Raw genomic sequence first — 63091 nt, 5'->3', positions numbered from 1 at the left:
TGCCTTTGTTTACCCACTGGCGCCTTGGGGCGTCTGTGTCAGCAGTGGCATCTGGAGCAAACATCCAAAGCTCGGGTCTGCAGAAGTTCTGTCTCACCACTATCACCACTATCTCGTGCTGTCACCTCGGCAAATCATTCATTTGTTTTTCATTCCTTCAATCATCAGACAGATATTTACCAAGCACCTACTGGTGCAAACAGGATGCCTGGTGTAAATAGAGCTGATTCTAGTAAGCAGGGTTGGCTCACAAGCAAACAAACAAACAAAAAGGTAATAAAGGACATAGTTTCTTGGGGAAGTCACTGAAGGGTGGGTGGACTGAGGGAATCCAGGCACAACTCAAGTTCCTGCTTAAAGGCAGAACTAGGCTTGGCTTGGCAGCAGGCACAGCTGGGAAGGTGGTGTGGCCAGAGCCAAGAGAATTGGGATTCGGCTGGGACTGGAGAGCAGAAGGAAGACCAAGAGGTGATTTCACACAGGGTCTTATGGGCCTTTACATGGGTTTACTGAAAGCCACGGAAAGGCTGTCATCAGAAACACACACACACAACAACAACAAGAATATGATCTGATTCTTATTTTTAGAAAAGATCATCTGGCTGTCATGTGGAAAAGGGGTGGTGGCTGAGAGTGGAGGCCACTTAGGAGACTCATCGAGTCCAAATGCAAACGGAGGGGCCCTGAAGATGGAGAGAAGGATGGACCTAGGATACTGTGTGGAGGTGGAGACAGGCACACGGCTGGCCACACTGCCCAGCTTCCCATGAAGTTCGGAGTGTTCACGTGGCCAAGCTCTAGCCAATAGAACATGGGCAGAGGTGACTCGTGCCACTTCCTGTCCTGGCCCATGAAACCCTGCCCCACCACCGGTGGTCTGTGTCTTTCTCTCACCTGCAGGCTGGATGCAGAGACCTAATGTCTTTAGAAGAGGGTGAATCACAATGTGGAAGGAGCCTGGGCACCCAAATGACACATTGCAAGACTACCCACCCATCAGGAGCACTGACCTTGAACATGTGTTCTGTGGTGTGAGGCCCCAGAAGTGTGTCATTTGGTCCCTGAGGCCCCTGAGGCCCAACCTGCAGCCCAGGTACTCCAACTGGCAGGACCACACTTCCATATGAGCCTCCAGTCCTGTCAACACCTTGATTCTATCCCCATGAGACCTATATAGACCTCCACCCTATGTAACTAGAAGACAGTACATTTGTGTTAAGCTGCTGAGTTTGTAATAATGTATTACAGCAGAACAGGGAGCAGACACAGTGGTTGTTGAGGATTAAATGAGCCAAAAGATGTAGCCTGAGGAATCGTCTGGAAGTGTTAGCCACTATTACAGATGTCACAAATGAGCAGATGCCTGGCCTGTAGGGACGTCAGACCCTGCGCCTGCCTGCCGGCCTGGACTCAGTTCTCGGGCAGAATTGGGGCCCAGGAGGTGGTAGAGGGAGACTTGGGCCGCTTCTTTCCCAAAGAATAAGGATGGAACTCAGCAACCCAGAAGCAAGGTGCTGGCCTGCTGCCTCAGCCTTATTTTTAGCAACAGCATCAGCAAGTTTGAGATCCTGATTTCTGCTCAGGCTCCAGAGTAGCAGAAACCTGGGCTGAAGTCTCCAAGTGGAGGTGGGTGAGGTGCCAAGGACCTACAAGAAAGGCCTGGGACGAGCTTGTGAAGACAGTGGGGTGAGGGGAGCAGCCTATTCTTAGGGGAAGAGCCCGGCCCACTCAGGAGAGATTGGATGAGGTCCTAGTCATGGACACAGCTGGAGTCATGAGACCTGGGTTCGAATTCCAGCTTCTTCACTTTCTAGTTAGGGGTCATGGAAAGAACATATCTCCTTCTCTGTGCCTCAGTTTTCCCATCTGCGAAGTGGCAGTGATAATAATGCTCACCTCCTAGGACCATGCTGAAAATTATTAAAGCTCTTTTGTGCCATTATCCAGGCACCCCTCAGCAAGTAGTTTCCTCCCTTTTCACAACTGTCTGCCTGCAGATGTCAGGAATTCTTTTTCTAAAAGCAGGGGCAAAGCTACAGTCTCTGCCTGTGTTGAGCATATTCGCTGACATCACTCATGGTATCCTCATTTACGGCCCAGGAAACAGAGGCACAGAGAAGATACTTGACTCGCCACATCCTCCTAGCTGGGTCATGGCCAAGAGGGGAACGGAGGGGGAGGGCTGAATTCAGAGCCATCTGGTTCCAAAGGTCAATCTTGTTGGGCAAGATGCTGCTGGCTCTATCCCCTCTCATTCTCCCCCACCCTCCCGTCGCCTCTCTGGTTTTCACTTTTATCCTCTGTAAATGGCCTAGGGATCCTAGGCTGGCTACACTCCCCAACCCCTGTGAGGATCTCATGATGTGCAGCCAAGAGATGCTTTGTCAAGTGTGCCCACTGGGGTGAATATTACTGGGGCCCAGGGGAGCTGTCTGGCCCCACCAGGCAGGTGACTCTACCCTGTGCTTGGCATTTTGGGTTCAGTGGCTCTATTTTAAGCCAGAGGAGGCTAGAGTTTGTGTATGTGTGTTTCTCAGGTTGGAAAACTGTCAGCTGAGCAGTCACCAAAAACAGCAACACCCCAAGGCACTCCCTTCAAGACATCCTCCCTCAGCATCCTCCCTTCCTCCCTTAGGAGCCTGAGGGGACCCAGTGATTTTCCTCTGTTCTATTATGCCAGAGTCACACCTGTGACCCCTCAACCAGGCCTCAGATTTTCTTTTTCCAGAGCTCCAAAGTTGTCAGCTTTGAGAACAACAAAAAAGATCATTCCAGCCCCTCTCTGGGTTCTAAGCACCCTTCGAGTCATTTCACATCACTAATAGGTCTAGATCCTCCTGAAAGCTTTGCGAGTCAGAAAGGCCTTGCCAGTTCCATGTCAGGGAGAGGAAACTGAGGCTCAGAATGAGAGGAAGCATCTAAGGCCTCATATGGTAGGGCAGTGGTCAGGAAAGAACGCGGGGTTTCAGAGTTAGGCCTTGATTCTGTCTTGGGCAAGTGACTTTACCTCTCTGAACCTCAGCCTCCTCATCTGTGACCCGGGGGCAAGAACATCTACCTGACAGTGTTCGAGGATTAAATGGATGTGTGTGAAGACGTTATCAGCTCAGAGTAGTGGTCCAGCAAATGCTAGGAGCCCCTCCGCCACTTAATTTCTTCTTCCCCCTTTCCCACATGGCCTGTTCCCCAGGCCTACTGGGATGTTAAGGGATTGCTTTTTAGAGTTAGAATATAGCTCAGCAATTTTCCAAAAGACCAAAGGGCCTAGGCATTTTCCCTGATAAAGATCTCTGTCATGTCTCCCTCCTAAAAGAATGGATTATTCTAACCTCAGGGGACATAAGTATCAGCTCCTTAGAGATGACAGCTGCGGCCTTTCGGCACCCTGGTTATCATTTAGGGATCTGGGTTGCAAGAAATTTAAAGCTACCTCTTGCTAATTTAGAGGATATTGTTGGTAGGATTTGGGGGTATCCCAGGATGTTGTGGGCATTGAAAGATAAGCTATGTGGTTTGGGAGTCCCAGAGAAACCTTAAGTATTGCCAGGGAAACACCATAGCCACACCCAGTGTTCCCAGGCGGATGAGGCTATTATTTGGGGAAACAAATGACAACTGTCTGAATGTGACCCTGTCTCTGACTATTGGGTCCCAGCCAGGGCAGCTCAGAGGAGTCCTAACATGTGTTTGTGACCATTCAGTTGGCGCCTTGAGAGTTTGTTCTTCAGGCTCCTAAGGATCAATATCTTTGGGTTAATGGAGATATTAGAACCTCGGGTTAATAATTTACAAATCTCAGGGGCAGGTATATTGAGGTTTATTAACCCATTCTCACCACTTCATGTTTGTTTGAGACTTTTCTAAAAGAATCTCTTCTCTTGCTCCATCCCAAGCCTGTTTTTCCCCTGCTGACCCTTTGGTCTGACCGGGAGGGCTACTCTGAGGGCTGCAGAAGGTGAAGACAAATGCACTGAGTAACCACTGTGACCTGAGCATGAACACACATCACTTCATTTACTCCTCACAGCAACACTGTGGAGTTGGCACTTTTCACCCCACTCTCCAGATGAGGAACCCAGGGCTCAGAAGGATGCAACTTGCCCGAAGTCACGCTGCCAAGGAGGGGCCGCCGTCTGCTGAGCTCTTGCTCTCACCGGTGGCACTTCCCTGCCGGCGAGGAGCTCAGCGGCGCTGGCACAGATGGCACTTGCTGCCATATGGCCGTTTGAGCCCAGCTGCTCCTGACAGAGGCCTGCCCCGTTCCCTCCTGCCGAGGTGCAGCCCCCCGTTCCCCAGTCTGCACAATGTATCGGAGTCAAGAGACATCTGAACCAAAGGGGGCAGGGCTTGTGTTTCAGACCACATCATGGACCGGAAAGGATCAAGGCAAAGAAGCATGGCCTGAGACATGGAGAAAGGCATGAGGCGCCTGCTGATGTGGGCATCACACAGTGCTGCCCAGTCTGGTACCTGAGCTGCTGGTGGCTTGTGGCTATTTGTAGTTAAATGAAATAAAATCACATGAGATTGAAATTTTAAGTTGGGCAAGGTGGTGCATGCCTGTGATCCTAGCTACTCAGGAAGCCGAGGTGGGAGGATTGCTTGAGCCCAGGAGTTCAACCTGGGCAACATAGCAAGACCTTGTCTCTAAAAAAAAGAAAGAAGCCGGGCTCGGTGGCTCAGCCTGTAATCCTGTGCTTTGGGAGGCTGAGGTGAGTGGATTCCCTGAGCCCGCAGGTTCGAGACCTGCCTGGGCAACTTGGTGAGACCTCATCTCTACAATAAATTAAAAAATTAGCCGGGCGTGGTAGCGCATGCCTGTAGTTCCAGCTACTTGGAAGGCTGAGGCGGAAGGATCGCCGGAGCCCAGCAAGTCGAGGCTGCGGTGGCCGGGAGCGGCCACTGCACTCCAGTTTGGGCGACAGTGAGACTCCAACTCAAATAAATAAATAAATATTTAAAAAAGAAAGAAAAGAAGAGAAATAAATGTCTATTCTTGAGTTTCTCTTGACATGTTTCAAGTGCTCATTAGCAACGTATGCTCTACATTGGTCACTACACTGGACAGAGCGGATCTGGAACATCTTTGTCCTTATAGAAGTTCGGTTGTATGGTTCAGGCATGGAGTGTAAGAGCACAGACATTGAGACCTGACTGGCTGTTTTGCATCTTCAGTCCTGCCCTGATGTTATCCTGGGCCTCAATGTATTCTCCTATAAAATGGGGTTAATCATCCCGTAGAAGCCCACGCATCCAGCTCAGTTGGGACCAGTGGTTAGTCAGTTAAAGAAGCAGAGAACTGACAGGGCGGGTGCCGGGGGGAAAAAAAAAGAAGCAGAGAATTCTTTAAATGACATACACCTTGAGAATTGTATTCAACCAAAAAACATCCACATATGCTCATTTGCCAAGCTATTCTTCGAGTGTGGGTCTATTAATTGTCTTTGCAGATTGTCCTCGATACATAAATGACACCCAGAATCTGTCTTCTGCTTCCAGTTTTAATTTATTTAAAGTGGAGCAGGGACCTGCAGACACTTGTGTAGCAGCCTGAGTGTAGAATTCCTCTAGATTCTCATGGTTATTTTTTTTCTAGATTTTTTGTGGTTGTTTCTTCCATATCTGATTTAACAGTATTCTTTTTAGCAAATAGTCTTTATTGAATTTTCATAAAAACAAAGCTCTTTCTTTTGCCCTCATATTTCATCAGCTTATGGAGTATCTAATTCCCTTTCTTCACTGCAATGACAAGTGTGGCTGGAGCAGACTGGTTTGGGAACAAACCCAGCAGACTCTTGGCAAGCATGCTGTTCTATAGCAGAGAGCAGAAGGGGGCGAGGCAGCCAGAGAATGGCTTACAGCCAGGAGCATTCGGACTGCCTGGACCAGTAGTTTGCATTCAGCAGAATGGAGAGCATGGGTTAGCCTGGCGAGCTGGTTAAAAAGACTGATAAAGAGAACTGCTTTGTTATACTAACTCAGGAAAAGACTCCCTGGTGTGGAGCTGTCTCGGGAAGACACCTGCCCAGTCAGAGACTACATTTCCCAGCTTCCCTTGCATCCATACATGACCATGTGACTAGTCTCCACCAACAGAATGTGAACAGGAGTGGGGAGTTGTCACTTCCTTTAAAAAGCTGGTGAGCATCTCCATCTCCATCTGCAGCCTAAATGCAGAAGACCCCAAAGCCCTAGGGGATGGTGGAGCTGTAACATGTGAGTCGTCCAGGTCACCACGTGAAGGAAAGCCATTCTCCAACAGAAACACCTGCCTTGGAATATTATGTAATTAAGAGAGAAACTGCTTTGTGTCAAGCCAATGAATCGCGGGGGCTGTTTGTCATAGTAGCTAGCATTACCCTATTTAATACATTATCATATAGGCCTGTCATGAAGATTCAATTAGATGACACATCATCTAAGAGATGTCTCTTAGATGCAACTTTTCCTATTATCTCAGATTTCCAGCTAAAGCCCCAAAGCTGAAGATGAACCCAAGGTGCCAAATATCCTTCATATTCTAGAAAACCATAAGACACATGCCTGCAGAACTTTCTTGGGGACATTATACCAGCCTTCCTCCCTGCATCCCAGCCCCCTCAACTTACATGAGCAGAAGATTAAACATAGCGGCTAAGAGCAAGTTTTGGGAACCAAACAGCCTGTGTTTGAACCTTTGTCCAAGACTTACAAGCTGTACGACCTTGGGAAAATTACTTTGCCTCTCTGGGCCTTGGTAGCTATAAGATGCCATTGACAATAGCAGCTACCTCATAGCTTTGTGCACATAGGCTATTTAACTGTCTGTTAAATTAAATAACAATTCACTTTTTGTGGTAAAAGGTGAAGCTTGGATTAGTGAAAGTGTTAAATGTGATATGATTGAATGTTCAAACTAGATGGAAAGACTTAGGCAAGAAGGAGAGATTCGACTGAATGTGCTGGAGGGCACATTCAGTTAAAGAGAAACTAAATTCATTGAGAAAACATTTAGTTAAAGAGAAACTAAATTCATTGATGTGTGTTCCTCACCAAGTTCAGATTATTCAGTAAACCAGTTACACACATGAAATATTTAGATCAGTGTAGGGCACGTTGAAGCCCCCAGCACATGTTAACTCTTATTATTATTCAAACTTGTGCCAGGTGAGGAATCAAATCCTTTTGATTAGTTTTTAGTGATAAGAAGAATAGACAGGCCGGGCTCAGTGGCTCAACCTGTAATCCCAGCACCTGAACCCACAAGTTTAAAACCAGCCCGGGTAACTTGGCAAGACCTCATTTCTACAGTAAATCAAAAAAGAAGAAGAAGAAGAATAGACAATTTTGTGGTGGTAGAAAGCAATGAATCTCATCCTTTTGGGATTTCATAAAACAACCAAATTTCATAAAATATTTATAAATCTAAATAACAATATCAAGTAACATTATCAATTCCTTACAAAGGAAGACCAATAGAAAAAATTCACAAGTGTGGTTTACAATCACCCTCATTTTATTCAAGAATGAATTTTACAACCCCTCAAATTAGGAAGGTCATAGTCTCAGAGAAAAGGATAGTCCTTCAAATGGACTCCACTTAACTGATTGATGTTGTCTTTAATTTTAGTGCAGTTTATTGGCCAGTGTTTGGAGATACAGGTATAAATTATCATAATGTTTTCAGGCATTCAGAGTTATTATTCCCTTTAATCCTCAAGACAGTCCCACAAGATGGGGCTTGTCCTAGTTCATTCAGGCTGCCGTAACAAAAATACTTTCGATTGGGTAATTTATAAGCAACAGAAATTTATTGCTCACAGTTCTGAAGGCTGGGAGGTCCAAGATCAAGGATCCAGCCGATTTGGCATCTGAGGGGGCCCATTTCTTCTGGATGGCAATTTCTGTATGTCTTCACATGGGGGACAAAAGGGTTAACAAGTTCCCTCAGGCTTCTCTTATAAAGATATTAATCCCATTTATGAAAGTGAAACTCTCATGACCTAATCACCCCCCGAAGGCCCCATTTCTTCATACCATCACCTTGCAGGTTATATTTCAACATATGAATTTTGGACAGACCACGGCAGGGAACATAGTCTACATTTTCTTGTGAGGATATTGAGATTCAGAGAGGTTATGTGACTTGCTTAGGGTCACCCAGCTGGGACTCAGGCCTGGCCCCCGAGTCTCAATGCTCCTGGAATAAAAAGGTATTTTTATCCAGATTGAATATGTGTTGGGGGAACCTCTATTCCGTATGGTCATTCAGGGATCCAGGCTCCTTCTTTCTTGGGGCTCTGCCCTAGAGCTGAGATTCTTAGCCTGGAGACAACAGACCCTCAAGAGATCTGTGGATGGAATTCAGGAGTCATGAACTTGAAAGGGAAAGTAATTGCATTTTTATTTACACTAACCTCTGACAGCACTTCCTTCCATTTTGAATGTAGACAACAAAGTGGTATTAGCAGTACCTATTAGTTGGAAATTATGGGTCTTTTCATGTCACATTGAAGTCATTGTAAAGATCTCAAAATACTGTTAATGCTATCACCACATTGAAATTTTAGTAATTAGACTAGATTTTGTTGTTTCATGTGTTAATAAAGAAGTACTATATCATATACTTTAAAATCTTTAGTTGATATATTTCAATCATTTGTTTCCTTTGTGATCCCATGTATTTTATTTTATGCATTTAAAATGGTAAGTCTGAGAAGGATACCATAGATTTTACCAGTTGCCCAAGAGATCCTAGGTTCATCAAGAAAAGTCAAAGACCATGGTCTAGTGCCTTGGCATCCTCCACAGCATCCTCTGCATGTGAGCAGAAGATGAGGGCAGAGAGAGAGTCACATCCCATGGCCAGACCTCAGTCATCTGGCCGGGAGATGTGGTGTCTCTCTGTGTGCCCAGGAGAAAAGAGACAGTCGGAGAACGACCAGCCAAACTCTGCCCCATTATCATGCCGCCTGCAATGATTTGCAGCCCGGGAGACATGGGAACCCTGGTCTAGCAGCCTCTGATTTCTGGGAGTAAGGGGAGAGAGGTGGGTGCTGAGCATCCAGGGCCCATCTATATTATTTCTTCTGCAAGTGCAAGACGTCTGTGTTGCACAGAGGCAGCTCTGGGGTTGGTTGGGAATGAACTTCTCAGATCTTCCTCTTGCTCTTCCAGTGCACTGGATACTTTGTAGTCCAAAAACTCAGTCTACCCCGGGGATGGCTAAATTAAGACAAAATGTGCACCCTTGAAAATAGAATCACAGCTTGCATATGCACAGAGCTTTAAAGTTTGCCAAGCACTTTCACAAGCCTGGGCTCATCTGGTCCTTACCACAGCCTTCAACAAGGCAGGGCAAGAACCATCTTCATTATGCAGAGTCAGAAACTAAGCTCAAAAAGGAGAGACAGATGCTTAAGGTCACAAATTAGGCACAGAATCAGGGCTAGAACCCAGTTCTCAATCACCATTTGACAGGCATGTATTAAATACCTACTATGTTCCAGGTCCTGTGCTGGGGTAGAGAGATACAGAGATGAATCCAAAATCCACTCAGCTTCTAGGGAGCAAAGTCCAATAGAAAAGCCAAGAGCAGTCAGATAATTATACTACTACATATAATTATATATATCAAGACTTTTAATTCAAAGGATAGGAACCCAACTCAGACTAGTTTAAGTAATAAAAAGATCTCATTGGTTCATGTACATTTAAAAGTTTAGGGATGTATGGCTTCAAGTATGGCTGGATCCAGCAACTCAAATTATGTTACCTGGAATTTGTTTCTCTTATTCTCTTGACTATATGTGACTTCATTTTTCAGACAGGCTCTCTTCTCATGCTGGCAAGGTTAGCCTCCAGCAATTCCAGGCTTAGCCTCTACTGTTTGGCAACTTGAGTCAAAAGGTAGTACCTCTTCCTCAGTTGTTCCAGAAACAATCTTGAGCTCGACTCTCACTGGCCTGAAAAGGATTACATGACATGACTATCCTTTAGTCAATCACTATAATTCTAATGGACCAGACCTGGTCACATATTGACTTCTGCATCTGGGGTGTTTTGATCAGCCTCCTTTGAACCATATGGACTGAGGTGGAAGGTCTCTAAAAATCAAACTGGGAAACTGTCTTCCAAAGAAGAGAAAGTATACTGGGAAGGCACAAGCAAGAGATGCTCTTTATGGCAATGACGGCAATAGTACTGGATGCTATGGGAGCAGAAGGAGCTACTAATGTGGGCTGGAGTTTGGGGAAAGCAAGGCAGGAGAGAGTGCCAGGCAAGGGAACAGCATGTTCAAAGGCTCAGTGATGAAGAGACATAGCACACTTGCAAAACTGCATGTGGATGGCAAACGAATGGGGGGTACTATGCTGGCAAGACCAGCTCGAAAGCTGGCTGATGAGGGACCGGGGCGATCTGGAATAGGGTTGGTGTCAAATTGTTTGCAAAAATGGTTGCGATTATTTGTCTCCCAGTATTCATATCTCATCACAAAGGGAAATCTATTCCTCTACTCCTTGAATCTGGGAAGGGCTTATGACTTTCTTTGGTCAGTTCCAGACCTAGACCTCAAGAGACCTTACAGACTTCCTCTCTCTCTCCTGGAACTCGGCCCAGCCACTCTGTGAGTGAGCTGTGCCATTGTGATAAGAAACACATGGAACAGATTTGAACCATCCCACCCAAGATCAAAAAAGGTGAAGCTTTCAGTGAAGAAAGGTGAAGCTACTACCCAGCCCACGGTTGACTGCATATGTATGCATTAGCCCAGCTGAAACCAGAAGAACCACCCCACTGAGCCCATACCAGATCACCAACTTCAGAATTGTGAGCTAAAATAGGCCATTGTGTTAATCCACTACGTTCTGGGGGTGATTTGTTTGCCATGCAGCAATAAGGAACTGATACAGGGATATTTATAGGAATTAAGTATGCATCGGGAAGAGGCAATATTCAAGAACTTTTCAAGGAAAAATGACCAGATCTTGATGGCCTTCTGAATTTGGAGGATAATGAAGAGGGAACAAGCACTGAAGGGGGAACACAGAAGGTGGGGAAACATGTTCAAGGGGAAGATGACTTATTCATTCATCCATTCCACAGATATTTGTTGAGTACCTATTCTGTGTCAAGCAGTATGCTGGAGACTGGTGACACAGTGGTGAATGGGACAGATGCAGCTCCTGCTGCCGTGGAATTCAGGTTTCAGCCAAGTGAGTTGGAGATCCTGGTGGACATTTAGGTGGGGCTGTCCAGTAGGAAGTCTGCTGACTTCCCATCCATGACTTTCTCTACTGCCTCCTCCATCCCTGCCACTACCATCTTTCTGTTCCTCGTCATGAGTCCTTAATTAAGTCTACTCTCTCTTCTGGTCTCACTGGCCATTGATGACAGTAGCAGGGCGGAGGATGAGAACTCCATGAAGTACTCTACTTCTGTGAGGGTAGGAGTGTGTCTGTGCCTTGCCCTGCAGACTCAGATGGGAAGGACTGGGTCTGTATTTGTGATTGGTAAGCACAAGGCCAGCTACCTGTATCTGGTCACAGGACAAATCCAGGGAAGGGGCCAGGATCCTCTCAGAAGTGGTCACTTGTCAAATGAGGCCAGGCATGGCTTATAGTGCAGTGAATTAGGGTTCTGAAACCTGAAAAACAATGGCATAAGTTCCCTCAAAATCACCAAGACAATCTGGACCTAGAAGCAGAGATAAGTAGGGCTGGTAAGAATAGATGCTCTCCTTATTGAAAGCAGGAGACTGTAGTAGAATCAGGGTTGTCTCTCCAAAATTCCTTTCACCCTTCCATCTTGCTTAGTAGTCCTGGGTTTGGCATTTCATTGAGGGTGGGGAGACTAAGAATGGAAATGTTCTGAGACATACAGTATAATTTGGCACAATAAAGAATTGTCCCATTCAAAATGCCAGTCACACCAGTGTTGAAAAACAGTTCTTACTCAGAGCACCCTCTCCTCACTGGCCATAGTGAGCAGGTAAGGAAGGCCAGGCCTAAACTAGTTAGTACCTGTAAGCCCCTGGCCCCAGGGAATGGTTTAAGCAGGAGGCTTAGGGCAAGAGGTAGGAATTTGGAAATCCTTTGTTTCCCCTTCCTTCTGGATTTTATGGTATGAAGAGGTGAGGCTGCAACTTTGCACCACACAGAAGCCAGCCTGAAATTTTTGCTGACATACACAGGAGGGAAGAACTGAAAGAATTGCAGAGAAACAGCCCTGATCAAACCACACCTACACTACTGTTTACTTCATTAGCATTGTAGACCAATCTACCCTTTACTGTTTGAGCTAGTTTAGGTTTCCTGTTATTTTTTATGATATACCCTATCAGATTCAGAGACTGGGGCTGGAAGAATATAAGGCTTGGCCAAGACCACATGGGCCAAGGTGGGGCTACATAGTGTGTTCCAGGAGGACAGGGAAGGTTTGAGTCTGGTCCAGAATGGTAGAGGCCTTGGCTGGGCTGAATCTTTACTCTCTCACTGGGCCTCCAAAGGCTAGAGCCCAGATTCCAGTTGGGGAGATGGCTGCTTTCTAAACTAGAGTGGAGTAATAAAACAATAAATCCCTGGGCTGAGAGACAGGAGGCCTGGTTCTCAGATGGGCTATGCCCCAGACTTGCTAAACATCCATAGGAAAAATGCTGTTCTGCATGGGCCCCACTGTGGCCCACCTCCAAGTGGTAGAGGATCAGGCAAGAGAAACATGGAAACACCCTCTAACACTTTGCTGAGGACTTATTAACATCAGGAAACAGTGACCAAGAGATGCTGTGAGTCCTCTTTATTTTGGGAACTGTGAAACCTGCCCTCCCTCCTCCCCCCGCCCACTGCCAAGCTTGATCCCCAGGGCTCTGAGCCACACGTTCTAAGGTAGAGCTTGGGCCACCTGTGTGCCATCTCCTGGGCTTGCACCCTCCTGTGTCTACACAGTGAGAGTGTACCCCTAAAGACAGGAGAACAGAGAACATGAGAGGCACCCACCAATGAGGGAGTGAGTACATGGGCTGTCTCCAGACCCTGAGGCTAGCTACATTTCAGAACTGGGCCTGGTGTTCAAAAGGCCCAGGCAATTAGTTGAGATAATAACAGTGTTAATGTTTGCTAATATTGTACAGAGTGGGGTTTTTCTCCATTTCTAGCCCCTTCCTGGGCTTGGTGCATATGCGTGTCCCCTTCTGGAGTCCTGGTCAACACAAAGGTGGGATGAAAAAGTGGGAGTTCGGGATAAGCAGGAGAAAAGAGGCAAACTCTCTGAGCATCTAGACATATTGAAATTGAGTTATGAGTTTGTATTGGTCAGGACTCTTAACCAAATGACAGAAACACAACTAAGTTCATTGGGGTGAAAAGTTAAGCTGCTGTAACAAAGCTGCCCCAGACTTTCAGTGACTTGAAGAATAAAAAAGTAGACTTAGCCGGGCTTGGTGGTTCAGCCTGTAATCCCGTGCCTTTGGGAGGCTGAGGTGAGTGGATTGCCTGAGCCCGCGGGTTCGAGTCCTGCCTGGGCAACGAGACCTCATCTCTACAATAAATCAAAAAACTAGCCGGGCGTGGTAACGCATGCCTGTAATTCTGGCTACTTGGAAGGCTGAGGCAGAAGAATCACTGGAGCCCAACAGGTCGAGGCTGCGGTGGCCAGGAGCAGTCACTGCACTCCAGTCTGGGTAACAGAGTGAGACTCCAACTCAAAAAAAAAAAAAAAAAAGTAGACTTCTCTCTCAGCTGAGTTGCCCAGGGTGACAAAGCAGCCTATGACTGACAGGGTCACTCAGAGACCCAGGTTCCTTCATCATGTGCCCCATCCATCCCTAGGACAGTGGTTTCCAGTGCGATCCATGAACCAACCCCTGGGAACTTGTCGGAAATGTAAATTCGCAAGCTCTACTCCAGACCTAGTGTATCAGAAACTGCAGGTGTGGGGCAGTGCAGTCGACTGAGTCTTCACAGGCCTTCCTTGTGATTCTGCGGGTTTGAGGACCACTGCCCTCAGATACTATTCCAGTCTGCACTGTGGAAGCTGGGCCCTGAGGGTTACAGCCAATAAGAAGAAACAAGAGCTCATGAAGGAGGCGCACAGAGTTTTAAGGCTCAAGGCAGGAAGTGGCACATGTCACTTCCATGCATATTTTATTGACAAGGATCTGGTGATGTGACCACGCCTAACTGCAAGGAATACTGGGAAATGCAATCTGGTCACGTGCCCAGATAGAAAGGAAATAATCTAAGTAGAAGGAGGCAGTGGAAAACTGCAAATTTAGCATTCAAGTCACTGAGATAGTATAATGAGAGAGCCAAGGCTATACACCCCATGGCAAAATTCCTACACTAGAGAAAGAAGGCTCACAGAAGCTAGTCTATCTATACGCTTGTCTGACACAGACATTTAAAATTGTTTCATTATGAGGCTGGACACGTGGCTTGTGCCTGTGATCCTAGCACTTTGGTAGGCCAAGGCAGGCAGATTGATTGAGGCCAGGCGTTCAAGACCATTTTGGGCAACACGGCAAGACCCCGTCTCTACAAAAAAATAAAAATAAATTTAAAACAATTATATTATGAAATATTTAAGACTTTGTGACAAAGATTGCCAAAAGTTTTTGATAACACACAAAATGTAGATAAACTATATTTCCCAGATGCCCTTGTAGTTTGGTATGAGCATGTGACCGAATTCTTACAATAAGATAAGAGCAGAAATTATGTTTGCTACTTCCTGGCTCAGGCTTTCCATGAAATGTCTAGGCCTCCTCCCCAACATGTTCAGGGCATATTGGATGTAGATGATGGGGGTAAAGAAAGGGGGAGAAAATGTCCTAGATCAAAGGAGCTTGAGTCCCTGGATCACCACGTGGGGGAGCCCGCCAAACAGAAGCACCTGTTGGGAATGCTACACAACTGAGAAATAGACTTGTGCTCCGACTAGGAAGCATTTTGGCAGTGTGGACCATTGTGGCTGGTGAGAATGGAAGTGGTCTGTCCTGGATGCAGGTGATAAAGGGGTGCATTGTCTATACAGAATTTTAAGACAATAATAAAACTGTCTAAATATTGATCAGCTTTATATTATCACCGCATGCCAGCAATTCTAAACATTATCAGTGTTCAAATATATCTTCCCACCAGGGAGACAACTCCAACCACCTTCCCTGGCCCCTTGGTATGCTGCTAGACTCGGGGTTTATTTATTACTGGGATCTGGTTTACCATAGCTAATAAAGACATACATGGAGATATAAATAGCAGTATGACGAACGTCCGTATGTACACCATAACGCTTAAGGGAAAAAACATTACAAATAGACTGTTAACATGAAACTTTAAAATAAATGTGGATTTCTTTGAGCAATCTGCCTGAGTTGACTGAATGACTTTGCATCCCACAGATGTCATGCTGGCCATCTGGAGTAAGGGGTGAGTCAATACGGATGCCACCAGGTTCCCAAACCTTGGGTTTTAGCCAGGGTGGGCACGGAGCAGGCATCAGGAGAGGATGACAGGGGAACGGGATCCAGCAGGCTGCCTTGGAGACCGAGAGATGCAGGAGGGTTGGGGGGCTTGAAGGGCAGGTTCTTGGGGTAAGCAGGAGGGAAAGCCAATGTCAGCTGCCCATGTCAGGCCCCTCCTGGCTTCAGCGCAGGGGAAAAGCTGAAGCAGCAGCTCATGTTGGTTTATTGACCTTCCAACAGAGAGCGGATGAAAAGACCCATCTTGTCAATGAGGTTCAAGTCATTTTTATGAAGACCAGTGGTGAGGGGACAGGGGACATTGAAGGAGCCATGGATAAGGGCCAGGCCAATATGATGAGGCCAACCTGGAGGTGACCAAGAGGTCTAGGCCCCAGTCTGTGGGTTCTCCCTGATGTCATTATTAATTGCAGGGGAAGAGGAAGAAAGGAATTCTTGAGCGTCAGCTACAACATGGCTCCATGGCCAAGAGTGCACCTCGGGCCCTAGATCACATTTTGGCTGTGGAAAGGCAGGCGGACTTTTTGTTAGCACACGAAACAGGATGGCCACAGGTAGCCTCACCTTTCCCAGATAGAAGATGGGGGCACCTCCCAGGGAGGTTACCAGAATTGCCCCTCCAAGACAGTTCCCCACCTTTTGTTACTGGAGTGGCCGGGGTTGGTGTGGGATGGTGGGCTGTGCCCTCTTCAGCTCTGGAAAAAGGCCAACCGTGGGCATATTCTGATGGGTGTGATCTAGAAGAGAGAGAGGGTGGAAGATGAAGGAGTGAGATGGGAGGAGCGCCCCCCATGGGAGGGGAAGGAGGTTGGGATCCAGGGCACAAGGAAGGGTTACCCCAGGTGAAAATGGGGACTGGACTCAGGAAGAAAAATTGGGGATCCTATAGATGAAGGTGGGGGTGTGCCTGAAGCAGAGGAGACAGCCTGAGGAAAGGCCTGGAGGCGAGAACTGGCCAGAGCGGGAAGCCCAACCCATCCAGTGGGGCTGAAACTCAGAGGAGGCTGGAAAAAACAGCAGGGCCTGAGCCAGGGCAAGAGTCTGGGTCCAACCCAGAAGGCAACAGGAGGAGGGAGCAGACTGGACAGAGAGACCCTGGAGTCATCCAGGAAACGAATGGAGGCGCCGCCTCAGGGCCGGGCTGCGGCTCTTACGGGCATCTGTTTAAATAATATGTTCAGAAGAGAAAGCTGCTGTAACAGGCACAAATAGGAGAGAGTTCTAGGCCTAGCTCTATCACCGCCTCAGTCTGAGGCCTTCGGCAAGTCTCTTCCCTACGCTGAGGCTCTGGGAAACAGGAGGAGGGTGTCGGCCCTGCAGACCTCTCCGTCACGGCCTCTCGGCTGGTCATGCATGGAAGTGCCACTAGGGGGCAGCAGCACAGCACCGCTCTTCTCCCCCGAGACTCTCCTGAGGCCGTGCTGTCAATCTTACGCAAAATGAGTTGACAGTTTTGTTGAAATGGAGATTTCTGGGTTCTACCTCCAGCTCTTCTGCGGGTCTGGGATGGGGCACTTCTAACAAATGATAGCTAATGCTTCTGGTGTGGGAAGCACCCTTTGAGAACCATTGAAGTTGGGGATGGAGGTGGGAGGTGAGTCCAGTCATGGTCACTGGGAAATTCGTGAACAGGCAACCACTCCAGTTTTTCAACTACATATTTATTTTTCTGAGTCCCGTTAAGTCCTTATTTTAGAAGGAAGGTAGATTTTTAAAAACTTTTATTATAACTTGTTAAATTGTCATGGTGTATAGCTATTTGGGGGATACAACATGATGTTATGTGCCTATAAGGTGAAATGATTAAATCAAGCGGATTAACATATCCATCACCTCAAATACTTATCATCTTTTTTGTGGTGAAAACATTTGAAATGTACTCTCTCAGCAATTTTGATGTATGTAATGTATTATTATGAACTATAGTCGCCATACTGTGCAATAGATTCCCAAGAAGTTAGTCCTCCTGTCTGACTAAAACTTTGCGCCCCTTGGTCAACACTTCCCCATTTCTCCCACTCCCAACCTCTGGTGGCTCCATTGCACTCTCTTCTCTATTTTCTATACGTGGAATATTGTATTACATTCCACATATACTTATAGTCTACATATACAAATCGTTGCATTGACCAGGCGCAGTGGCTCTTTCCTGTAATTCCAGCACTTTGGGAGACAGAGGTGAAAGGATTGCCTGAGTTCATGGGTTAGAGACTAGCCTGGGAAACATGGTGAGACCTTGCCTCTACAATAAATTTAGAAATTAGCTGGGCGTGGTGGCGCACACTTGTAGTCCCTGCTCCTTGGAAGGCTGAGGTGGAAGGATTACCTGAGCCCAGCTGGTCAAGGCTGCAGTGGCCGTGAGTGTACCACTGCACTCCATCCTGGGCAACAAAATGAGACTTCAACTCAAAAAAAAAAAAAAAAATCATTGCATTCTTGTGGTATTTGTTTTTCTGAGCCTGACTTAATTCACTTAGCATAATATCCTCCAAATTCACCCATGTTGTTGCAAATGGCATAATTTTTTTCTTTTTTAAGACTAAATAGTATTTGTGTGTGTGTGTATGCATTTTCTTTATTCACTTATTTGTCTATTGGACACCTAGGTGGATTCCATAACTTGACTATTGTGAATAATGCTGTAATAAACATGGGAGTGCAGATATCTCTTCGACATACTGATTTCAAATCTTGGCTGTATACCCACAAGTGGAATTTCTAGATCACATAGTCATTCTTCTTTTAGTTTTGTGAGGAACCTCCATACCGTTTTCATAATGTATAGTTTACTTTGTGTGCAAGGTTCCCTTTTCTCCACATCCTTGCCAACACTTATCTTTCACCTTATATATAATATCTATGTGACAGGTGTGAGATGATATTTCATTGTGGTTTTAATTTGCGTTTCCCTAGTGCTTAGTGACGCTAAGCAATTCTTACATACCTGAAGGCCACTTGTATGTCTTCTTTTGAGAAATGTCTACTCAGGTCCTTGACCTATTTTTAATTAGCTTTTGTTTAAGAATAATTTTTAACTGGGTTATTTGTGTCCTTGCTATTGAGTTGTGTGAATGTCTTATATATTTTGGGTCACAACCCCTTTATCAGATGTATAACTTGCAAACATTTTCTCCCAAGCAAGATAGATTTTTTTTATTCATTCAGTGACAATCAAACCTTGCTCTACACTGGGCACTGTTCTTGGTCCTGGGATCCATCACTAAACAAAGCAGACAGAAGTCTCAGCAATGTGAAGCCAGGGAGCAAGTAATCAATGGAATAAATACATAAATTACATAGTGTGTTAAATGTGCTATGGGGAAAAGAATGAGCAGAGCAGTCTGAGAGAGCCTGGAAGAGGGCGGCCAGTATGGTGACCTCTGAGTAAAACTTGAATGAGATCAAGTGGACTAGCCAGGGGCAGATGAAGTCAGGCAGAAGGAACAGCCAGTGCAAAGGTCCTGAGGTGAGTGCTTGTTCAACATGATGAGGAACAGCAAGGAGGCCAACAAAGTGTGAGCGGTGTGAGCAAGGGGAAGTCATAGAGGGTCAGGGAGAGGTGACTGAGGCAGATATCGGGGGCTGCTCACACAGTCCTTCACAGGGTACCCTGAACCAGCTGCATTCCAAGGTAGATTTCGGGGGAACCGGAAGAACCCGGGCCTGCCTTTAATCTAGTGCTGATTATGTGGGCATGTTGTCTGTGAAAATTGGACAAATTGAACACTTAAGATTTGTATACTTTAATACCTCATTAAAAAATCCAAGGCAGCCTGTAGTCCCGCGCCTTTGGGAGGCTGAGGTGAGTGGATTGCCTGAGCCCGCGGGTTCGAGACCCACCTGGGCAACGAGACCTCATTTCTACAATAAATCAAAAAATCAGCCGGGCATGGTAGCGCATGCCTGTAGTTCCGGCTACGTGGAAGGCTGAGGCGGACGGATCGCCGGAGCCCAGCAGGTCGAGGCTGCGATGGCCAGGAGCGGCCACTGCACTCCAGTCTGGGCGACAGAGTGAGACTCCAACTCAAAAAGAAAAAAGAAAAAAAAAAAAATTCAGGGAAGAAGGAAGAGAAAGGAAAGGGAAGGGAAAGAGGAAGAAAAGATGGAAAGGAGGGAGGGAAGAAGGGAGGATCAGAGAGAGAAGCGAGGGAGACAGGGAGAGAGGCAGGCAGAGAGCAGGCCCCTGGTTAGGCCGGTTCTGACTCTTCCCAGCCCTAGATGGTGAGTGGTAACTTGGATCACAAAACTGCTCACATTTAATAAGATACTGAATAGAAAGCCTCAGGAACACAGTAGGTGCTCAGTAAACAGTGAGACAGTAAGCTGCTCCCTTCTGGTGTGTGAGCACCTCGGGGTGCTGTTCTTGTCCCAGGTCCCAGGACAGAGCCTAGCTGTCTGTGTTTGCTGGATTCATTTGAAGTGTCATCGTTAGGACAGGAGGGCTTGTTAGGAAATTCCATCTTCCTCGCGGCTCTCAGCATAGAGGACGGCATGGCCCCAGGAACAGGCTCTGTGCCAGGCTCTTTGGCCACAGCTGGTAGAAAAAGACTCTCCAGAGAGCGCTCAGCCAAGGCACACTCTGCCTCCCTGGCAGTCCCAGCCCAGCACTGAGGAAGGGCGTGCAGAGGCTTTCTCTGGGGGAACAGCTGGACCCAGGTACCTCTAGCTCTGAGAGGGTCAGCCTGGTTTGTACCTATGACCTTTGCCCTGACATTTGTTTCCTCTTTTCCACAAACAAGAGAACTCCCAGCCCTTGCCTTCACAGCACTCTCTGCTTGTAAAGAATTGCAGAGGCAGGATGGTGATAACAGCTTCTGTTTAAGAACATGGAGGAGCTACTCACTCCATACAATGGTCCTATAGGGTGGGCACTGCTATTTATCCCCATTTTACAGATAAAAATATACTAAAGCACCAGTTGGTCAAGTCAGAATAATGATTGCTGAAATTTTTATTTAAATCACGTAGTCTACTCAATAATCCTCTGTGTTGAGGATTGCCATCGTCGCCAGTTTAAAGAAAAGGAAACTGAAACACAAAGAAGGGAAGTACTTTGCCCAGGATGACACCACTAGGAAACAGCAGAGCCAGGACCCATGCCTGGGCAGGTTGGTGAAGTCCAATCACCCCACCACTGCTCCACAGCTTTTGAGCCTTGGGCCTTGGGCCTTGGGCTTTGGAGCTATCCTGGCCCAGAATCCCAGCTCCACAAACCCAGCTCCACAAGCTCAGTTACCACGCTGGGTCTCAGTTTACTCGTCTCTAAAATGGGAGTATTTATGGTGCTTTCCTTGAGGGATGCAGCGAGGATGACGCGTGAGGGCGCAGACAGAGCACTTGGCAGCGAGCCTGAGCAGGAATGGCTGCGGGCACGTTCGTTGTCCTTGTCCTCACTCTCCCTGCCTCTTAGGATGCATCAGCATTCTCCCTGGCAGTATGCTCAGAGTGTACCCTTGCAGGACCAGCCCCATGGAAATTCACCACTTGTGGGGACCACAGAGCCAGTCTAGAGACTCAGTTAAGCTCGGTTTGGACTAAAAGCCCACCCCGGTGAAGACCAGCTTAGACAGGTCTCTTTTCTGGGCATTTCCTCATCTATGAACTGTAGTTTGTTCTATTTACTGTGGAGGGGTTTTGTGAAGATTAAATCGCTCCGATTCAGCCGGGCTAGGTGGCTCAGCCTGTAATCCCGCGCCTTGGGAGGCTGAGGTGAGTGGATTGCCTGAACCCGTGGGTTTGAGACCCGCTCAGGCAACTTGGTGAGACCTCACCTCTACAATAAATCAAAAAAATTAGCCGGGCATGGTAGCGCGCGCCTGTAGTTCCGGCTACTTGGAAGGCTGAGGCGGAAGGGTTGCCGGAGCCCAGCAGGTCGAGGCTGCGGTGGCCGGGAGCGGCCACTGTACTCTAGTCTGGGTGACAGAGTGAGACGCCAACTCAAAAAGAAAAAAAAGAAAAAATAACTCCAACTCCACCTTTGATTCTCAGCTGGGGGTCCTGGAAAGGGTGGTGCCTGAGACAGGCGTCAGGGCTGAAGCACATGCCTTTGTGACCAGCCACTGTGCTTGGACTGTCTGGGACTCACCATCGTTCTCAGGGCTCCCTGCCCTTCCCTGCCCCGCATCTTCCTTGTCTTCCCCCTCTCAGTAGGTTTGACTAATAAGAGGTACAAGCCGGGCACGTCTCTGCATCTCCATCTGCTTGTGGTTAGGTCTACCAGGCTGCCTCTCCAGGTGGCTCCAGCTCCCAGCAACAGCCTTGCTGATGCCAGCTCTGGGCTCTGCCCTCCCCCATCTCCGCCCCCAAGGGCTGGTGTCGACTGTCTCTTCTTGCATCTCCTGGTCTCCTGTGTGGCCTCTCGGTCAGCTAATTATGTACCCCCATTAAATTCCTTCTTTTTTCTTATGTTGAGTGAAAGACTTCATTCATTCAAGGGTTCCTACTCTATGGTTCTATTAAGTTCAAGACAGGAAAGCTCTCTATGGTGATAGAAATCAGAACAGTGGCTGCCTCAGGTAGGAGGGGTCACCGAGAAAGGGCCAGAGGGAATTTCCTTAGATGATGGTAATGTTTTATACCCTGATTGAGGAGTTGGTTACACAAGGGTGTACATTTGTGAAGACTCATTAAACCATCCACTTAAAAACCTGTGTATTTAATTGTGTGTAAATTGCCCCTCAATGAAATCAGTTTAATAAGAAGAAATCGCTGTTTAAATACCAAGAGTGTTTTCTAATTTCCTGGTTAGATCCTGATGGGAACACAATTTAAATTTTTTTTTTTTTTGAGTCGGAGTCTCACTCCATCGCCCAGGCTGAAGTGCAGTGGCACACTCACGGCCACCGCAGCCTCAACCTACTCCGCTCAAGTGATCCTTCCACCTCAGCCTTCCAAATAGCTGGAACTACAGGCACTCACCACCATGCCCGACTAACTTTTTGATTAATTGTAGAGATGAGGTCTCGCCAAGTTACCCAGGCTTGTCTCGAACCCATGGGCTCAGGCAATCCTCTCAACCTGGCTTCCCAAAGTGCTAGGATTATAGGCATGAGCCACTGCATCTGGCTATAATTTTAATTTTTAAACAAACACAGGTAGACCATGGAGGAGAATGTAAAATTTGTGGGTTTTTTTTCTTTAAACGATAACACTTGAAACTTCAAAAGAATTTCACACTTGGGTTGGTTTATTTGGGGCTGTACCCTCTATCCATCCCCAAGGGGTCGCCTTCATTCTCACTGCTTTTCTCTCGTGAAAACGCTGGGAAGCCTGGCCTGTGTGAAGTGCTCAGTGTCCAGCATATGGTGGGTGCTCAGGAAAGGTTAGTTCTTAGTAAGGCGAGTGAGGCTTCATGGGTTGCTTGAAGGCTTGCTCTCTGACTTTAAGATCGTGTGATTTCACCTTGTGAGGTTCAGAAGGAAGTTAGCCCCTGGATTCACCCCGGGTGGGAGGGACTTCTCAGACAGCAACGTTTGGCATGCAGGATCACACATAGGCTTGTATTCAGGGATCATCTTACAAAACTCCGGGAAAGGAAGCAATAGATTCAGAACATCTGTGTGCCTCCTCTTCACCACACTCCAGAAAGAAGGCCAGTCCAGCCTAGCAGCTGCTGCAGCCTCGTTATTAATTAATTACTAATTATTATTATTCTCTTTTGCCCAGGGGAATTTAGAGAGAAAGCTTGCCTGTGTGCATGCTTGATAAAGGCTGTGTGTAGGCAGAGAATGGACCAGAAGATGCTAAAAACCCTGGCCAGCCTCCCAGGCTGTGAGTTAGAGGAAGGGGGACTAGGTCATGCACCCCCTGCTGTGTCTCAAGGTCCAGACAGACTGGGCAGCTTGTGAATATCCTTGTCCTCCTGGCCTGGATGGTGGACCCAAGCTGGATGTTGCCTGCAGCCAATGGCGTGAGCAGGGGCCATCCTGCCATCAGCCCAGAGCCCTGGCTCAGGGCCACCTGCTGGGAACGGTGGGCAGGGAGTTTCCACTCCTAGCCTGGCTCTAGAAGGCGCTGTTCTGGGGGCTGCGGCCCCTGGCGGGTGGGCAGGGCCTGGGCAGGCACAGGCGGCGCTGGGTCTCCAGGCGGCAAAATCGGTTCTGGTTGGACACCCGGGTGGCCACACCCAGCCCGCAGGTGGTTGAGCAAGGGCCCCAGGCTGTGCTCCATTCAGGGCAGGGGACACCAGGGGGTGGAGGAGCGACAAGACCAGAAAACTGGGACCCTAGGGGAAAAGAACAAGGAGTCAGCACTGCAAGGTCAAGACTTGGCAGCTAAATCAACCTACCCGCTAGGGGGTCACAGCAATCCTGGTCAAGTGTAAGCTCTCTGGACCTCAGTTTCTTCTTATAAATTTCTTAACAGTTGATGTGATTGAATAAAGTAACGGGCTTAGCACAGTGCCTGGTCCTTGTAGTCTCCCCCAAAACGTTGTTTATTGAGCAACTAGTATGTTGCTGGACACAACGATCTCCAGTGGCTTCTTCGTTCAACATACTCCACAGCTCCTCTGATAAACAGCATCTGACAGGTGGGAGGTGCCCAGCCTGTGTGCAGTGGTGCCTTGACCTGCTGGCAAAGATGCTAGATTCCGAGATTCTTGAGCCTGGAGCAAGATGGCAGGTTCCTTACAGTCTAGCTTTTCCTCCTCCCCAAGTCTCCTTCTCTGTTAATATTTTGCTGTCCTTCCCCCAGGACGCACTGTCTGGAGCCTTTTTTGTTTTATTTTTGAGTCGAAGTCTCACTCTGTCGCCCCAGTTGGAGCGCAGTGGCGCACTCACGGCCACCACAGCCTCAACCTGCTGGACTCAGGCAATCCTTCCACCTCAGCCTCCCAAGCAGCTGAGACTATAGGTGCGTGCTGTCACACCTGGCTAATTTTTCGGATTTATTGTAGAGATGAGGTCTCACCAAATTGCTCAGGCTGGTCTTGAACCTCTGTGCTCAGGCGGCCCTCTCACCTCAGCCTCCCAAAGTGTTGGGATTATAGGTGTGAGCCACCACGCCTGGCTTTGGAGACATTTTTGATTGTCACAATTGGGGAGGTTGGCTGCTGACATCTCACGTATAGAGGCCAGCAATGTGAAACATTCCCTGGGGCATGGGAGCCACCCCTCTCTCAGCAAATAATTACTCACCCAAACGTCACCAGTACTGAGGTTGAGGAACTGGCTTCTACCCACATGTGTGTACTGTGTATGCATGTAAATGTGGAGATATACCTATATGCACACACATATGTACACTCCTTGTAGAGGTCAGATTGGAGATACGGTTTCTTATACAGCTTTTTATACCTAAGGTGAACTCGATGGCATTCTCCTACGTATCTAAGCGGATCTCTCCCATTCCATCACAGAGATAATGACAGCTACCCCTAATGTAGTACTGTGTGCTAGGCACGATTACAGCTGCTTTATTTGTAGGGACATACATAGTTCCCAAAACTCCACGAGGTGGATGCTCTTATGATTCCCATTTTACAGTTGGAGAAATTGAGACACAGAGAGGTTAAGCGACTTTCCTAGAGTCACACAGTGAGGAAGTGGTGGAGCTGGTGCAGATTCCATGCACCTAATCCCCCCTGCCCCACAGCCTCTCACAAGGGGCAGCAGCATTTATGAAACCCACCTCCTCTGTCTGGTTATCCTTTTTTAAAGGTCACATTTATGTAATAACAGTAATTTTTAAAAGCAACATAGCAACAATAAAATCTCTGACACTGAAGAGGTTCCGGTGAAGGTAACTATCTTTTCTCCATCTCTGGCCCCCGCCCTCAGGCCCATGTCCCGGGACCACCACACACTTGCCTGGTTCATCTTGAGTCCCTCTTTGTATACACCCAAAGAATAATAAGTTAATAATATTGCCCATTATTACTATGCATCAACATATACATAGTATATGTATTATACTACATAGTATACCTCTATGATATTATATACTACATAGTATACCTTTATGATATTATATACTACATAGTATACCTCTGTGATATTTTATCATAGCTCTGCTGTGAAATGTGAGACTTTGGTTCAAGCATCCCCGCCCTCCCTTCACCTCCCAACTCTGCCACCCAGTTTCTATTTTTCATCATTTATGATTTTTTTTTTTTTTTTTGAGTTGGAGTCTCACTCTGTCACCCAGACTGGAGTGCAGTGGCCGCTCCCGGCCACCGCAGCCTCGACCTGCTGGGCTCCGGCGATCCTTCCGCCTCAGCCTTCCAAGTAGCTGCAACTACAGGTGCGTGTTACCACGCCTGGCTAATTTTTTGATTTATTGTAGAGATGAGGTCTCACCAAGTTGCCCAGGCGGGTCTCAAACCAGCAGGCTCAGGCCATTTATGATTTTAAATGATGCATTTTAGGATTGCCTGAGCCCGGGGGGTCGAGACCAGCCTGAGCAGCTTGGTGAGACCTCATCTCTACAATAAATCACAAAGTTAGCATGCCTGTAGTTTCAGCTACTTGGAAGGCTGAAGCGGAAGGATCGCCTGAGCCCAGCAGATGGAGACTGCAGTGGCCCTGAACATGCCACTGCACTCCAGCCTGGGCGACAGAGTGAGACTCCAACTCAAAAATAAAATAAAATAAAATAAAATAAATGATGTATTTTAACAGCTGCTTCTCATTCTGTCCATTCTAAAGAGACCTGGTGACCCTCCGCTCCTCTTTCCTCCCATCCCTTCTGCTGCGTCCCTGTTTCCAGGCACCCAAGAGGCCCAGTCCCATCCCCATGCCCCTTCCAGGCAGACGTGGTACCCCCAGGGGGCCCCTGCACTCACCTCTGGCTGAGAGGGGCTGGACCCCCAGCCCCGATCCCTGGTCGCACACCCACTTGGGGCAGCACCTGCCTGGAACCTCGACCCTCCGGGGGTGGGGGCAGTCCCAGCTGGGCAGCCGGACGTCCTCATTGCACAGTGGGATGCAGGTGACGCCGCCATCCTCGCAGCGGCAGCGGATCCTGCAGTGGGGCTGGAAAGTCTCCCCTTCCTGGTACAGACGGCCATTCAGCTCACAGCCCTCCTCGTCCTCTCCCACTGCAGAGAAGAAGCCGGACCATCAGTGACTCACCGCTGCAGGGCCTGCTTTGCAGAGCTGCCCAGTCACCCCCGGAGAGGTGGTGAGCTTGTAAGATCAGAGCACTGCCCAGTGACATGGCGGCATGCATCCCCCACACCAGCCGGCCTAGGGCCTGCAGCAAGACAGAGGCATCCTGGACCCTGGATCAAGGTTCATGGAAAGGCTGGCCTGGCTTGATCTCAGCTCTGCCCTTTCTTAGCTGTGGATCTTATCCTAGCAATTTCACTTCTCGCCTCAGTTTCCTCATCTGCAAAAAGGGATATAACGGTCCTTACTTCACAGAGTGGTATAGACTAAATGAAATGATATATACAACCACCTCAAAATAAAGGAGGCCTTCAATAGGTCCTAGCTACTCTGTTACCATTAGTATAATTACTGTATGTTAATAATATTTAACCTCACTGAGATTTCTTGCCCACCTGCTATGTTCCAGTCATTACTGTCAGGTCAGGGATCAACTAGATGGCTGTGTGACTTTAGGCAAATTACTTATCTTCTCTGAGTGGCCTGAGCTACAGCAACAATAAGAACAGTAATCTGTGCCTTCAGGTTATATGGGATCCCATGCACATGGCATCTAGCACCGTGCAAGGCACATAGTAGGTGCTCGGGAAACACTCTTTGAGTGAAACCCTCTAGATATGGTTGCCGTGACCACTTCCTCCACTGGACGTGAACTCCATGAGGGCTGGGGCTGAGAGTGTTCATCCTCACATCTCCAGGGTCCGCTTAGAAACTAAATGGGGATGCACAGGACCTTGGGAAATGCCCTTGGGCGAATACCTGGCCCAAGGCTCAACACTAATAAAACAGTTCCAGAGATATTAATTGTCCCCTCTTGTATGCCAGCCACCGTGCTCCTAGATCAGGATAGTTCATGCCTCACCGGACTCCTGGGCTAGTTGGGGGACAAGTGTGAATGTCACCCCCTCCAAGACAGAGCAGTGTAAGTGCCCTGGAGAGACGTGTTGAGCTGCTCGGGAAGACAAAGGGACAGTGTGCAAGAGCTAGTGGCATTAGCTGAGTCGGAGGAAGGACTTGCTGGCGAGAGATCCTCCCAGGTCTTCTGAGAAAAAAACCCAGTAGGTCCATCTGCATGCAGGGCTTCCAGAATCACACACACCTGGGTCCAAACCCTCGCTCTGCTTGCTAGCTGTAGGACCTGGGGCAAGTTCCTTTTCCTCTCTGAGTCTCAGTACTGGTCAGCCGGAGGGTTAGATGAGCCAGTGTGCTGCCCATCCCTGGCTCACTGCAGGAGCTCCATAAACAGGAGGGGTCAGGCTTCTCTCTCCAGGGGGCTTATCTCTCCAGGAGGCCAGGCCAGGCTCCCTTTCCTTGCTTTCTCCAGGCCATAGCTTTTGGGCCCCAAATCCCTTTCCCTTTCATCCTGGACCATGTGGCTGCTGGTTTTCTAGAAACTGCAGGGGTGGCTGCATCGTCTTCCCCAGCCCCAACCTGGCTAAGCCCGAGTCTCCCAGACTGATTCATCCAGGGCCTCTGCATTGCTGGGAGGACCCAGTAAGCAGAGGGATTCCTAGGGAAATCAACTGAAGGGGGGATCATTTTAGCAAGTTTCCTGCACCTCCCCTGGGGTCTCCAGCAGAGAGTGGGTTGGGGTTAGGAGGTGGGTTGGAGAGAGGGTCCCTGGGCAGCCACTGGTGCCAAACCCCACAAGATCCCTTCAAACCTACAGCTCTTGTTAGTTCCTCACCTTCCCATGCACACTATGGCTACCAAACCGTACTCCTCTTCTTTCAGACCCTCTCTAATGTCTCTCCTCCTGCAGCCTCCCCCAAATAAGGCCTTCCTCTGAGTTCCCAAGCCCCCCCACCCCCCGGGCACAGAACACAGTCTCGTCATCTGGTGATTCCTGCATCCTTCTTTCCACTGGGAGCTCCTTGCAGGGGCAGGAACAACAAGTTTGGGTTTTGAAATTTTTTTAAACCTCCAGCCACTTGCAAGCTGTGTGACTTTAGGCAGGTGATATAACTTTCTAAGCCCCAGTTCCCTTATCTGCAAAATAGAGACAACAATAGGACCTATCTCAATATTAAAATGAAATTATGTACATTAATGTATTATTCATTCATGCAACAAATATTTATTGAGTGCATATGATGGGCCAGGAATTGCTCCAGGCACTTGTGATACAGCAATGAAAAAACAGGCAAAAATCCTGCCCTCACTGGAGTTTTTACTCTAGTGAAAATAAACATAATCAACAAGTCGAGTTTTTCATGTCAGATGGTGATGAGTGTTAGAAAAATAAAGGAGGGTTAAGGACTGAGAGGAGGGTTGCAGAAGCCCGCTGTGCAGATATCTGAGGGTAAGGTGGTAAAGGAAACAGCCAGTGCAAAGGCCCTGAGGCAGGGGTGTGCCTGGGGTATTTGAGGAACAGTGAGGAGCAGGGAGAGAGGGGGGAAATGAAGTCAGAGAGAAGGAGTAGGATCCTGTGGGGCCTTGTAAGCCACTATGAGGACTCGGACTTCTCTGAGGAGACAGGAAGCCACTGGAGGGTTTGGGGTGGGGGAGGAGTATGATCTGGTTTATGAGATCTGACTTAATGAGATCCCTCTGGCTGCTGTGTTGAAAATGGACCAGGGGCAAGGATTGAAGGAAGTAGGCGGTCGAGGGACTGCGGCAAGATCCAGGCAAATGATGGGCTCAGACCAGGGTGATAGCCATGGAGGGGCTGAGACATGTCGGGTCTGGAAATATCACAAAGAATATACTGGGCGATAGTATGTGGGAGGTGAGAAAAAGATGTCAAGAATGACTCTAAGTTGGATGTGGTGGCTCACACCTATAATCCAAGCACTTTGGGAGACTAAGGCAGGAGGATCCCTTGAGTCCAGTAGTTTGAGATCAACCTGGGCAACATAGCAAGACTCTGTCTTGATTAAAAAAAAAAGAATAGCCAAGCATAGTGGCAGGTGCCTGTCTGTAGTACTAGCTGCTTGGGAGGCTGAGGCAGGAGGATCTCTTGAGCCCAGGAATTTGAGGTTACAGTGAGTTATGATTGTACCACTGCACTCCAGTCTGGGTGACAGAGTGAAACCCTGTCTCAAAAAAACAAAGAATGATTCCCAGGTCTTGAGTCTGAGCTGTGGAAAGAATGGAGATGCTCTCAGGGGACTGGGGAAGCTGCCAGGCTGGGGGTGGGAGAACAGGAGCCCCGTGTTGGACATGACATTGCTATGATCATAAATCTGCAGGACAGTACATGACCTGGGGGTCGGCCCTCAGTGAAGGGTGGGTGAATGGGCAAGTGAGAGGGGAGATTTTTGGCAATGCGTTCCCTGCGGAGCCTAAGACCTAGGCTGAGCCTCCGTGAGGTCTTAGCTGGACCCTGACTCACCTGTGAGGCTCACCAGCTCCCAGCTTCTAAGTGTGGTTCAAAATAGTCAACATTCTTGAGCACCCACCATGTTTCCAGACCAGGGTGGGGGTTGTAAGAAGACCAGAGACCAAGTCAACCTTGGCCTGCAAGTGTTGAAGTCTGAATTAAGATGGAATAAGGAAAGTCCCTTAATAAAGTTATTGACAGTAGCAGCTGCTATGGACTAATCACATGCTGTCTGTCAGGCAGTTGAGCAATGTAGCCTGAGATTGTGGAGTGAGCTCCCCGAGTTCAAATCCCAGCTCTGCCACCTATGAGCTCTGTAACCTTGGGCAAGTTGCCTAACCTCGCTGTGCCTTTTTTTCCCATTTATTAAGTAAGAGTACCATGGATACCTACTTCGTGCGGTTGTTGCATGATTAAACGAGTTGATATTTGCGAAGCCCTCAGTGCCTGGCACTCAGTAAGCACCATGCAAGCGCCGGATAAGCAAATCCTGCCGAGTGTTGTTGATATATGTTTTATATGTATCTCAGAAAATCTAACACTTTGTAAGCTAAGCCCTGCTTATCTCAGTTTCTTCTTTAGATACATTTCAAAAGCAATCATCTGTATTTATATAACAAATCATCCCTTTCTCCTTATAATACTCCTCCAATCAAGTCAAGCATTAAACAAGGATTTATTACTGATAACTTTCTGTCTGTAAATTGTATTGTTATTTTGAACGAGGGTTTTCCTATTGACAGATTCATTGTTAGTGATCCATGTGCTACTCTGTCTCTCTCTCATTCTTATTTTTATAAAAGTGTGACATGCCTGTAGATGACAGAGGTAAATTGCTCTACAACAAAAAAAGAACAACCTCTTGCCTCTTTCTATTTCTTGAAAGCAGTGGTTCTTGACTGGAGATTTTGCCCCCTGGGGACATTTGGCACCATCCCCACTTGGGGGTGGGGAGGGCTGCATCTAGTGGATGGGTCTCAGGGGCGCTGCTAAGTGTCTTTCTATGCCCAGGACAACCTTTCCACAGCAAGGAATTCTCTGGCATCAGGTCACTAGCGCAGGCTTGCGAAGCCTGCCCTGGTGCATCAGAGGGTGAGAAAGTAACCTGCTCAGGTCACTGGGAAATAGCAAACCCAGGATTCCCAGTGTGTTCTGAGGGCTCCCACTCTGGGAAGAAGACAGAATGGAATGTTCCTTTAGAACATCTCGCAGGTCCCAAGCTGTGTGACATGAAGCATGTCGGTTAATGTGAATGAGTCGCAGTTTCCTCATTGGGTCAATTTACCCTCGTAAGATTATTGCAGGGATGATGGGTCTTGGGGAGCGAGTGCTTAGCACAACGCCGGATGCATGTTATGCCCTAAGTAAGGGGCTGTACTTTTATGTTCCCCAGAGTGTTGTGAGGGTCCTGACTGGGGGAAGTTGGCTTGGGGTCTGAAAAATCTGGGAGGACTTCTCAGGGGAGAAGGTGTCTGAGCTTGGCTCTGAAAGTTGGCGATGGTTTGGACAAGTGGGAATGGGGGCACTATTCAGGTGGAGGGCAAGTCCAGAGGGGAGAAGTAGGGAGTGCCCGAGGGAGCCTTGGGCCATCAGGTTCAGCTAGAGGGGACAGTGTCCCTGGAGCGAGGGTGAAAGGAGGTACAGAGAGGAGGGCTTCTCTTTGGTTCCAGGCCCCATGACCTTGACCTCCCGTGCACCCTCCACCAGTCCCCGCAAACCTGCTTACAGAGGCACACGGCCCCCCGGCCGCTGGGGCCTGCCCCGAGCTGGCAGACCAGGCCCTGGCTGGGGTCGCAGACGTGGAGGTGGTCGCAGGGCTCCCCCAGCCGCCGTGCACACACCTGGCAGCAGCCACAGCCATCCAGCACCAGAGGTGTCCTCAGTGGACATTGGGGTGGTGGCCAGGGGCAGACACAGGGCATCGGGCAGGGCTGGGCACACACCTGAAGAGACAGAGACTTCACTCAGCTATGGGCTTCTGAGGAGGTCAGGGAGACCCTCACAAGCCACTGCCTCTCTGCCTGGCTGGGCAGTGTGGGGTCCACACCTTGGCCTCAGAGTCACAAAGGCGTGGCCTTGAGGCCGCACAGTCCTGTGGCATTTCCTAAGAGGCAGTATGGTGCTGTGGTTATGAGCAAGGACTTTGGACTAAGTTCCAGTTCTAACTCTGCCCCTCATTAGCTGAATTACCTCAGGGAAGTAACTTAAGCTCTCTGGGCCTTCCTCATCTTCCTTGGAGAAGTTCTTCTTTTTTTTTTTTTTTAAGTTTTCAAAGTTTATCAGGAGAGAGAAAAGACAAGGTGACATGCCAGAGCTGGGACAGGCTAAAGAAACCACTGGGGAAATTACTTAAACTCTTTGATTCTCAGTTTCTTCACCTGTAAGATGGGGACCACAGCAGTATTTAACTCAGAGGATTGTTTTGAGGAGCATGTGAAATAATGCATGGCAAACCCTGACAGGCAGTAAGTGGCTCCTGCCTTTAACTTGGATGATCATCATTGTTTTGTTTTGTTTTGTTTGAGTTGAAGTCTCAAACAAAAGGCTGGAGGGCAATGGCACGCCCTTGGCCACCGCAGCCTCGACCTGCTGGGCTCCTGCGATCCCTCCACCTCAGCCTTCCAAGTAGCCTTCCAAGTAGCCAGAACTACAGGCACACACTACCATGCCTGGCTAATTTTTGATGTATTGTAGAGACGAGGTCTCACCAAGTTGCCCAGGTGGGTCTCGAACCTGTGGGCTCAGGCAATCCTTTCACCTTGGCCTCCAAAAGTGCTGGGATTCCAGGCTGAGCCACTGAGTCCAGCCAATCATCATTGTTAATTACAACAAAGGGCTCAGCCCCTGCCCTCCAGGAGCTTGTGGAAAGGCAAAAGCTACAAACCGAGGACCAAAACGCCACGGTATGGCACATTTTCCAGAATGTGGATACTTATCTTGAGGACTGAATGAATCAAACAGTATTATGGATGGTTTTGGTCTTTGGACCAAACATGTTTTCTCACCTTGGGTACACATCCAATCAGCCAGGAAACTTGGTCAAATACAGACCCCCAATCCCTCTCTGGGTCTTGCCAAGTCAGGAGTCCCAGAGGCAGGACCCTGGAATCTGTTTTTTCAACAGGCTGTCCAGGCTTCTGAACCTTAGCTAGGCTCTCAGCCCTCAACCCCAGCCTGCCCCTTGCTCCCTCCAGGGACAGACTGGGAAACTGAGCTTTGGAGAGGGGAAGGGGCTAGCCAAAAGCCAGTGTGTTCAGTGCAGAGTTGGGAGCAGTCACAAGTCCTGCTTCCCCAGGGAGGACCTGACAACACCAGGTGGGGGTGGGCTTTTCCCGAAGTAGGGAAAAACCGAAGCCAAGGACCCAGCCCCCAGTGGTAGGGTCAAGGTATCAACCCAAGTGACCTACCTGGTTCTGCCCACCCAGGTCAGAGAAACAAACTATAAATCAGATATGTCTATCTGAAGGTGGGGACCAAGAGGAAGGGAGAGTTCAAGGTGCTCCTAGTGGCCCCATCTGTGGGGGACCAAGAGTTAGTTCAGCAGGACCCTTAGGGACTAGAGGTTTTAATTAGATAAGGGGTGGCTTACAGTTTAGAAAGATGAAATTATTGACCCCATATTCCCTGTGTGGCCTCAAAGCAGGCAATGAGCCCTTTGTCCTAGCTACCCCACCCCTAGGCACCCCCAATCGGGCAAACCTTTCAGTTGCCTGCAGTTTCCACCATGGCCACCAGGGGCCGCCGCAAACTGACAGACCACCCTCTGGTGGGAAATGCAGACCCGGAGGCCACGGAGCCCACTAAGACTGCATGCACTCCTGGAAGAGGGTCGCGCGTGGCCGTGTGCCTGGCTGCCTTACAAGGGTCCAGCTCCCGGCTTTGCAGAATTTCCAGATTCTAGAGAAATGGCCTGGCTTCGTCCCTCGAGATGTATCTAGACTAGCAGCAGCAGTGAAAGGCGGCATCTTTGTCAACCCGAATCTGCATTTTAATAAATCCCGAGGCAATGCACATCAAACTGATCTGAGAAGAAATAGGCTGGACTTCTGGGTTCCCCTCCAAGGCAGCCGTTCACCTCCTTTGGTTCATAGGCAGTGGCTCTGACCAGAAGTGGCTCTCAGGTCCCTCCCACCTGAAAATAGAGGCACCAGGTCTGGGTGCCCACTGTGGGGTCACTCTACCGATTGGCCTTGGCAGAGCCTGAACTCCGCAGGTTCTGATCCCCAGGAGAGGTTATTGATGGTATCGGTGATTATGACTAACAGCGATCACCTTATACCATGTGTATGCCATGTGCCAATGCCAAATTTAACCTTCCAAGGTGAGGTGCCACCCTTACGCCCATTTTAAATATGGGGAAACTCAAGGTCAAAGTCGTGTAGCAAGAAGTGGAACCAAGCTTGAAAGTCAGGTTCATGTGAATCCAAGGCTCAAGCTGAAGTCGTCATCATGCCTCAGTTTCCCCAGAGCCTTGCTGTGATCGCTGGGAATAAAACTTGGAGGTAAGAGCACTGGGCAAGGAATTTTCTGGGCCAGAATGGAGATCCAAGTTCTACCATGGACTTGCTACATGACTTTGGACCCGTGGCTGAACTGCTTTGAAATGTGGAGATGAAACTGTTTTCCCCTTTATGAAATGGAGTAGAGACTGTCCAGTTCTGAGTGACAATGTGGATGAAATGAGGTCCGGGACAGATCTTGGTCAAGGTGACTTTGCTGGCTTGCATGTGTCCGCCTCCTGCCCCTATGCACAGCCTGGAGCCCAGGAGCCCACAGCCTGCCTGAAACTTGTCATTCTCCTTCTGAGGATTGTGTGTGTGGCTTCTCGTGTCCTTGATGACTGAATCTCTGTGTTTCTCTGAAGGATGCTGCCTGGCTTCCTGGGCCCGGGGAGGATGGTCCCAATGGTCTCACCCCAAAGGCTTGTCTAGGATGGCTTTACTTGGGTCATTCATAATCCCGGACCCCTTCTCCCTCCTGGAACCCCAGGTCTCTTGCTCTGACAACCCGAGCCACCCACCATGGCATCGCGTCCTGCCCATCCCCTTTGGAAGGCCAAACAGAGGACTGGATGCCAGCGGGGTTCTCGGCTTTCTCCAGCATGACTGCTTGGGACTGGGAGAGAGAAGCTTCTGCCTGTACTTCTCAAAGGAGCATGAAAATACAGTGAGATCATGGCTTGTGGTGGGGCCGGTTCCGGGGTTCCAGAAACCCAGCATTTGCTGAGGAAATGACAAGCTCAGCAGCTGTGGCCTTGGTCCCGGTGGGGGTTCGGGGGGCATAAGCTAGAATCCCTCCAATACCCATGTCTGTCCTGTGCTCCACCATGGCCCTTCTCTATTGCTCTGATGTTTCTTTGCTGTGTGACTCTGGGCAAGTTTTTCACCCTCTCTGAGCCCTACTTGACTGAAAAAACTGGGGATAAAAATTCCAAATTCCTTATGGGGTTCTTATGCGTGTCAGACAAGGTGTATGTCCTATAAGCCCTTTGATAAATGTCCCATGTGGCACTGGAGGAGAAGGCCACATATCTCCTATTCCCCTGTAGCCAGGGCCAGCAGGTCACTGACTGCCTACGGGCCTGACAACATCAATGCCCTCTCCAGTCAGCTAGACCTTCACTCAAATCCTGGCTCAGAGTTTGGCAAAGTTTGTCCTATCTTGAGTCTTCCTATTCATGGTGAGGATACATGAACATCCTTTTTAATCTGCCACAGTTCAGGGCCTGTGCTCTGAATTTTAGATGAATGATCATGCATCATCTTCACAAAGGCCCTGTGCAATTATGCCCACCCAAATGAGCAAGAAGCTGAGGCTCAGAAAAGGAAACAGTCTTGCCTGAGGTCACACAGCAGAGCTGGCCAGAGGGAGGGAAGCTTGGCTTGGGCATGGTGCCCAGACTGTGCCCAACATAGGGGCCTGGAGGAATCCTGCCAGGGGGTCTTTGGCTGTGACCTTACACTCCCACCCCGTCCACACCACACAGTCAGCAGTGCATTTCAGGGCCCAGGGCCCCCTTACCTTGGAGAGGAGGCAGAGGAGGGAGAAGGCCAGGAAGTGGGTCTGTGGTGTGCCTCTCATGTCACCGTGTCCCCCTGGAACCAGCTTTGAGCCTGAGAGGCAGGACCTGTGACTCTTTATGCTCCGGCGGCTGTGAGGTCACTCCCAGGCACACACACACACACACACATGCTCACACACACACTTGCACACGCACTCACGCACTCACACACAAACGGGCCCTTTCATTCCTTGCGTCTCTCCTTAGCCTCATAGTCCCAGCGATGAGCCCATTTACCTGAAGGTAAGTCTGTGGGGGCCACCAAGGGGGTGCCTGCCAGTGGGTGGGCGTGTGAATGCGTGTGCGTGCGTGTGAATGCCCGAGCCAGCACCGGCGCCAAGAGCCTGTGATAGCCTCGCTGGCTCCTCCCCGCCCACAGGGGCCTTGGCCCTAGCGGCTCCTATTGCTGCTGGAGCTCGACCCTAGATCCCCCCCTCCCCTGCCCGACCCCAGGGGGCCGTAGACACCGAAACATCCTGCAGACACCCCCTTTGCAGATCTGACCTGAGGCCTCCTGAGCCCCGTGGTTCTGACTCGGGGCAGCCTTGGCCCAGCCTGTGGTTTCTGGCAGGAAGACTGGCAGCCACCCAGAGGTGGGTGTGACCCGGAGCAAAATTTCCCTGGACTGCCTGTTTGCTCTTGGCAATGAGGGCCCTCCGGTGGCCTGCTTCCCAGCCCCGGAGGGTGGCCCATGGTAGGAGAGCCTGTGCAGACTGGACCTACTGTGCGCCAAGGCTTGCTGGGTGCTGCTGGGTGATCTGGTCCAACCAGATCCATTTCGTGTCACTCGGCCACCTCTGAGGTCACCTCTGGAGACGTGACACTGACCTAACAAGACCCAAATGGGACACAGTTGAGACCCCTGGGGAGGCCGAGGAAGGTCCCTTGCTCAGACCGAGGGTGAAGGGCAGCTTTCTGAAGGAGGCGCCACTTCAGAGAGCCAAGAAGAGACAGAATGAGGGAGCAGGACGTTCCTGGCCGAGGGAACAGTGTGTATACACGCCAGACAGTGGGACGTAGCATGATGGCCGACCTGTGCTGGGAACCACAGTGCCTGGTGTGGCTGGAGCTTTCTGTGCAAAGGGGAATGGCGATGTAGGTGCAGAGCAAGACACACATTTCTGCCACCAAGGTGTGGGGACATTGACATTCTGGCCACTGGAGGTGGAGGGAGTGGAAAGACATAGGCTTTGCCTGTGGAACTGGGCAGAGATAATAAGATAGGTGATGTCACAGGGTGGCTGGGCCTCATCATCCCACCAGCAGCCAAAGTGATGGAGCTGGGTGGTAGAAAGTTCCAGAATGGTTGGTTGGTGAAAAAGAAGAGCGACTTGCATGAGGGCCAGACAGTGGTTTTTAGCATGGGAGAGACACCCTCCTGGCTGCCCTCCCAGGGAAAGCAGCAATGGAGAGGGAGGCTTAAGATGAAAATTTAGGATCTGATCATTTCATGTATAAACTAAAATGTGTACTTCCCAAATAAAAACATGACCCGTTAAATTTTATTTTATTTTTCTAGACACAGGGTCTTGCTCTGTTACCCAGGCTAGAGTGCGGAGGCACAATCATAGCTCACTACAACTTTAAACTCCTGGACTCAGGTAATCCTCCCGCCTCAGCCTACCAAGCAGTTGGGACTACAGCTGCATGCCACCATGCCCAGCTAATTTTCTGTAGAGACAAGGTCCCCATGTGTTGCCCGGGCTGGTCTCGAACTGGGCTCAAGCAGTTCTCCTGCCTCAGCCTCCTGAGTAGCTGGGACTACAGGCATGTGCCATTATATCTGGCTAAGTTTCTTTTCTTTTATTTTTTTGTAGAGATGGGGTCTTGCTATGTTGCCCAGGCTGGTCTCAAACTCCTGGCCTAAAGGAATCCTCTCACCTTGGCCTCCCAAAGCACTGGGATTATAGGCATGAGCACACTTTTAAAAATTTTAAACACAAATCAAACCTCCAAGCAGTCTTGTAGAATGACAAATTTGAAACACTTATACGGTCATGCTTATAATCACTCTGCACTCATCTACTGTCTAAATACAGAAATATGTGATGTCAGACAGTAGAGATAGGAACTGCACTCAGAGCAAGCCTGAGACATCCCAGAGTGTTAGGAACTTACTCTTCATTGGCTGTGTGTTTCTAAGACCATGTGTGCCAGGAACAACTGTGATCTTTGAAGCGCTGTAAGTTAACTTCCATGTAGAATATGTTCATCAAAAGAGTAAATATTTAAACGTTCTAATCTGGAGGTTGCACATATATTATTAAACTTCAACACTTGGCCGAGTGCAGTGGCTCACACCTAGAATCCCAACACTTTTGGGAGGTTGAAGTGAGAGGATTGCCTGAGCCCAGGGGTTCGAGACCAGCCTGGGCAAAGTCTTGTTTTTGCTGCTGGCACCTGCTTTCCCAAGGTTACATCTCTCCAGGCTGCGTGACCACCAGCACCAGCCTACTTTCTAAAGGCCATGTCTTCAGGCTGCATGACCACCAGCACCAGCCCACTTCCTCAAGGTCACATCTCGGGTCACATGACCACCAGCACCTGCTTTCTCAGGACTACATGACCGCCAAACTCCACCTATGGGGTATAAGAGAAATCCGCCAAAAGAACAAGGGGGCTGGTTCTTCTCTAGGACCAGTCTCACTCTTGTTTCCTTTAATAAATTTCTTTTTCTCTGCTTGACTACCCAACTTGATCTCTTTTTCTCTGCACTTGCCTTATAGGTGAGAACTCATCTCTACAATAAATCAAAAAATTAGCCGGACATGGTGGTGCGTGCCTGTAGCTCCAGCTAGTTGGAAGGCTGAGGCGGAAGGATCACCTGAGCCCAGCAGGTTGAGGCTATGGTGGCCATGAGTGTGACACTGCACTCCAACCTGGGTCAGAGTGAGACTCCAACACACAGAAAGAAAGAAAGAAAGAAAGAAAGAAAGAAAGAAAGAAAGAAAGAAAGAAAGAAAGAAAGAAAGAAAGAAAGAAAGAAAGAAAGAAAGAAAGAAAGAAAGAAGAAAGAAAGAAAGTTCAGCACTTAAAACAATTATTTAGAACTTAGACCAGTAGATGATATAATCTACAGGACAGAGTATTTTATCCCTGACAGTATTTAGGTTTGCCATTGCACAGTGATAATAAAAAGTAATCTGAGACTGGGCATGGTGGCTCACGCTTGTAATCCCAGCACTTTGGGAGGCCGAGGTGGGAGGACAGCTTGAGCCCAGGAGTCCTTTGGTTTACCAGAAGGAAACAGAGTCCTAGGTCAGAAGGTCCCAGCTTCAAATCCTGGCTCCCCCACCCACTTACAGGGCTGGGATCAGGGTGAGGTGAGAAAGGTGTCCAGGGTGCAAAGTTTGGGGAGGGTCTCCCTCTCATGAGCACCTCTTGATATTCTTTGCTACAAGTACCTTGGGATCTGGTACATATACTCTTGCTTTTCTGGGCCTCAGTTTCTCCATCTGTTAAAAAAAAAAAAAAAAAAAAAAGACAGCCAATGTGTTCTCCAGGCCTGGGCCAGGCTTAACATTTAACATGAACATTTCTTAACAACTTAAGAAATACATCTGAAAAGTGAAACTCATGAACTAGCTCAACCAGGGCACAGCATATGGAAGCCATGAGAAAATATCTGCAGTTGAAGGGGTAAAGCCAGTTTCAGCCTGGCAGTTTGCCAACTCCCTGCCTGTGTTCCTGCCTTTGTGTTTTATTGCATCTGCCTCTTGCCAAGTCCCGGGCCTGGTAGTGGGGAGACGGAGAGGTGAAGCTCACAGATGTGATGTTACGTAGTGGGACAGAGAAACCCCAAACAGATCCTGACCCAAGCAGGGGGGAGTTGGAAGGGCAATGTTGGATGTCCTGGAGTGTGAGGGGACACTTGTGCCATGGGAAGACAATCAGTCAGGTGAAACTCCCAGTTCTGCCGCTAATGTGCTCTGTGGCTATGGGTAAGTTCCCTTGCCTCAGTTTCCTCCTTCAGAGATTGGGATTTGTGACAGAGCCTGATCAATGCCTATTCCAACAGCCTTCCTCCTTCCCCTCTCAGTCGCCGAACGCTGATTTTATTTGGGGTGGCAATGCACTCAGTTTTGCAGTTGGCATCACCGTGGCGCTAAGTTCCAGCAGTGAGATATGAGCAGAAGTGTCATGGGCCAGTTCTGGGACGGCTTCTTGAAAGGAAGGGCTTTGGTAGGGGGTGGGGGGATAGATAGCATCAGTAAGGGTACCTGATCTCAAACCAGGCAAAGTGGGGACCAAAGAGAGGCCCAAACTTTAACTGTATGCTAGCCACTTGTATACCTAATCCTGAATTGTAGCCCATATCTTTAAAATTACAAAAAATAAATAAAGTACAATAGCACCACCCCCAATAACAACAAAGGAAGGACTTCCCTTTTGTTCCACCACTCTCACTCCTTGTTTCCTTCTGCTTCCAATTGGGAATGAAGAGGTGATGGTGGGGTTCGGCAGCCACCTTGTACCATGAGGGTAACTTGAGGATGGATTTTGTTTGCAGAGGATGAAGAAAAAATAAAGAAGGAACTTGGATCCCTGATGACACCCAGAGCTGCCATCCATGTGCACCTTGGACTCTACCTATAGATTTCATTTATGTAATTATAACAATATGTGTGCGTGTGTATGTGTAGATAGATAGATAGAAAGATATGGACACTATTATATATATATATATCACAGTATTTTTTCCACATATATGTATCCTTTAAAAATATATATACCCGGCCGGGCTCGGTGGCTCAGCCTGTAATCCCGCGCCTTTGGGAGGCTGAGGTGAGCGGATTGCCTGAGCCCGCGGGTTCGAGACCCGCCTGGGCAGCAAGACCTCATCTCTACAATAAATCAAAAAATCAGCCGGGCATGGTAGCACATGCCTGTAATTCCGGCTACTCGGAAGGCTGAGGCGGAAGGATCGCCAGAGCCTAGCAGGTCGAGGCTGCGGTGGCCGGGAGCGGCCACTGCACTCCAGTCTGGGCGACAGAATGAGACTCCGACTCAAAAAAAAAAAAAAAAAAATATATATATACCCTTTATTTAAGCCAACATTATTTGAGTTTTTCTGGTTAGTTATTGCTGACATAAAAGTATTATTGATTTTTGTTGTTGACTGTGTATCTGGCAGCCTTGTTAGGTCAGACCAAGGGTCTGTGATCTGGTGCCGCCTGAAAGATGCAAAGAATTGTACAGAAATTAGATTCAAAATATAGTTTATTTAGAAAGTAAATTAGAGAGCGAGAGAGAGGAGATTAACCTCACCAAGGGAGCCAAAGCTTAGGAAAAGCATGGCGGCCATAGCACAAAGAGCCACATAGCCAGACCAGAGTCAGCAAAAGCGATGGCGGTTGCTGTTTGAGGTTGCATGCTTTTGAGACTCCCCCTTGGTGTGCGGCAGGTCATTAAGGTGACTGGATGGTGGTCCCTTCAACATCATTGTGAAGGGCAGGTACTGGCATCAGATGCTGTGCCAAAGGCAGATGGGTGGGTCCGTCATATGACTGTTGCCATGGTGATGGGGTCTGTGTCAGGAAGAGTTAATCCAGGAGAGATTAGGTTAACTCAGTTTTCTTATGGCTGGAAGTAAATACTTGAAATAGAAAAGCTAACTAACACAAGACAAGCTGGGGAGGGAGCTGTAAAACAATTATCAATAGCAATCTCTGGGAAGTCGGTTCTGTCCTTGGCTAATGATTAGAGGGTACATTAAAGGGAAACTGCTAAAAAACCATGACAAAGCTAAGCAAAGTTAAAATGGCTGCTCTTTGGGTCTATCGAATTCATTTTGGCCTTTTGTCCTTTCACTTGCCAGACTCTCTTGTTTGTTCTAATATTTTGTCCGTTTATTTGGTCAGTTTTTCAAGGTGGATGATCACACCCTCTACAAACAAAGATGGTTTTATCTCTTCCCTTCTAATAATTACACCTCTTATTTTCTTTCCTCACAGCTTGAGCCTGGCTCTCCAGCACTGTGTATGAAATAGTAGCAGTAATAGCTAGCAGTCTTGCCTTGTTTTTGATCTTAAAAGGCATGTATATAAAGTTTCTCCACTAGGAATATTTCTGCAGGATTTGGTGTTAAAAAATCCCTACCAAATTAAGGAACTTCTCCTATGCTCCTAGTTTGCGAAGAATGTTTTTAAAATCATAAATATATGAGAACCTTGTCAAAAGCTTTTTCTTTAACAGCTGACGTAATCACTGGATTTCTCTCTTTTTTTTTTTGATCTAATGATGCAATGAATTATATGGGTGGATTTTCTGATGTAGGTACTTTTCTGGGATAAACCCTTCCCAATGTTGACGCATATCATTATTTCAACTCTGCTTAATTCAGTCAGCAGATATTTTGTTTTGTGTTTTTCTATCTATGTGCGTAAATGAAATGGGTTTAAAATTTCCTTTTTTTTATTGTCTTATCTGGTTTTTATAATCAAGATAAAAATAAAATAAGCTAGGTTGGCTTCTTTGCCTTTTTTTTTTTTTAAAGCAACATAATATAGAAATTAATTGTTTCTTAAAAGTTCAGCAGAACTTACCCATAACAGCATCTGGGGCTGATTTTGAGGATGAAGGGTAAGAGCACCATTTCGGTTTCTGTAATCCCGACTGACCTACTGAAACTCTCTATTTCTCCTTGGGCCCATCTTTTGTCATTTTATGCCTTTCTAGAGATTTCTCCATTTTCCTTAAATTTTCAGATGTATAAGCATAAAGCTGTTCATGGTGGTTTTCAAATTACTTTAAATTTCTCAGTCAACATTATTCCCCCTTACTCTTATTTTATTTTACTTCTTTCCATCATGCCTCTTTTGTCAGGATCAAACTCATCACAAGTCTGTGTCTCATGTTAATTTCATCCTAGAAACAGCTTTTGGTTAATCTCCCACAGTCTTCTTCTGTTTTCCAATTCATTGATTCCTTCTCAAAAGCTTTTCTTGCAGCTGAGCCTTGTTTTGGCCCTTATGACACTGAGTTGTTCCCTGCCTTCAGTGAGGCCACATACATCACAAAAGGCCCACAGAAGAGGCCCAGAAAATGGCCATGGCTCGCCTGGGTCTGAGCTCCTGCCCCAAGCTCGAGGCTCTGACTCTCTGAGACTAGCCGCCTCCACATGGCCTCTGCCTCAGTCATGGAGGGAGGGACCCGTGGGGGAAGTGCTGCACGCTGCCTGCTCAGCTGGCCTGCAAGTACCCAGCCCCCAGCACCCTCTATGGCAACCTCTTGCCACAGATTCTCCGGTTTGGGCAGGAATTCAGAGCTCTGCTCCTGGCCTGAGATCTCAGGTGCCACAGGACACGGGATGGCTCCCCCAGGACAGCTAGGGGGTTTGAACAGCTTCACACTTGGCTCCAGTCTGAGCTGGCAAGGTTGAGTGTGCAGGGACTGACACAGTCTCCCTCAAGGCCTGGGATGGAACGTGCAGCTCACAGTGCATGCATGTGACCGCCTGTGCATGTGGCTGCCTACGCCGGCGCCAGCTGGGGATTCCTGGCAATGGGGAGGTCCTCATTTGCTGGGCCAAGGGATTGGCATTGGGGTCATGCCAAGTGTGCAGCTGAGGATGCATAGATAAGCCTGCCAGGGAGCTGGAGAAGGTCATGACAGGGCACAAAAAGGGCTTTGGAAGTTGGCACGAGGGTTTATTCGCAGGCCTAGTGTGCCAGGGAAAAGGCACTGAACCTGGCACATGTTAAGTGCTAGATACATATTTGCATGAACAAATAAATGAATTGGGAGACTCAGGCTCTAAATCTAGCTCTATTGCTCTTGGGCAAGTTTCTTGGCCTTGCTTGGCCTCAGTTTCCTCATCTGTAAAATGGGATTGGGGTGAATTCCATCTTTTCTAGGGCTGCCTGGCTCTAAGGGTCTATGTTTCTATGCCTGAAAGTATTTCTGGGGCAGCAACTCTCACAGAGAGGCATGCATGGAGGGCCTCAGGATTGCAGAGTCCTTGTATGTCAGTGGCAGGGGTGACTGCTATAGGCTTTCTGGCGTCTGATGAACACCAGAGTTAGGAAAGCCCGCTGAGTTGGAACCAGTTGGTCAGGAGAGGCCAACCACAAGGGCAAGAGTGGCTTTGCTCTTGGCCAGATGTTCTTTGGAGAAGGCAGATAGCAGGTTAGGTTATTCCCTCCCTTTACAAGAGCCGCTCCATCGGTCAGAATACCCAGTCATCAGGGACTTACCACTTACTGTCTGAGTCCCTGCAGATGATATTGTCTCATCCATCCATCCATCCATCCATCCATCCATTCATCCATCCGTGTTTGTCCATTTGTCCATTCATCTGTTGGCCTATCTGTCCATTTGTTCATTCATCCATCAGTTATCTATTGTTTCATTCACCTATCCATCCATCCATCTATCCATCTGTACATACACTCAACTATGCATTCATTCAACAAGCACTGAAAGTAGTAGGCCATGACCTACCATTAAATAAAGAATACAAAAATAAGCTCTCTGTCCATAATGAGTTCATGGACTAGAGGGGAAGTTAGAGACAAGCAGAGAGTGATTCCAGTACGGGAAATAGGAAGTACCAGGTTCTGAGGGCAAAAAGAAGGAAGACCGAACCCTGCCTAGTGTGTGGAGGAGGCGACTTTGACAGGCTTCCTGGAGGGTGTGACATAAGAGCTGAGTCTTGTCCAGGGAAAGAGGCCATGAAAACAGAGGGGCAGCGTGACAGCAGGAGCTGTTTGGGGAGCTGTGAGCAGCTGAGTTTGGATGGAGTAGCTGAGTCTGGATGGAGTAGCTGAGTCTGGATGGAGTAGCTGAGTCTGGATGGAGCCATGAAGGCCAGGTGGGAGGTGGGAGGAGATGGTGGGAGAGGCCTTATGCTGTCAAGAAGGACATTTGTGGCTGGGGGTGGGGTTGGGCCCTTTGGCACATTGAGGACTATCTGGAGAGGCAGAAACGCTCCGAGTCAGGCCCTGGAACCCCAGGCTCCCTCTTCCCTGCTCTCCATGAGTGACCTTAGGCAACTCACCTGGCCTCTCTGGACCTCAGTGCCCTGCTGTGACAGGACAGGTTGGCTGTTTAGCCTCTCGCAACTCTTCCAGCTCTGAAGGAGCTCTTGAGTCACATGTGGTCAGCAAAACCAATGCCCATGTGAACATCTGGCCTGGCCTGAGGAGGGAGTTAATTGTTCCCAGTCTCTGTGTGTGTTAGGGCAGGGCAGGGGGGCCCTCGGTTAGGGGGACCTTGGTTAGGAGCCACCCCCAAGGGGCTCCCAGTCATGGGATGACAGGCTGTGCTGAGAAGGGAGTGAGTCACTGGCCAGTCATCAGCTTGGTCCCCAGGGTCCCAGGTGGGGGGAGGGGAGCCCTGGCCCTGCTCATGGCTGCCCCAAGCCTCCTTCTCAAGACAGCAGACCCTTCGTTAGAATAAAACTCATATGAAATGCCAATATTTAAAACAGGCCTTGGGATGAAGCAGACGCTAGGAGTCCTGAGCAGGAGCAGGCCCCAAGGCCCACTCCAAGTCTAAGAGTCCAAACGCCTCCATCCTGCAGGAGGGCAGATGGAAGCCAAGAGGCGGAGGGATTGACCTGAAATCACACAGCGGGGTCGTTTGCTTCTTTCCCTTCCTGGGCTCCGACACCGCCCTTCCTCGTTCCTGGGGGAGCAAGGATAAAGCTAGACTTCTCCATCGTCGGGAGACCATGTGTCCAGTGCTGGGGGACTTCCCTTAGCTCCAACACATGGCAGCTCCTCCGTGACACCATTGGCATGACCCCTGCAGGATTTCTTCCACCTCTGTGTCCCTACCTCTACAATGGGGAGAGTGGCTGAGAGGCGAGACATCACTAGTCTCGTGGAGGGCAGACTACCCGTCTTATGTGTATTCGGTTCTCACAGAAACCCTGTGAACACACATCATCACTACCTTCACTTTATAGATGGGGAAATCGAGGCACCAAGAAGTTAGGTAGTTTGACCAAGGTCACAAAACCAGTAGGAGGCAGAGCTGGAATGAGTCCCATTCGACCTCTTAAAGGATGGCTTGACAGCCCCTTCCAGTTCCTACAGCCTGGCATTTTGGGTCATATCCTGGCTCCATCATTTACTTGCTTGTGACCTTAGGTAAGGCACTTCATCTCTCTGGGGCTCTGTTTTCAAGCAGGATTATTATGAGAATTAAAGGGCTGGGGCCCAGTGGTACTCATTAGATGGTGGCACTTGTTATGGTTAGTATTTCTTTAGCGTCCATCCTGCCTACGGCCCCCTGCAGCCACTCTTTTTGGGTGGAGACGAGGTGGTGGCCACAGTTGAGACTTCCCTCTCTGAGCTGCCTGGGTCCATCCTCAGGAGAAGCTATTTCCCTAACCCCTGGGACCCCAAAAGAATCAGCAGGACAGGATTTGGCCACACCCTGTCTCTTGGGTGCAGCCCCTGCTCAGAACCTAAGATCTGCCCCCCTTAGACCAAGTCACCCTCAGAGACCCACATGGGCATATGGGCTGCCCAGGCTGCAGTGAGGGCCAGCTACCAGAAGCCCAGGGGTAGGGCTCCAAGTGAGATAAGAAGGCCCCAGCACCCCACCCACCAGCCCAGCCTCAGAGAAAACACTTCCTTACTGGAAGCCCAGCCAGGCCGAGGGGGTGGAAGTGGCCATGTTAGAGGAAACCGCACAGGGTCAGCCAAACCTCGGCCCCCTTGGCCAGCGACCCACAGGCCAACCACGCAGGGCTGGCTCACTGGGGTGTTTACGGAAACGCGAGCCCTGAGGTCGGCCCAGCTGCTGGGCTGGGATCCCCTGGGACACCCCAGGCCTCCAAGTGCCAGCTTGGCAGGAGCCATCAAAGGCCTCAGCGGGGGCCTTGTTTGCCCCCATGGCCCACCTGGGGAGTGCAGAGTCCAAAAGCCTGATGGGCAGTGGAGATGGGCCAGGTCTTCAAGCCAGTCCTGGACCTCCTGGTACAGCTGCTTGACCTGGGACCAGAGAGCAGGTCTCTTCTGGACGCCCCTAGGAGAGTGGCAGCATGGCGGGAGAGGCAGGCGGGCAGGCAGATGGGCTGGTGTAAGTTCTGACTCTGGCCCTCACTGGCTATTTAACTCTGGCAGTTTATTTGACTTTTCTGTGCCTCAGTTTCCCCATCTTTGAAATGAGGTTGGTAACAATAGTACACACTTCACAGGGATGCTGACACAATTAAATGATTTAATAATTGTAAGGTGCTTGAAGCAGTCCATCACAAACTAAGTGCTATGGGTGTTTGTTATAGAAATCTCCTCAACTTAAACATCCAGGTCATGAATAATGAGGAACTGAGGTTATACAGATAAATTAGATTCAGGACTGGGTGCGGAGCCTCAAGCCTATAATTCCAGCACTTCGAGAGGCCAGGGTGAGAGGGTTGCCTGAGCTCAGGGGTTTGAGGCCAGCCTGGGTAACTTGGTGAGACTTCATCTCTACAATAAATCCAAAAATTAGCCAGGCGGGGTAGCGTGTGCCTGTAGTTCCAGCTACTTGGAAGGTTGAGGTGGAAGGATTGCCAGAGCCTAGCAAGTCAACGCTGGGGTGGCTGTGAATGTGCCACTCACTTCCAGCCTGGGCAACAGAGTGAGTCTCCAACTCAAAAAAAAAAAAAATTAGCTGGACATGGTGGCACACATCTGTGGTTCCAACTACTTGGAAGGCTGAGGCAGAAGGATCACCTGAGCCCAGCGGTTGAGGTTGCAGTGGCTGTGAGCATGCCACTGCACTCCAGTCTGGGCAAAGGAGTGAGACACTGACTCAAAAAAAAAAAAAATCAGGTTTAGGTCCTGCTCCAGGGAGCTTCAAAGTCAAGGCAAGGGATGGAAGGTGGGGACTGGCAGTGGGGGCTAACATCCCTAATCGTAGTCACCATGGTAACTAACTAGAGTAAGGTTTGCCTGTCCAGTCTCTGTGTTTGTGAGAGCAGAGGCAGTATGGGCTATTCACTGCTCTGTCCCAGAGCCCAGGTCCGAGCCCAGCACAAGCCAGTATTTATCACTCACCTGTAGCATGACTAGGTGAACACCTGATGATTTTGGAGCCCTGACCCTGCTGCCAGCCCTGAGCCCAGAGCTTCTGGTCCACGTCAACCTCAGCGCCCTAATGGAGTAAGTCACATAATATGTGTTCAGAGAAGTAAACTGAGGCTCAGAGAGGTCAGCCCAAAGCCCCACAGTTGGCAGGTGACAGAGCTGCAACTGAACCCAGGTCCAAGTTGGCCACTCAGCCACACATTATCTTCCCGAAGTGCTGATGTAGTGTCAAATTGCATAAAAACCCTCAGTCTGGGAGTTCAGAGGAGTGTCCAGGACCCAGAGGCTCGACCTGAGGAGTTCTAAAATCTCTCAAGAAGGGAGGACACTTTAGGCGAAGGGACCTGCCTGCGGAAAGGCAAAGAGGCAGGGCTGGGCCCTGTGTGACTCCCAGCAACACGATGTGTGTGGAGCAGCAGAGACTGGTGTGCAGGACTGAGGCATGCGAATGATGGGAGCAGCAGGCAGCAATGTAGAGGGTGTCTGCAAACAGCCTAGAGTGCTAGGAAAGTGTTTTCAGACCATCCCATGGGGTGGGTGTCCCCGAGAGTCCCAAGCAGGGCCTGCCTGTGGCCAGGATGGAAGGTGAATTGCAAAGGAAGGAGTCAGGGAAAAAGTTAATCTGTACAAACAACAAGCCTCAGCATCGCGACAGTGATGAGCTGTCTCCAAAATCAAAACTCACCTGCCCCATGTTCCGAACGTGTGCGTGTGCCAGGGGCCTGGACCCGCTTATGCAGCAGCCAGGCTTAGAGTCCTTGGAGCCCAGAAATGTGCCTTACCTCCCCACCCCAGCCCCAGTCCCTTCAGTGCTGAATCCCGCTGTGGCCACAGTGGCTGCCAGTAAGGAGGCACAGAAGGCAGCCGGGACTGGGGTCAGGGGCCTGCAGGACCCTTAGCAGTCAGCCTTCACCCGAGTCCACTCAGAAGTCAAACAAGTCCAAGTTCAGGTCTTGGACCTGCTATACCTGTGGACCGAGACCCTGGCCAGGCAGTCCTCCTTCATTACCGCGTGACAACGGTGAAGAGAGACTGTGTGAAGAGGGACAGAGACCCTGGATGGGAGCCGTGTGGCGTGGGATGGGGGTTACCGGTGCTCTGGTACAGAAAGAATGCTCAAAGAACACAGGCTCAGTGCTGTTGTCTGGAGAGCATCTGGTCCCTCTCCCTGCCCTCAGGTACTCAGGGAGGCCAGTCTCCCCCAGCAAGCACAGGGGCCACTGCCTGGAGCCATCTGTTTGTACCCAGTAGGGCAGAGGCTGGTGAAAAGTGGAAGAAGCAGTGTTCTGCATGGGTTTGGAGGATTGGATCCCCTCATTTCTATTCCTAGCTCCATCCTTTCCCAACAGTGCCCCCTTGGACAAGTTACTCAGTATGTCTGGGCCTCAATTGCCTCATTTGCAAGATGGACATCATCACAGTTCCCACCTCACAAGGTCTTTGTAAAGAATCGATGAGATCTGGTATGTGGCTGCTTAGCCAGTGGCTGGCACATGGTGAGCACTTAGTCGGTATGAACCATCGCTGTTACTGTCAGTGCAGAGCAGGGGACACAGGACAAGGAAAGGAATCGTAAATAATAAGAATTAGGCCGGGCATGGTAATCTCCACATTGGGAGGCCAAGGTGGGAGGATTGCTTGAGGCCAGGAGTTCAAGATCAGCCTGGGCAGCATAACAAGAACTCATCTCTACAAAAAAATCAAATATTATCTGAGTATGGTGGCGTGCACCTGTCGTCCCAGCTACTCAGGAGGCGGAAGGTTTGCCTAAGCCCAAGAGTTTGAGGCTGTGGTAAGTCGTGGTTGTGAGACCCTGACTCAAAAAAAAATTAATAATAGAAATTAAATCATGTTAAAAGAGGAGAAATAATAACAAGGATGGAATATTCGCAAGTGGAAGATGAGAGAGAGGCTGTGGCAAGAGGCCCAAGGTAAGGCCATGGCTGGGACACGGGCCCAGCCAACCGCAAACGGACAGCTGATTAGAATAATAGTGACGGTGTCCCCAAGAGTGAACTCTAGGTGTGTGTCAGGGGCTGTGCTAACATGCTTTGTCTAAAATATCCCCTTTCCTTCTGACAACAACCCTGGGAGGCAGGGCTGGGACCAGGGTGAGGCAGCAAGGCAACCAGGGTGTAGACCTGAGGTGTCACTCTCAGGCCTGGGCAAGGGCAGGGTCAGCACAGGGGAGCAAGCTCCGCTTTACAGGTTGTGCCCGGGGCAACTGGTTTGTTTCACCCTTGTCACAGTCTTACTGAGAGGTTGGCATAATAATCATCCCCATCTGATAGATACAAAAGCCAAGGCTTCCCAGGCAGGCACCAGTGCGAAGTCACACAGTTGGCGAGGAGGCAGACCCAAGATTTTGAAGCCTGGAGTTCTTTTTTACCCTTAGGAGCTGCCTCCCAGGCTGGAGACAGAAGGTCTCAGTCCACCTCCCCAGTGACCCAGCAGCCGGAAGAGCTGCCTAGAACCTCCCTCCTTGGCTGGGCCGGTCTGGGCAGCTGGAAGAGCTGGCCTCCGGGGCGGAGGCCTAGAGATTCCTCTCCACATTCCTGGGGGTGAAGTCTGGGGACCCAGGCTCCCAGCATCAGCCATCACGTTCCCCAGAAGGAATCTCTATTCATAACAAACCCCAAAGGTCACTTGTCTGGGAAGGAGCATTCTGTTTCCACCCCAGGGCAGAACAGAAGGCTCCAGGCCTTGTGAGACCACTTGGGTGCCCAGATGGGGATCTGCTTTTGGCCAGCCGGTGAGCCCTCTTCCTCCCCTGGGTCTCCTCTGTAGGTAGCATCTAGAGAGACAAACGAATACCCAGACGGACATAAGAACGTCCCTTTAGAGAGCAGTAGTGCCATGAATGCCTGGGCTCTGGACTCAGCCCACCCGAGCTCAGGTACTTCTTTCACCACCTCCTAGCTATGTGATCAAGTGACTTTTCCTCCCTATGCCTCAGTTTCCCTACCCATAAAATGGGAATAATAATAATAATGCATGCTACCTAGGGTTGCCATGCGGATTGAATGAGACCCAGTCACTCCACAACTATTTTATTGAAGGTTTGCCAACTTTCAGGCTGTGAATAATCCGGCAGTAACTAAAACAGACAAAACTCCCCTACCTTCAAGTTTTCAAAAAGGAAACATCATGATGAGTATTATTTACTGCAGAAAATGCTAGCACCAAAGAAATGAAGCAAATACAGTAAGAGAATAACAGTTGTTAAATCTAGGTGATGGGTAAGTGTAAATGGGTCTTCCTTATACATGTTTTGTATGTTTGAAATTTTGTATATACAAAAGGGAAAAAAGAGGGGAAAGAGAGAGAAAGCTCTCTGCCCTTTTGAAACTTACAATCAAGTGAGGGAAACAGACAATGAATAAAACGTGAGGTGTATCAGTTGACATTAAGTACCTTGGAGAAAAATAAAGAAGAGAAATAGAAAATGCCCCATATAGGAGAGGAAGGCCAGAGAAGGTCTCCCCGGGACGGTGACATCAGAAGGGACAGCCTAGTTCTCCTGCATTCCAGGCCCGGGTGCCCCTGGTGTCCACAAGCAAACTTCTGCCAAGTGAAACAGTCATTGTAAAAACCCAGAACCCAAGACTCTTGGGATTGTGGAATCCTAGAATTATGTGTAGTGGGTACAAATCTCAGTCTGACAATCAGATGAGCAGGAGATGTAATCTACTTTAAATTAGTTCTCATTTCTATGCTCCATTCCCTATGTGGGCAGAAAATGAATCTTACTTAATTGGGGGTTTCCCCAATCGCCCCATCTCCCTGCCTCATTCATTTTTCCCATGGTTGTGTCTAAGTGTGAGGTTGTCTCAGGCCCTTTTGACCATTTCATCTCTCGAGACCTTCTCCACTCTCTATTTTTGAACTCTTCAAAGCTCTCTGGGCTTCATGAACCTACAAAAACTCACTCATAGCTTTTCCTCTGACTCCCTTCCCAGCCCACTTAACTGGGAGAAAGGAGGAGAGAGGAAGGGAGAAATGTGTATCAGTCAGTCTCGAGCAGGCTCTGGTGTAAGAACAACCAACCCCAACTCCTGTCTCTCAGTGGTTCATGCTGTGTGTCCCCTGCAGGGCAGTTGCCACCCTGTGCAGTGTCTCCTCACTCAGGATTCAAGCTGACAAAACAAACACCATTGCAAATCTTGTAGAGTGGGGGGAAAGAGAAAGCACCCAGCCACGTGCTGGTGCCTAAAGCCACCCCCAGGAAGTGGCGCACTGCACTTCTGCTCACATTTCATTGGCCAAAGCTAGTGACTTGGCTTCACCTAACTCCAAGCAGGGGAGGGATTTCGAGGGAATCCTCTTATGGGTCTTTGCCATGGTCTGAAAGTTTGTGTCCCTTAAAGTCCAAATGTTGAGACCTAACCCTAATAGTGATGGTATTAAGAGGTGGGGCCTTTGGGGTTGATTAGATCAAGAGGGTTCCACCACCATGAATGGGATTAGTGTCCTTAGAGAAGAGGCTTGAGGGAGCCCCCTGGCCTCTTCTACCAGGCATGGACACAGAAAAGTCACAATCTAAGAGGAAGAGAGCCTCCACCAGACACCAAATCTGCGACACTTTGACCTTTGACCTCCCAGCCACCAGAACTGTGAGCGATGAATTTATTTTGCTTATAAATTACCCGGTCTAAGGTATTTTGTTATAGCATCCTGAAAGGAGAATAAACAGAATGTTTGTGAACTGCCCTAAAGATGGCAACAGGGAGGGAGAGCTTTTTTTCAGATTCATTAGGTATTTGCTCTGCTCAAGTCCTTTCAGGAATGTTCTTTCTTGGGAGTAAGGTGGCTTTTGAAATCCAGAGCTGTGCTCTCCACTTTGACTGAAACGTCTCTTCCCTGAGTGAGTAGATGGCTGCAGTGTAGCTGTCTAAACAGGGAGCAGCAAATACAAAGCAGGGAAGCTCACATAGTCTCAGATTCCTGGGTTTTGAGGATCTTGCCGTCTTGGACTGGAGCCCAGGAAAATAGGATTGAGAGTCTTGCAACCACAGACTTTCAAACCTGATAGGTCTTTCTATGTAGGAACTGCCTTTGTAATCTTTTCTGCAGGTGGCTGTCAGTGCCTCTTGGTTTGTACCTTCCCAGAGCCAGGGAGCTCATCACATCCCAAGGCAGCCTACTCTGTTCTAGATGAGCTTAAATTGTTTGAAAGTTCTGATTTATCAAGTGGGCCAAATTTTTCCCGGATATTCTACTAGGTAGTCATTCATGGAGCAAGGGTAAGGTCGTTATCATGACAGCCTTGGATACAGGCTGGCTAGCACCAGCTTTTGGGAATGACTTCCGGAGACCCTGGATAGCCATGGGGCCAAATGCGCTACTCCTCTGACACCTAAAACTCCACCAGGCTTATAAATGGTGGAAAAAATAAAGACTTGAACTCAGGCCTGGGTTCAAATCCTACCTCTTGACCTGATCTGTAGGCAAGTCTCATCACCCCTCTGAGCCTTGGTTTTCCCATTTGTCCCATAGGAAGAATAACAACAACAATAATAGTAGTAATAATACCTCCCTTAAAAGATTGCTGGTACATCCATGGAATAATGTATCTGAACACCTGACGCAACACCTTACACATAGTAGGTGCTCAGTTAGATCTGTATTTCAATCCAGGCTCAGTCTCTTACTATTTGTATGCCTTTGGACTTCATTTCCTTGAACTTCAGACTCCCCATCTCTAAGGTGGGGTTAACATTACTTGCATCCCAGAGGGTTCTGCTCAGGATTTTTTAAGCTCGTATTTACTGAGAATGTGCTAAGCTCTTTACCTGAACTGGACATTTAATCTAAGATCCATTGGATAGAACATTTATAATTGCCCTCGTGTTTGTAATGGAGAAACTGACTTAGTGAGGTTGAGAGACTTTGTGTCTAGTGTCACGTGTCTAGTGAAGTGGTGGAGCCAAGATCTGAATCCAGTCATTCCCCCCACCCCACATCACACTATGTATGTAGAAGGTCTGGTGCATAGCAGTTGCTCAAAAAGCTACTCTCCCCTCAAGAACAGGCTATCCAGAGTAGGCTTGCTTCTTATCTGTTTTCAACATTCACATCTGAGTGTCAATCAGTTAGGAGGTTTCAGACTGCAAGTAACAGAATATTCTACTACTCCTGACTTCAACAATCAGTATCTTTATGGTCAGGAATCTGGAGATCAGGCACCTCCAGGTTTGGTTCATTCAGAGGTTCAGTGATGTCATCTAGGGCCTGCATTTTGGCTCCAGCACCCTCAATGTATTGGCTGTAGTCCTCAGGTACAGCCCCTCATGCTCTCAACATGACTGCCAAAGCTCCACATATCACATACTCACACAACCACTTAAAGGGAAAAAATAGGGGGCCTTCTTCCATTATAATTGAGGCCAACCTTCTTCAAAACCCCCCAGCAGGCTTTCCTTTGTGTCTTATTGGCCAGCACTGGGTCAAGTTCTTGTGGAAGACTGGTGGTATGCAGAATAGCCATCCTCTTTCTGGGCACACAGTAGGGCTATGTTTCCCAGCCTTCTTTGTAGGTCACGGGGTCATGTGACTGAGGTCTGGGCAATGGGATGCAAAAATAATTGTGCCAATGTTAGTTCTGGCCTGTAAAAAGCTCCTACCCATGATTCTTGCTCTCTTTCCCCATCTGCCTGCTGAAAGGAAGGGACTCTGAGAATGAGGAAACAGCCACAGAATACGAAGATTCTCAGTCCCTAAATGATGGCACAAACCAGAGCCCTCCTGCCAAGGCACCACACTGTGATATGAGAAGGAACCAAACATTCATGGTGCAAAACTGCTGAAATGTTGGCGTTATTTGTTCCAGCAGCCAGCGTGACTTAACCTCACCCATACACATCAGTCAAGAGAACCAGAGCTTTGAATGGTTTAGCACCTGGGTCTGGGGAGAGATTACTTCCTCGAGCACGCTGTTCACCCCCTATAGGGAAAGATGAAGGCAGGCAGGGGAGTGGGTGTCAGGGTCTACGCTGGAGCTGAATCCAAGGCTGTAGGAGGATGGGGCTTAGCGAGTCATCTTCCTCGCGTGCTGGGGATATGAAGGCTGCAAACTGGCAGGAGAAGGGCTTCTGCAGATATCCACATCTGACCCACGTAGACTCACCATCAGTGGGGTCACCAGCACCTTGGGGCATCCCAGGGCCCCTGCTGGTTCACTGCTTGAGACTGCAGCCCGTGTCTCACCCAGTGGATGACAGATAATCAGGTAGCTACTAAGTCACAGCACAACAGTCCTCTTCTTGAGGAATTTTTATTTCTTAGAACCATGCACTTGTGGTGTCTCAGTCCTTGGAGTCTCAGGAGCCTAGAACCTCAGGGCCTGGTTGGATGTGCGGGCTGCTTCTCCCCCCTCCCCTGGTGGAGGTAAATTTGCATAGTGACTAAGAGGCCAGAAGTTAGCAACTCAGTCCCACAACTTCTTAGCCTGGTCATCTGGACTAGCAAGCTTACTTCCCTGAGCCTAAGTTTTCTCATCTGTAAAAAGGGTACAGACAAAGAATCCCTTCAACCCAAGTGAAGATAAAATAAAATAATCAACACAAAGTGTTAAATTGAAGTCCTTGCTTTTTAAGTAAGTACCTTTTAAGTGCTGGCTGTCATAGTTATCACTGTGGAGAGGGGTCTACATTCGAATCCCATCACCAGCCCCTCCCCAGTCTGCATCTCCAAGCTTAGGCTTGGTGGGTCCTGTGCACTCTTTCTCTTTCTTCTGAGATCAACATGCTGGCCAGAAGCCTGCCCTGGCAGGGAGGGTCTGAGTGCCTACTCCTCTTGCCAGCTTGCCACTAGTCTCCTGTAAGCCTCAATTCTCCCATCTGGACAATGGGCACAGTCAGCTCCCCCTGTCTCTGCCTCACAGAGCTGTAACATAACTCAGTTGAGACTTCAGTAGCCAGATTCCACAGGCACTCAGCCCTGTGTTCAAATACCGCCTCTGGCCTTCTCTTATTTGGTGACCTTGAAAATACCTTTGACTAAAGTTTTGGACTTTTGAATGGAATAGCGCAGCTTCCTTCCTCATAGGAGCGGGGAGGTATGTCCAGGTATGTGAAGGACTCAGCTCTCTGCCTGGGACTTTAAAAAGGCTCATTAGTAGTCTCGATATGAGTCAAGATTTTGGAAAGTATCTAAAAGGCTGTAAGTCAAAATATTCTTAGACTGGTCTCCATGGGATACTGAAGAGCGATGATCCTGCCTAATCTTGAAGCCATGTGGGTCCTTCGATTCTCCCTGCACCAAACTGTTGCCCCAGAACTCACTTCTGATCCCTTCTCCTCAACATTGGGACCATGTGAGTGACAGTGCTGGGTAGGACTGGGAGTCCAAGGTTTCCACTTCCAGGCCTGTTTCCACTGCTCTCTGGCTGTGTGGCTCCAAGCAAGTGCATCACCCCTTCTGAGCCTTCCTAGCAGTTATGTGAGGGAGTAGGGGGGGGCTCTACCCCCTGGTGACCCATATGATCATGACATTCCCTGACTCCCTCCTCAAGGCAGCCAGTGGCCAAGGAGAGAGGGTGTGTCTTCCCAGGGCTCAGGGTTGGGGTCACTGCTCTGTGTGGAATCTGGGCTCTGCTGCCCAGAACAGCCCCTCCTGATGCCTGGAATTCCACCATCAGTGACTCATGCCTGTGGGAAACCACTGCCCGCTCCCCACTGAGTAATAACAATAACAGTCCCTCAAGGCTTCTTTTGCTGGTAGCTTTCTTATGCCACTGTCTCCTCTGGCCCTCAGGCACAGAAGGTGAGAATGGTCAGATTCAGGCCAGGAAGGCAGGGAAGGAGAGGTAAGAGGTGAAGGTGAGGTGGGAGAGGAAGGAGGGATAGGCGAGGGAGGAGAGGGAGGAGGAAAAGGTGAGTGGGGAGAGGCAGGAAGCCTTGTGCCTAACGCGCTCCGTAGCAAGTCAGTGGCCATACCTAGAGTCCGGCTCTCTGGCTTTGCGGCCAATGCCTTCTCCCCAGAAATACTTCCCTTTAAAAGACTGCCTTTTTAGCCGGGCTCAGTGGCTCAGCCTGTAATCCCGTGCCTTTGGGAGGCTGAGGTGAGTGGATTGCCTGAGCCTGCGGGTTCGAGATCCGCCTGGGCAACTTGGCGAGACCTCATCTCTACAATAAATCAAAAATTAGCAGGGCGTGGTAGCACGCGCCTGTAGTTCCAGCTACTTGGAAGGCTGAGGCGGAAGGATCGCCGGAGCCCAGCAGGTTGAGGCTGCGGTGGCCGGGAGCAGCCATTGCACTCCAGTCTGGGTGACAGAGTGAGACTCCAACTCAAAAAAAAAAAAAGAATGCCTTTTGCTGGGCTTGATGGCTCAGCCTATAATCCCGCACTTTGGGAGGCTGAGGTGAGTGGATTGCCTGAGCCCGTGGGTTCAAGACCCGCCTGGGCAACTTGGCGAGACTTCATCTCTACAATAAATCAAAAAATTAGCCGGGCATGGTAGCGCGTGCCTGTAGTTACAGCTACTCGGAAGGCTGAGGTGGAAGGATCACCTGAGCCCAGCAGGTCAAGGCTGCAGTGGCCGGGAGTGGCCAATGCACTGCAGTCTGGGTGACAGAGTGAGACTCCAACTCAAAAAAAAAAAAAAGACTGCCTTTCGGCAATCCCACTACTAGGGATCTACCTAAAAGAAAATAAATCAGTATGTAAAAAAAGATACACCAGGCTCAGTGGCTCAGCCTGTAATCCCGTGCCTTGGGAGGCTGAGGTGAGTGGATTACCTGAGCCCGTGGGTTCGAGACCCACCTGGGCAACTTGGCGAGACCTCATCTCTACAATAAATCAAAAAATAAGTCAGGTGTGGTAGCGTGCGCCTGTAGTTCCAGCTACTTGGGAGGCTGAGGCGGAAGGATCGCCGGAGCCCAGCGGGTCGAGGCTGCGGTGGCCGGGAGCGTACCACTGCACTCCCATCTGGGCGACAGAGTGAGACTCCAACTCAAAAAAAAAAAAGATACTCATATGTTGTACTCATATGTTCATTGCAGCACTATTCACAGTAACAAAGTCACAGAACCAACCTAAGTACCCACCAACAATTGACTGGATAAAGAAATACGGTATGAATACATCATGGAATACTATGCAACTATAAAAAGATTGAAATCATGTCCTTTGCAGCAACACGGATGGAGCTGGAGATCAACATCCTAAGTGAACTAACTCAGAAAACCAAACACCACATGTTCTCATGCATATTCGGGAGCTAAATGGTCACAAAGATGGAAATAATAGACAATGGGGACACTGATAAGGGAGAGAGGTAGGGAGAAGAGTTAGGGTTCAGATATTGCCTATGGGGTACAATGCTCAGTATTTGGGGAATGGGCCACCTGAAGCCCAATTCCTACCCAGTATGCCCATGTAACAAACATGCATGGGCACCTCCTGAATCTAAACTAAAGATGAATATATACACATCTTTCTGATCAATGTTTTTGAAAGGCTGCTTCTGATATTGTGCACCCACGTTCATAGCAGACTTCAAAGGTGGAAGTCACTCAATGTCCATTGCAAAATGTGGTCCATCCCTACAAGATCCATCCAGCCTTGAAAATGAAGGAGATTCTGACTTGTGCTACAACGTGGACAAGCCTCGAGGACTTTGTGCTAGACGAAATATATCAGTCACAAAAAGACAAAGACCATATGATTCCACCTATATGAAGTCTCTATCTAAAGTAGTCAGATTCATAGACACAGAAGGGAGAGTTGCCAGGGACTGAGGGAAGGGGAGACGGAAGTTAGAGTTTTATGGGATTAGGATTTCAGTTTTGTAGGATGAAGAGTTCTGTAGGTGGAGGGTTGTGATGGTAGCACAATAACATGAATGTGCTTAAGCCACTGGACTGTACACTGGAAATTGCTAAGGGTAAATTTTATGTTTTTTGTCAAAAAAAGTTTTTTTAATTAACTTTATTTTAAAGATGTGGGGTATAATTCAGGATTGGGTATACTAGTCATTGTGCAGGTAAAGTTTGGGCCTCCTTTTGTTCCCCACTTCACCTGGTTTGAGATCAAGTACCCTAATTGATGTTATGTGTCCCCACACACTCCTCTGGCAGTTTCCAGTTACTGCCAATTCCTTTCTTATAGTATTATGGTAAATATTCAGGACCTGCTTATGAGTGATACATTAAAAAAAAACTTTTTTAAAATGCTGCTCCTACAAGAAAGATGGTAAGTACCAACATTTTTCAAGACCTAAAACTTAGTTTATCGTGATTTGTATCAGTCAGGATAGGCTAGGTCATGCTGCTTTAACAAACAGTCCCAAAATCTGACTCCAGAGTGAAGAACTTAACCACTGCACCATAGTACCACTCACACTAGCCCTGGAACCCCTGGAACATTCAACTTTGCCATCCTAAACCTCTGCCTGCTCTGTCTGCACCCCAAGTCCAGAATAAGGCAATAGAATCAGACATTCAACGTGGCTGACTGTGTGGCGGCAGGCCAGCCAGTTAACCTCTCTGAGCCTCAGCTTACTCATCTGGGAAGTAGGGGCAATAACAGAATGTATCTTGAGGAGAGAATTCTAGGAGTGTGGAAAACAGCTAGCCTGGCCTAGTGCATGGTGTCAGGCTGTGGGTATATGCAAGCCTCGTGCAAGTGTGGCACCCAGGCAGGAACGGGGTGGACTTTTGTCTCCTGCCAGCCAGGCCCTCACTTGAACACTCCTGGGAGGAACACCTTCTTCCAGCCAGCCTTGCGTCAGGGCCGGGGAATGGTTGGGACAGGGGCCAGAGGCTGCAGAGACAAGTTGTCTCACGCCTGGAATACTTTTCTTTCCAATAATCTGTTTTCAATCTCTCATTCTCTTTTTTTTCCTATTTCAAATCCATCCTGCCAAGGAACAAGCATGCAAGTTGGGTCAGCTCCCAGCCCAGCCAACACGGACCCCTTCGAGAATTCCTGCTTTGCACCGTGGGGTAGGGGGCCATACACCATGCTGTTCCAGCCACCACACCCTTGCGTCTGCTGTTTCCCTCCCTGCTGAGCCCAGCCTGTCTCCTCTGTCTGTTCCACTCTGTCCATCGTCTGCCGAGGACTGGCCACAGGACTTTCTTCTGCTACAGCTTCTGGGATCTTCTATTCCCTGTGAACACAATCTCTCCAATCTCACCAGACCTGGGGCCATGGCTTGAATTCTTGTCTTCTTTATTTAAAACCTTTGAAGGCTGGAACTGGTCACCCACTTCTTGAAGACTTTCATGAGTTGATATAGTGGACAGAGCTCATGCCTGTAATTCAAGCACTCTGGGAGGTTGAGGCAGTAGGATCATTTAAGTCCAGGAGCTCAAGACCAACCTGGACAACATAGTGAGACTTCGCCTCTACAAAATAAAAAAATTAGCCAGGCATGGTGGTGCAAACCTGTAGTCAGAAGGATCACCTGAACCCAGGAGGTCGAGGTTGCGGTGAGTTGTGACTGTACCACTGCCCTTCAGTCTGGGCAATAGACTGAAACTCCAATTCAAAGAAAAAACCAGAAAAGAATTGATAAAGTGCTTTTGTCACCAGCACACCAAGGGGAGGAAAGGATGAAGGTGATGATTCCCATTTTACAGGTGAGGAAGTAGAGGTCACGAGAGCAGACGTGAGTGGTCACACAGCTAGGGACTCAGGACACCTACCCCCAAGGCCCTGGCCCTATGTCCAGACTTTCATGCAAGGAAAGCAAAGTCTTTTTGGTGAATTGATTAAAAAACTGGGCCCAATTCTCTACCCCTCTTTGTCTCCACATACCTGTGCCCTAGGTTCCCCCAAATGTGGGTTGGCCTTGGGTGCTATTTGGGCAACAGAATGTGGTAAAAGCAACCTTGTGCTCCTTCTGAGCCTGGGCCTCAAGAAGCCCTGCAGTCAATGTCTCTCTCTTCTCTCTGTATGGGTCTCTCTGTCTCTCTCTCTCTCTCTCTCTCTCTCTCTCCTGTCTCTCTCTCTCTCTGTGTGTGTCTCTGTCTCTTCCTTTCTCTCTGTGTGTCTTTTTTCCTCTGTCTCCTTCTCTGTGTGTCTCTCTGTGTCTCTCTGTCTGTGTGTCTCTCTCTGTCCCTCTCTGTCTGTCTCCCTTTTTCTCTCTGTGTGTCTCTCTGTCTTTTTCTCTCTCTGGCTCTTTCTCTGTCTGTGTGTCTCTCTCTGTCTCTGTCTCGCCATCTGCCTATCTGTCTTTTTCTCTGTGTGTGTGTGTTTCTCTTTGTCTCTCTGTGTCTCTATCTCTGTTTCTCTCTTTGTCTGTCTCTCTCTATCTGAATCTCTCTGTGTGTCTCTCTGTGTCTGTCTCTCTCTGTATCTGTCTTTCTGTCTCTTTCTGTGTCTCTGTGTGTGTCTCTCTCTGTCTCTTTGTGTGTGTGTGTGTGTGTGTGTGTGTGTCTGTCTGTCTCTCTCTGTATGTCTCTCTCTCTCTGTCTCTGTCTCTCTGTCTCTCTCTCCTGCCTCCTCTATCAGAACAGACCCAGGCCAGCCTTCTGGAGAACAAGAGAGCACATGGAGCAGAGCCAATTCTTAGATAACAGACAGTTCTACTGTTACTGTAAGTCACAACCATGGTCTCAATTAAAATTCAAAATGTCAGATCAAACTACTAATCAAACTCCCAACCCAACTTGGACCTAGCCCTTCTCCTCCCCCAGTGCCCACCCCCCACAGGGGGCGGTGGTGAAGACAGTGAGGGGAGTGGAAGGGTCTCACATGAGCTGTCGCCATCCGGGCTGGCTTTCTGTTACAGGATGCTTTCTGGGCCCCACCGAGACCCCCATCATGGCAGGGCCCTCTCACCCTTAACCTTGGGGGTGCACCTCTCCTGGGGTCTCTCGCATGTCCTCCCTCAGTCATTAGGAATCCAACATCCAGCTCCAGCTTCCTGCCACCGCCGCGCCCTCCCCTCCAGGAGGCTCTGGGGGACAGGACCCAAGCTGACCCCTGCCAGCGACATCCCCATGCACCCAGTCCACAGCTGATCCCAAACCCTCCCAGGTCCCGCCTCCCCCACGTGGAGGCGCCGCAGGAGTGGCCCCTCCTCCCTTCATCTTCTTGTATTCAGTGAGGGGTGAGGACAGGACGGAGATGGGCTCTTGGCCACCTACTTCCCTTTGCAAATTCTTGGTACTGGGTGATCTGGTCTGGAGTCCCACGGCTTTCCCATCTCAGTGTTTTCTGTGTACTGTTTTGGTACATTTAAACAAACAGAAACATCCCTTACACACTGTTCTCCCTATGGTTTTTATTATCTCTGTGACTTGAATATTTTCTCACCTTTCCTTATAGATACTTCACTTTAAAATGTTTTTAATTGCAGTAAAATACAAGTAACAACGATTACCATCATAACCATTCTAAGCATACAGTCTGATGGCATGAAGGATATTCACATTGTTGTGCAGTCATCACCACCATCCATTTCCAGAATGTTCTTCATCTTGAAAAACCGAAACTCTATACCTATCAACATAACCAACCCCATTTCCCTCCCTCCCAGCTCCTGGTATCACCATTCTGTCCCTATGAATTGGACTGCCTTAGAGAGATACCTCATCTAAGTAGAATCACACAGAATTTGTCTTTGTGTGTCCAACTTATTTCACTTAGCATAATGTCCTCAAAGTTCATCCATGTTGTAGCGTGTGTGTCAGGACCTCTTTCTCTTTAGTCTGAGTGATCGTCCATTGTACGTGTTCGCCACCCTTTGTGGATCTATTCATCCATCAAAGGACACTTGGGTTGCTCCTACCTTTGGCTCTTGTGAACAATGCTGCTGTGAACATGGCTGTACGGTTGCTTGCTCAAGACCCTGCTTTCAGTTCTTTGGGCCACAGACCCAAAAGTGGAATTGCTGGATCATGTGGTCATTCTACTGCAAATTTCTCAAGGCACTGTCATACTGTTTTCCATAGCAGTGACCCCATTTTACATTCCTACCAACAGGGCACGATGGTTCTAATTTCTCCACATCTTCACCAACACTTCTTTTCTTACTCTTTTTTGACAGTAGCCATCCTAATGGGTGTGAAGTGCTATGTTTCAGTCTTTTGCTATAATAAAAAAAAGAACTGCACTGGGCTCGGTGGCTCAGCCTGTAATCCCGCGCTTTGGGAGGCCAAGGTGAGTGGA

The 63091-nt window shown here is 48.8% G+C and overlaps 1 protein-coding gene across 1 annotated transcript; it reads right to left on the bottom strand.

Moving 5' to 3' along the window:
• Positions 1 to 23346: 23346 nt before the first annotated feature.
• On the bottom strand, positions 23347 to 35990 carry WISP2 (WNT1 inducible signaling pathway protein 2). The gene is made up of 4 exons (XM_008066911.2): positions 35909 to 35990; positions 31614 to 31830; positions 26241 to 26495; positions 23347 to 23681 (listed from the first exon to the last, which is right to left on the bottom strand). Exons 1-4 carry the CDS (start codon positions 35966 to 35968, stop codon positions 23461 to 23463), a joined length of 753 nt encoding a protein of 250 aa, XP_008065102.1. The 5' UTR covers positions 35969 to 35990; the 3' UTR covers positions 23347 to 23460.
• Between the last annotated feature and the right edge of the window lie 27101 nt (positions 35991 to 63091).

Source organism: Carlito syrichta, unplaced genomic scaffold (genome assembly GCF_000164805.1).
Source record: "Carlito syrichta isolate Samal-C Ts95f unplaced genomic scaffold, Tarsius_syrichta-2.0.1 Scaffold309195, whole genome shotgun sequence".
NCBI classification, from domain to species: Eukaryota; Metazoa; Chordata; class Mammalia; order Primates; family Tarsiidae; genus Carlito; species Carlito syrichta.
The sequence above is the reverse complement of the archived record's forward strand: the minus strand, read 5'-3'. Positions and strand labels throughout refer to the sequence as shown.

What these genes read in the sequence shown, in the direction of transcription:
- WISP2 (XM_008066911.2), bottom strand. Translation starts at nt 35,968, where the DNA reads ATGAGAGGCACACCACAGACCCACTTCCTGGCCTTCTCCCTCCTCTGC. An exon ending in CCGGGGGGCCGTGTGCCTCT is followed by an intron (nt 26,496 to 31,613) that starts GTAAGCAGGTTT and finishes TCTTCTCTGCAG; the next exon opens with TGGGAGAGGACGAGGAGGGC. An exon ending in CCAGCCCCTCTCAGCCAGAG is followed by an intron (nt 23,682 to 26,240) that starts GTGAGTGCAGGG and finishes CTTTTCCCCTAG; the next exon opens with GGTCCCAGTTTTCTGGTCTT.